We start from the raw sequence: 72,089 nt of genomic DNA, 5'->3' as shown, positions 1-72,089 counted from the left end.
GGCAGCAACACCGACTAAAATCTGCTTGCTTGTTCTCTTTACTTCAAAGATCAGGCGGTATTTATTGTACAGCATTTGCTTCCTGAACAAACCACTGGATCATTCTAGGAGTCAAAGATTCCATAACAGACCAGCAGCATGCAGAGCTTTGGGGAAGTTTTCCACACACAGTCAGGTACCCAGATATGGTGTACCTTTACCCTTGCTGTATGAGAGACTCAGCCTTGAAGGAACCCATGGTGAACATCAGAAAGGGTGGAGACTTCCTTCTCTTAAGAAATTTCCTCTGATCAGAGTGGTCTAATGCCTAAGTCACAAGTCCTCAGTTTTCTGTGTCAAAGTGGGGAAATCCTGTAACCATCCCAGGAGGGGTCTCATATGCCAGAATAATAAGTCAAGCCCAACAAGTCTAGGTGAAGTGTCAGTGCTTAAGTGGAGCTCATGGTAAAACCTGCCTTGTGTATAAGGCTGAACACTCAAGAAGGGAACAGGCACAGGGACCAAGCCCTATTTCTGACCCTAAGCTAGGGGCAGAGAGATGGAAAAAAGGAGCAAAGCAATGGGGACCAGTCAAATTAGAGCAATTAAGACAAAGAATAATATCTCACCAGGACACAACCCTATGCACTGGGTTCAGCAAAGAGCCAGCCACCAGTTCCTGGTTAGGGTTTTGAGATTTAGGCTGAAAGTGTTCAGATAAGTGGGGACAGTACAAAAAGGATAGGACTTCTTACAAGGGTGTCGTCATTGTTCCAGGAGAAGGAGCAGCTTCAGGAAGAAACAAACATCTTGTCCTTTTTCCTGGTTTGTATGTCCTCTGAATACTTAGTATGACCAGAAGACATTGAAAAATGATCATCTCCTCACCTTCATTATTTATCTTGTTTTAATAGGTGGTTCTCAGAGACTCCAGAGTATGATCCAACCATGACTTTCTGTGGAGAATCATCCCTGGGTCCAGCTCTAATCCTGATTATTATCCTCAATCACAAAGTGTGGGCATAGTATGAGCACAGGGATAAAGAGCAAATGAAATGGCCATGGCCCTCAGAGCACACTGCCCAGTTTCCTAGCATGGACCACAGAGAAAATTGTGATCTAAACCAGGTCTAATCCATCATCCCATCCATGGGAGGTCAATGTGTTCAAACAAGACAAGATGTAAACACAGGTTTGACCCTTGATTGTGCCCTTACCAGCTTATCCTTCATCCCTCTTATTACCCATTTTCATTCTTTGTTCATGGGCTTCTCCTCCAGTCTCAGAAGACCTCCTTGATGACCTCCTAGATGGTCCTTTGATGAGTAAAATGTCAAAGGGAATGCATTAAGGACTGAGAGTGGAGGCCTGCCATATATGTGGAAGAGCTGGCACTGAGTCATCAGGAGAAAATTTCCACATGGCCCACATCTTAGCCAGAGTGGAGGACAGATTAAATCCCATGGTGTAAATAACATCAAAAACAATAAAACACTTAGGAATAAATTTATTCAAAAGTTGAAACATTTGTACACTTAAAACTGTAAGACAGTGATGAAAATAATTTAGAAATAGATAAATGGAAATCTATCCATATTCACTGATTGGAAGAATTAACATTGTTAAAATGCCCATATCACACTAAGTCATCTATAGATTCCATGAAAACTATCAAAATGTTAATGATAATTTTCACAGAAACAGCAAAAATAATAGCAAGATTTGTATGGAACTATAAAAGGCTGAATAATCAAAGTAATATGAGAAAGAAGAACCTAACTGGAGGCATCACACATTCTGATTTCAAATTATAATAGAAGCTACAAAAATCAAAACTCTGTGGTCCTGGCATTAAAAACAGATGTGTAGAATAATGAAGAGAATCAAGAGTTTCAAAATAAACCCATGTATATCAATTAATATTTGTAAAGATGTCAAGAACATCCAATGGGGAAAGATAGTCTCTTTAAGAAATGGTTTGGGAAACTGGATATCTACTTGCAAAATAATTAAATTGACCCCTATGTTGTACCATTAACAAGAATTAACTAAAATGTATTATAGATTTTAATATAAGATCTGAAACTGTAATACTCCTAGAGGAAAAAGTGGAAATTTCCTTAATATCAATCTTGGCAATATTTTGTTTGTGTGTGTTTTTGTGTATGACACCAAAAAAGAAGCAACACAGCAAAGAGCAAAAACAAACTAAAAAGTTTCCAAACAGAAAAAAAAAAAAGAAGGCAAAATGAAAAGGTATCCACAGAGTGTGAGAAAATATTTGCAAACCACACTTTTGTTAAGGGGTTAGTATCTAAAATATATATAAGGAACTCATACAACCAAACAGTAAAAAATGATTATAAACTAATTAAAAAGTAGACAAGAAGCTAAATAGAAAAAAAATGTACAAATGGCCAACATGTACATGAAAAAATGTTCAACATCACTAGTCATCAGTGAAACACTAATTGGGAAAGCTACCTTTTGGAATGTCTATTATAAAAGTGATTACAAACAAAGTGTTGTCAAGGATGTGCAGAAAAAAGTGTATCTTTGCACATTTTTGGTGGGAATATAAATTGGTATAACCGCTTTGGAAAAAATACCTCTTCCTCAAAATTTTAAAAGTAGAATTTCCATATGATCTACTAATACCACTTCTTGGTGTATACATACATGAAAGAAATGAAGTCACTATCTCAGAGAGATATTTGCACTATATGTTTTTTGCAGCATATTCACAATAGCCAAGACATGTAAACAAACTATGTGTCTAACATGGAATAAATGGATAAAGGAGATGTGCTATGTATACAATGGAATATTATCCAGACATGAAGGAATGGGATTACAAGGTCATCTGGTAACGTCGATGTCTAACTGTTAATTTCTTTTTAAAAGTGGCCTCACCATTTTATATATCCACTAGATGTATATGAAGGCTATACACAAACACTTGTTACTTATGTGCTTTTTACTGTAGCTTTCCTAGTGGATATGAAGTGGTATCTCATTATCTTTTTTTTACTTAAATTGTATTTTTATATTCCCCATACAACTACAACCCCCTTATTCTTACCCCAAGCCCTCCCCTCCCCGCCCCACCCCCCACAGAGTGTCTCTTGTTCATAGCTATTTGTTGATTTGGGTATTTTCTTTCTTATGTTCTTTTTCCTGGTCCCTTATTTAAGTTTTCTAGATTCCTGCTATGAGTGAGACCATCCGGTATTTTTCTTTTTCTTTCTGGCTTACTTCATTGAGCAAGATACCTTCCAGCGCCATCCATGTTGCTGCAAATTGCATGTGTTTATCTTTTTTGAATGCTGAGTAATGTTCCATAGTGTATATGTACCACATCTGCTTGATCCCGTCATCTATTTTTGGGCATTTAGGTTGTATCCAAAGCTTAGCTATTGTAAATAGTGCTGCTATAAACATAGGGGTGCAGGTGCCTTTGGAATTGATGTTTCTGTGTCCTTTGGGTAAATACCTAGGAGTGGAATTCCTGGATCATATGGAAGCTCTATGTTTAGTAGTTCAAGAAATCTTCACACAGCTCTCCATAGTGGTTGGACCAGTTTGCACTCCCACCAACAGTGCAGGAGAGTTCCTTTTTCTCCACATCCTCGCCAACATTTGTTGTTGCAAGTTTTTTTTTAATATGTGCCATTCTCACTGGTGTAAGATGGTGTCTCATGGTACTTTTGGTTTGCATTTCCCAGATTACATTAATGTTGAACATTCTTTCATATGCCTATTGACCATTTGCATTTCCTCTTCAGAGAAGTTTCTTTTTAGCTCTTCTGCCCATTTTTTGACTGGATTATTTTCTTTGTTGTTGTTGAGTCTCATCAGCTCTTTGCAGATTTTTGTGATCAGTCCTTTATCATTAGTGTTGTGTGCAAAAATGTTCTCCCAGTTGGTGGGGTTTCTCTTTGTTTTTGTTATTGTCTCTTTCGCTGTGCAGAAGCCTTTAATTTGATGTAATCCCAGCTGTTTATCATTGTCTTCACTATCACTGCTTTGGGTGATGTGTCTGTAAAGATGTCTTTGATGTGCATATCATGTAGTGTTTCGCCTATATTTCCTTCTATGTATTTTATGGTTTCAGGTCTTATGTCTAGTTCTTTAATCCATTTTGAGTTGATTTTTGTATATGGTGTGAGGTAGTGGTCAAGCTTCATTCTTTTGCATGTAGCGACCCAGTTTTCCCAGCACCATTTATTGAACAAACTTTCTTTGTTCCAATGCATAGTCTTTGCTCCTTTGTCAAGTATTAGTTGACCATAAATCTGTGGGTTTATTTCTGGATTTTCTATTCAATTCCATTGGTCTGTGTGTCTGTTCTTTTTCCAATAACATGCAGTTTTGATGATTATGGTTTTGTAATAAAGTTTGAAGTCTGGGAGTGTGATGCCTCCATTTCCTTCCTTTTATTTCAGGAGAGCTTTGGCTATTTGGAGTTTTTGGTGATTCCATATGAATTTCATCAATACTTGTTCTATTTCTTTGAAGCATGACATTGAAATTTTTATTGGAATAGCATTGAATCTGTATATTGCTTTTGATAGGATGGCCATTTTAATAATGTTTATTCTTCCAATCCATGAGCAGGGGATGTCTTTCCATTTCTTTCTGTCTTCTTCTATTTCTTTTTACAGTGTTTTATAGTTTTCATTGTATAGGTCCATTACTGTTTCTGTTAGATTTATTCCCAAGTATTTGATTTTTTTTTTGTTTCGATAATAAAAGGGATTTTTTTTTTATTTCTTCTTCTTCAGATTTATTGTTTGTGTATAGGAAGGCTACTGACTTTTGCATGTTGATTTTGTATCCTGCCACTTTGCTGAACTGATTGATGAGTTGAATTAGTTTTTCTGTGGAGTTTTTGGGGTTCTCTATGTATATTATCATATCATCTGCAAATAGTGATAGTTTGACTTCTTCTTTTCCTATTTGTCTTTCTCTTGTCTTAGTGCTCTGGCTAGGACTTCCAGTATTATATTGAAAAGCAGTGGTGAGAGTGGACATCCTTGTCTTGTTCCAGATTTTAATGGAAATGCTTTCAGCTTTTCACCATTGAGAATGATACTGGCTGTTGGCTTGTCATAGATGGCCTTTATGATGTTGAGGTATGTTCCTTGTATCCCAAGAATTTCAAGGGCTTTTACCATGAATGGGTGTTACACTTTGTCGAAAGCTCTCTCGGCATCTATTGATATTATCATATGGTTTTTATATTTCTTTTTGTTGATGTGTTGGATAACGTTGATTGATTTTTGTATGTTGAACCATCCTTGTGTCCCTGGAATGAATCCTACTTGGTCGTGGTGAATTATCTTATGGATACATTGTTGGATTCTGGTAGCTAAAATTTTATTGAGGATTTTTGCATCAGTGTTCATTAGGGAGATTGGCCTGTAGTTTTCCTTTTTTGTGTTGTCCTTGTTCGGTTTTGGTATTAGTGCAATGTTTGCTTCATGGAACGTGTTTGGTATTATCCCTTCCTTCTCAATTTTTTGGAAGAGTTTGTGAAGGATAAGCACTAATTCATCTCTGAATGTTTGGTAGAATTCATTTGTAAATCCATCAGGTCCTGGGCTTTTGTTTTTGGGGAGGTTTTTGATTACCATTTCAATTTCGCTGCTTATAATTGTTCTGTTTAGATGTTATGTTTCTTCTTTATCTAGCTTTGGGTGATTGTAGAATTGTAGGAATTTGTTCATCTCCTCTAGATTGTTGAACTTGTTTCCATATAACTGTTCATAGTAGTTACTGATTATTCTTTTGATTTCTGCTGTGTCCGTTGTGATTTCTCCTCTTCCATTTATGATCCTGTTTATTTGTGAGCCTGGCTAGGGTTTTGTTTTTTTTTTCCTTTGTGAGCCTGGCTAGGGGTTTGTCTATTTTATTAATTTTTGCAAAGAACCAGCTCTTGGTTTCATTGATCTTTTGGATTGTTTTTTTTGATTCAATTTCATTTATTTCATTTTGGTTTTTATTATTTCTTTTCTTCTACTTTGTTTTGGGCTTTTTTTGTTGTTCTTCTTTCTAGATCTTTGAGCTTCGAGATTAGGTTGTTTCTTTGAGTTCTTTCTTGTTTCTTGATGTGAGCCTCTATTGTTATATATTTTCCTCTCATTAGTGCTTTTGCTGCATCCCATACATTTAGGAAATTGGTGTCCTCCTTGTCATTCAATTCAAAGAATTTTTTAATTTCTTCTTTGATCTCCTGCTGCAGGAGGCCTTGATGCCCCAGCCAGATAAGACACTGGAAGTGTGGGGCCGAATGTAAAGGGCCTCACACCGTGGGGCTGAAGATTCCTTGTGCCTCACACCGTGGGGCTAAAGATCTATCATTCCTTCATTTTATGTTCTTATTCATAAAAAGAGAAAAATTTATCAGAAAAGTACATTAGGCAATAAATTGTATGTATCAGTAGACTGCAAGCAATTGGCATGAAAATTACCTGTTTGGATATTAGTTATTAAACAATTTGGCCCACTTGACAATGGGAGATGATTTATTGTACATATCTGACAAGCAAACAAGCACAACTATTATAGTAAGTCCTTCTTTTGCTTTTTTAGAAGTTCCTTTTATTTAGAAGTTTCTTAGGAAAGTTTTTAAATGAAGTTGACTGTATTAAGAAGTTTGTAGGTAGAAAAAGTTCTGATAGCTGAGCAGCAGCTGGTCTCCAGCTGAAGGCCATGTGAATAAAATAGTCTTTTGATGCTGAGGCTTTAGCTGATAGGGATGTACTGGCGGCTATCCACTGTCTTAGATAATTGTCTAGCTAAAAAAAATAAGTTTTAGTGTTAGGTCTGGTTTTTTATCTATTAACCTTGAAAGTTACCATCTAGCTGGGACCCGTATGAGCCAGTAGTCCATGGGAATAAAATACACTAATTGTTTCTGCTTTACACATGACAATGTATTTTTTTTTCTGCTTACTAAAAATGAATAAATAAAGACCTGCTGAGTTTCTCAGCAGAAGATACTTGCACCTCATCCAAGTGTTAGTGTCTCCTCACTACCTCATCCCCTTCCCTTCAGCCCTTAAGTTTCAGCCCCTTACAGGTCACCGAGGCCGTCTCATCCTTTCGGGAACCCCTGACACGACATTTTGCCGGAGGCTGGTCCCCGGCAATCTCCTCATTAGTCCAGTGGTCTTCCAGTAGTGTGGTTTTCAATCTCCATGAGGTAGGAGAGTTCCTTGCCTTCTTTTTATGGTTTATTTCTAGTTTGATGCCTTCATGGTCAGAAAAGATGGTTGGTATGATTTCGAACTTGGTATATCTGTTGATGTTTGTCTTGGGTCCCAGTATGTGATCGATCCTGGAGAATGATTCGTGTGCGCTTGAGAAAAATGTGTACTCCATTTTTTGGGGGTTTAGTGTTCTATAGATGTCTGTTAAGCCCATGCGCTCTAGATCCTTATTCAGAGCTTTAGTGTCTTTACTTATTTTTTGTCTCGTTGATCTATCCATTGTTGATAGTGGTGTGTTGAAGTCTCCCACTACGTATGTGTTTTCTCTGATGTCTGTTTTCAGAGATGGCAATAGTTGTCTGATATATTTTGGTGCTCCTTCGTTTGGTGAGTATACGTTAATGAGTGTTATTTCTTCTTGAAGTATTGTCCCCTTGATCATAATGTGGTAACCATTGGGGTCTCTTTTTATCTTTTTGAGTTTGAAGTCTATTTTATCTGCTATAAGTATAGCTGTTCCTGCTTTCTTTTTTGGTCCATTTGCTTGTAGGATTGTTTTCCATCCTTTAACTTTGAGCCTATTTTTATCTTTTGTAGCTAAATGTGTTTCCTGGAGACAGCAAAAGGTTGGGTTTTGTTTCTTAATCCAGGCTGCAACTCTGTGTCTTTTTATTGAAGAGTTTAGTCCATTTACATTTAAAGTTAATATTGATATGTTATCATCTGTATTTGCCATTGTGTTTGTCTTTCCTTTGATTTTATTTATTTATTCTTTTAATAACTTTTTTTTTTACCTTGTTTTGTTGTTGTTCATCCCTCTGAGGTTCTGGCTTTAGGACTCCTAGTAGTATTTTTTGGAGTGGGGGTTTAATCGTTATGAAATTCCAGAGTTCTGTATGTCTGGGAAGGTCCTTATTCTTTCTTCATAGAGGAAGGAGAGCTTTGCAGGATAGAGGATTCTTGGTTGGCATCTGTTTTCTTGGAGTCTGTTGACGATGTCCCTCCACTCTCTCCTTGCCCGTAGTGTTTCTTTGGAGAAGTCTGATGTCAGCCTGATTGGTTTCCCTTTGAATGTTATCTGTTTCTTCCCTCTTGTCAGCTTCATTATTTTTCCTTGTCCTAGATTCTTGGGAGATTTACTATTATGTGTCTTGCTGTATTTTTCCTTGGAAGTTTGGTGTTCTTCTTGCTTCTTGTATATCAATTTTCAGCTCCTTCTTCACGTTTGGGAAGTTCTCTTCATTTATCTCCTTAAATATTTTCTCTGTTCCTACATCTCTCTCCTCTCCTTCTGGTATTCCTATAACTCTTATCTTTCCTTTTCTCATGGAGTCAGATAGTTCCCGAAGTCTTTCTTTGGTCTTTTTCCTTCGTACTTCTCTTTCCTTTTCTGTTTTGGTTCTTTTTATTTCTGTGTCTTCAAGAGTACTTCTTTGTTCTTCTATTTCATCTATTCTGCTTTCATTGCTTTTCCCAGAGTTCTTTAGTGCCTCCATTAATTCTTTGATCTCCTGCATTTCTTTTACTTCCCTCTTTGGGCACTCAATTTCATTCTTCTAATTGTTGATTATTTTTCCCTTATCACTGTTTTCCTTTATGACTTCTGTCAGTTTTTTAATCACGCAATTTTAAATTCTCTTTCTGGAAGGCTCAGAAGTTCTTCCAAGTTACTGTTGTTGCAATCTGGGGGGTGGTTTTCTTTTTATGGTGTGCTTTTTTTCCTGAGGAGTTGCTAGGTTGCTTATAGTTCTTCAACTCCCTACTGTCTGTTTTCTCATTTGCCATATGCATTGGGACACTATGTTGCTGGGACTGGCCGGCATCTTGGGTGAACTTCTCTGCTCCCTTCTGGCTCCTCCGGGAGCTATCTGTCAGTTTCAAGCAGTCTTTACTGAAAAAAGTTCCCTGTTATAAAATACCAATGCGGGGACACACTCCCCTGCCTGCCCAGTCTGCCCCAGCGCGGGTTCCCACTCCCCCTCTGGGCTCAGTCTGTAGGCCAGAAGGGGCCTGATGTGGGCGAACTTCCCAGCTTACCTCTGGTTCCTCTGGGAGCCTTCTGCTGGTTTCAGGCAGTCTTTACTGAAGAAATGACCCTGTTCTAAAATGGTGATGCGGGATGCACTCCCTGCGCATCAGGTCTGCCCCAGCGGTGGGTCCCCACTCCCCCTCTGGGCTTGGACTGCAGGCCAGAAGGGGCCTGGCATGGGCAAACTTCCCAGCTCACCTCTGGCTCCTCCACGAGCCTTCTGTTGGTTTCAGGCAGTCTTTACTGAAGAAATGTCCCTGTTCTAAAATGGCAATTCAGAGACAGGCACACTCTTCTGCACGCCAGGTCTGCCCTGGCTGTGGGTGCCTGCTCCCCCTCTGTGCTTGGACTGCTGGTCAGAAGGGGCCTGGCGTGGGCGAACTTCCCAGCTGGCCACTGCTTCCTCCAGGAGCCTTCTGCTGTTTTCAAGCAGTCTTTACTGAAGAAAGGTCCCTATTCTAAGGGGTGTTGGTGATTTTTTCTGGTCGCTAGGTGGCGCCAGAGATCTCTCCTAGTGTCCTTGGGCAGCTGTTTTTTTTTTTTTTTTTTTTTTTACCCCATGGGACAGGGGAACAGAGTGGGAGTGGTGGGGAAAGCCTCAACAGCTTTGGGGTGCTGTGTCTGCCTTGTGCCCTATCGTCATGAGGATCCCACGCCCTGAATTTCATGTTCCAGGTCTCAGTTCCAAAGCCCTCAGGTCCAACATGGGCTGTAGCCCAGTTCAGTGTCCGCAGAAGTGGAGCCTTTTGCATCCCGCTCCCATGTCCCGGCGCCTGGTTTCTGATTACTCAGGGAGGGACATTCACCTCACTGAGCGCCCCCGCGCATATCCCCGCAAGCCTAGGTTGCAGGCACGGGGACCTGGGCAAGCGCGATCCGTGTATCCTTTTCAAGCACACCGCTTTTCCGCACAAGCTTACCGGCTGGCCTGGGGCTGTGTGTAGGTCTCCGGGAGTCTTTGTTTTTCTCTAATGATACCTGGAGCCATTGGCGAATCCTGCAGGGTTCTCCACAGCTCCAGTTCATGGGGCGTGGTGGCTGAAATATTTCCTTTCCATTCTCTGTACCACTTGATGCGTAGTTTGTTCTTGTTGGTAGTTTTAGGTTTTTTTGTTTTTTCTTCCTTCCTGTTGGTCGGAGAGTGCCGACTTTGTGGGTGGGGGAGGGTAACAGGGTTCTGAGCTTTCCTCCCTTCTAGTCCTCTTTTATGGCAACTTTCTTCTTTGGGTAGTTTTCTGGAGTCGTCTGTCTATCTTCCGTGTCCCAGTTCTCACTGGGACCTGCCGCTTTTCCTCCCTATTAACTTTTTTTTTAATGGGAGCTCTTACTCGCAGCATTTCCTCACCGCCATGTTGATTCGCCTCCTCATTATGGTTTTGATTTGAATTCCCTTTATGCTAGTGATGCTAAGCATCTTTTCATGGCCTTTTGAACATTTTTATATTTTCTTCAGATAGTGTAATATCTTTTCTTAACTATTTTTTCTTGTAATAAGCACTAACACTTAATTTTTAAGCCATATTTGAAAAAAAGCAACACCTTAAAATAATACGTCAATGATGAAATGAAATCATGTTCCAAATAATACTCCTTGCCTAATAGTGGTCTTTGCACCAATAAATATCAGTGTTCTGTGAAGGTCTATAGACCTATACAGTGAAATGCATACAACAAGAGAATTCTGTGTTTACATCACATAGTCTGCTAAGTTTTGCACTGTGTGACAAAACATAGCTTTCTGTGTTCTTTGTAGAAGGTTAAGATAAAAATACATCAGCCTAGGCCTCCCTGGTGGCGCAGCCGTTGCGCGCTGGGTTGTGAAGCTACCCCCAGCCTCTGCAGCACCGGTTAGAGCCCTGGCCACTGAGTGAGGGTCCCACATGGCGTGCAGACCTCTCCTGCAGCCCACTGCTCCCCTCAGCAGTGTGTTTCGTCAGTCTGCCTGCTCTACTCTCTGCTCTGACTCTGGTGAATTCTCCTACCCTTGCGCGCTTCTGACTGTACCCAGTGCTTGTATAAAGAAAGAAATAAATCTTTAAAAAAAAATACATCAGCCCACCAACAGAAGGGCAAGATAGGCTTGCTTTATCTGCCAGTTGCCCTGCAGAACTTTCACAAGAAATTAGGGGAAAATGAAATTGCAAAACCTGCAATAGCAGCAGTAATCACCACTCCTTTTAGATAGAATTGTAACAGTTTTCCTGTTTGGGGAATAAATTTATAAACTGAATGGATTACAATTACATAAGTATTTTTAAAATATGGCTATTTTCATTTGGGATATTGTGGGTGAAAAAATGAATAAAGAAATACTGAAGCAATATCAAGCAGTTCTTTCTTCGAGTGATTTTTTTTTTTTAAGATTTATTTATTTATTTATTTGTTTGTTTGTTTGTTTATACAAGCACTGGGTACAATCAGAAGTGTGGGAGGGTGAGAGAATTCACCAGAGCCAGAGCGGGAAACAGAACAGGCAGACTGATGAAATACACTGCTGAGGGGAGCAGCGGTCCCAGCAGGAGAGGTCTGCCTGCCATGTGGGACCCTCGCTGGCTGGCCAGGGATCGAACTGGTGCTGCAAAGGCTGTGGGCAGCTTCACAGCCCAGCGCTCAACTGCTGTTCTACCAGTGGAGGCCCAGGTGATATATTTTTATAAGGGAATAAGTGTCCAGAAGATGTTATAATTGAACAGAAAATAAGCATATGAAACAGTAAAATTGTTTGTTGGATATGGAGTTTGTCTGAGATGCTGAAAAATTACCACACATACTTAATGTCATTAATTGTACACCTTAGTGAGGGCCCCCCACACACACACCACTACCAGGATGTTCAGTCCTATTGTCGATTGAGATCTCATGCCTTCAGCTCTTTGTCTAACTTTTTCCCTTTTCTTGGAGTCTGATTTCTCCTTTATGGAATTCTCATACGTCAGGTCTTTTTACCTGGATGAACCAAGTTTTTATTTGTTTGCTTGTTTATTTACAATCCTACCGAGGGCCAGGGATCTGTTTGATGAAAGGATTATTTATCCATCCCACTATTAAGACTCCACTACTCTTGAGATCAAGCATCCCAGGTAGCTTGAAAAAGGTTCAGGGTGAGCTACAGAAGGTTTGACCTCTGCTCCAGGGCCTGCCACCCATGGGGCCTTCCCAAAGGAGTTTGTCTGCACTTCGGTGGGGGAACAGTCCCCTCTAGCAAAGGACACCCTGGGGACAGAGGCCTCTTCCAGTCCTGCCTGTTGTCCAGGTCACTCCATCTGGTTACCTTGACTTTGCAGAGGCCAACCAGTTAAGAGCAGCCCACACTGGTGTTGACTAAAAAGAAACTGAGAAACTGTAGGGGCAGGATGGCCACTGAGCAGGTTTTCTGATCCGGCAGACCCGTAAAGGAGGAGTCCTGGCGCCCTCAATGGCTTTACATGCATTGCAGCAACCAGGTACATGGCAGGCAGGGGTGCTGGGGGTCCAGGAAGCCAGTAGGCCTCCAAGCCCCTGGCAAGTCTTCACTCTGGGTTTCTCTGGCTTCTTTCTCCCCTTCTCTCTCCTGCCTCTCTCTTGATTCCGCTTCTCTTCTTGGTGACTATCTCACTACTCCTCCCATGACCCACCGAAGTAAATAAGACAGTCTGCAACAATGTAACAACTGCAGGTACCCGGTCATGCAGGGGCAATCCTAATGGTGGGAGGGCAGAAAAGCCTGGAAAACCATTTACCCTACAGGATGCAAAACTAAATAATTTTATTAAAGAATCAAGAGTGAGTACTTGGTTCAGGTAGTAGTATCCAGCTAGCGCTGGGAAATCTTGCTGAATTCTGAGATTCTCACAGGTTTATATCCAGCTATTCCCAGGATTTTTATAGGGGCAAAGAAAGCTTGGGCAGGGGTCTGGTTAATGTAGGTATCCAATGTTGTCTATGCATTAAGGAAAATAAAGAGAGTTTTTAAAATTTACCCTATTTAGAGCTGACCTTCTGGGAACTGGGTGTTTTAGCAATGTCATCAACCTTGAAGTCTGTGTTTCTTTGAAGTTACTGACTTATGCTGAGACAGCAGTCTTCAGGTGCTATAACCTCTTCACAGGACTGAGGTAGAACAGGAATTTAGCACAGAGACAGCATCCCTCCATCCAGTAACTGAAGAAATGTCTGTGCACATGCCAAAGCAAGGTGACCCAAACCCTACTAGTTTAGACCCTTTATTTCACTTACCCCCTGGGTGCCCTTGTAAAACTTCCCCTATATACTAAAACATAAATGTTATGGCCCTGTGGTCTAGCTAAATGAAACTGGTCAAAACCCATCCAGTACACATCCAGAGACAGAGAGAAAGAGACAGAAAGAGAGAGAAAGAGAGAGAGATAATTGTGTGTATAATAAGTAGCTTCAGGACCTATGGTACAATTCTCTCTCAAATTTTCCTGGACTCACTCTTGAGTTTGTACTCTGGCCTATAATTGTCATTTCTATTTATTTTTAAAGATTTATTTATTTATTTATGCATACAAGAGCTGGGGTGTAGGCCTGGGGTGTGGGGGAGGGGAGGGGAGAGAATTTACAAGAGACAGAGTGAGGAGCAGAACGGGCAGATCTACTGAAATACACTGCTGAGGGGAGCAGCGGGCAAGACAAGAGAGGTCTGCTATGCCATGTGGGTTAGCTCCCTGGCTGGGGATCGAACTTGTGCTGCAGTGGCTGCTGATAGCTTCATAGTGCTAAGACTTAATCCCTTGTGCCACCAGGGAAGCCCTGAAGTGTCAATTTCTAACTCACCTATTCTGACTCCTACATGAAGCTACCCTCAGTACCCTCAGGCCCCATCATTGTGGTGAAGCAAGCAAAAGAAATACTATATAGTTTCTCTTTCCTTTTTTTGTCTTTCTGTTGTCTTAGGACATAATCTCTCCCTTGTCTGCTGATCACAGCTCCCTGATTTATGAGTAGCAGGGATATTGTCCACGCTGCACAGAATCAAGTAATCAGTGGATTCTACCTGACAGCAAACCTGATGAAAAGTAAGAATGTCAGTGACAAAAAGGAGTTCACTTCTCCTTTCATTTTTCTTTTTTACTGGAACAGAAATCTCTCTATCCCTGCATATTCACTGCCCACTCTGAGCTACTCACGCTTTACTAGGACACAGTTGTATTCTTTCACCTCTAAGTGGAGGACAAGCCTTCTCCTACTTTGTTATGACAGGGAGTTACATGGCCCTTCTTGTTAGAAAAGAAAGGAGGCCAAGAGCATCAGACAAAAGCAGACTTTATTGAATGTCCATGAGGTGACAACTCTCTGCAGGCCAAGAGTCGTGCCCCAAAATGGGAGCATGTGTCTTACAGGGTTAGGCTACTGCCAGAGTTCGTTGGGATCGCGGGTGGCAGGGTATCTCCTGCCAGGAGGGGATGTGCTAGGATTTATTGCCAGGGGCAGGGGTCTTTCCTGCCAGGAGGACCCCAGGAGGGTCTGCTGGAGTATCTACTGCTGTCAGTTTATCTCTAGTTTAGCTTATCTCCCGCACCTTGGGCCGCTGGGCACCGGTGGGCAGTGATGGCTTTTATGATAGGCCTGTGTGTGCTCTCTTCACTTCTGACTTTTTTTCTTCCCTGCTCTCCCATTAACCCAGAGTGGCAAACCCCCCCCCCCACATTCAGTTGTTAGAAAAAGCAAATAATTGGCCTGTGGTATTGTTGTGCAACCAACCCAGACTGGGTAGGTTCACTGTCAATTCCCACAGGAAAAAATAAAAGAGAATTTTGGAGCCGTCAGTATTATTGTACTCAGTATTATTTTAATGCTGAATCAGAGGACAGACAAGCAAGCAGGGAGACAGCAACTGAGCCCCTAGCCTCAGAGGGACCCGCCCTCACCCTCACCACTGGGAGCACCAGAGCAGAGGAGCCCCTTTTATTCCTTGCTTCTGGGCATAGGTGTCCATGTTTAGATATGTGCACACCCCGGGCTCTCTGGTCAAGTCCGTGATCATGGGTGTGTCCAAGCCCATGCCTCTCCACCCCAGGGAATCCGAGCAGCAACCTGGGAGGCATGCAAGACCAGATGGTATCCATAGAGGCTAGCAGGGGAAGGGCAAAAGAAAAGCCTGTTTTAACTCCATTTTCCCTGCAGTTATTTACTCCCACCTGGCCATGAAAATTAGGTCAGGATGGTAGAAAAGGTGATTTTAACCCACCTCTTAGAAGTTGATACCATAATTTCAGTTTTCAGGCCTAGTCTCCCAACCAGGAATGGATCCCAGGATGCAATGGCACTGCTGAGTCCCAGCCACTAGACCACCACAGGTTGGTGTCTCACAAAGCCGTAGCAGGAACTTCGCCGAGTCTCAGGCCAGCAAGTGAAAGAGGCAGATTTGTTTAGAAAAAGAAAAAATTTACTGAGGAGAAAAGGAACAGAAATAAAGTGGGACTCCCAGGCCAATGGAGCCAGGCCAGGGAGGAGCAAGGAAGCCGAAGTAGAGTTGTGTCTAAGGGAATATAGACCTTCTTTCCCTAATTATTCTAAAGATCCACCAGTCTCTTTGTGAATGGTTAGTTCTTAGTGGTCTCACTCACTCAGCCTTAATGTCTCTGTGCCCAGAACTAAGTCTTTGTGTTCCAGCCCTTATCTCAGCATACTTTTCTTTATCATCCTTGTTCCAGAAAGTCTTGTTGTCCCTAGTCCTGGGGTGTTTGATTAGTTCCCTTCGGAATTTGTTGCCCTTATTTCTGGAAACTTCCTTAACGCTCCTGAAGTCCCTGCACCTGCTTAATTATCCCTTAATAATACTGGATTTAAAAAATAATAAATGATCATTAAAATGTTGGGTGAAAAAGATATAAAGCATTTTATCATCCCAGTAACCTTTCTAATACATAAGCATGTATTTCTAGTTAACAGTCTACCCTCTGAAGAGAGCACACACAGGCCCACCGTAAAACTCATCACTGGCGCCCGGCACCACATCCCAGCAAGCCGACATCATCGAGACTTTGTGCCTAGCCAAACATCAAAAATATTATACATCTAAAGTTCTTATATGGAGGGAGCATGGGTTCCTTACACAAAGACACATCCTCCCATCTCTAATGGAAATCTCATACATTCTCTCCTGGAAGCAGCAAACAGACCTTCCCAAGCAGCCATCATGCATTGTAAAGGACACCAAAGGGACACATCGTATATCTCCACTATGTGTAATGCTGCAGACACCACGGAAAAATAGGCTTCTATGCTTCAGGCAAACCACAGAGCCCTACCCCTTCTCCAGTCCTCATCCAGAGGATATGCCAGGACATGGCCACAAACCCAACCAGGACCACGCTCCCTGAACACCTCACTCAGTCCCTCCTCCACTACTTACACTCCTTTTCCACCCACACATCCAAACCCTCCAAACTTTCCTCAAACAGTTTGTCACTCACACCACAGCAGGCCCAGGACCTCCAGTCCCTATCCCAAGACTGCCAGATCTATAATCAGACCAAACCCATACCAATCTGAGACTCCCCACCCTTTCCCACCAACCTGGCCAGGGGCTCTTTGCCTGCTGTGGCAACTAGACTTTACTTGACTTTATTCACATGCCCCCAGTACATAGACACAAATACCTCTTGGTTCTCCTGGACACATTTACAGGATGAGCTGAAGTCTTCCCCACCAAAAACAAGCAGGCCTCAATAGTCACCAATGATCTTATGACTGAAATAATTCCCCTGTTTCAGGATCCCCACTACTTTACAATAGGACAATGGACCAGAATTCACCTCTGCCATCACTCAGACTCCAGCTTCCTTTCCCCAGATTCCCTGGAAATTCCACATCCCCTACAGGCCCCAATGCTTTGGGAAGGTAGAATGATTTACAAACCATACCCTAAAAAATATTCTCACCAAATTATCCTTGAAACTTAACTCCCCAGGAAGACTCTCCTTCCCATCACCCATCCTACATGGGAGTCCTTGTTTCAGCAGGTTGTTGTAGTGCTCCATGATGCCAGCAGCCTTGCAATTTACAGTGCATAGAATTTCCATGCAACACTGATGTCTGTGGCCCACTGCTCCACCAAGGTAGCTGCAAAATGGGTTCTTTGGTCGCTCTCCAACACCCGGACATCCATATGCAGCACTTAGGTATCAGTGCTGCCAAAACTTCCTCTTGGTCCATGTGTCAAGCAGGATAAGCTCCTAATAGACCAGTAGCAGTGTCCACACAGGTGGCCACATACTGGTCTCCATAAGAGTGGTGTAACTGTCCAATGATGTCAATCTGCAAGTGTGTCCTGTGTACCTACCCTCATAACTCCTGGCCCGTAAAAGCAAAATTTTGTGGAGTTTGAGTCCTGGAACTCTACACATCGTTCACAGTCTGAATCTCCTTTAAAGTCATAAGTAAGCCCCAGGTAAGCACGGTGGGCCACGTTGTCTTTCACCCAGCATGGAGCAAGCATTTGTGCAGCCACTGTGCAACATCCCACCCAAGAGCAGCTTTAAGCCACCACACCTGGGCCAGGGTGTCAGCTTCATCATTGCCTTAGTGAGGCCAATGGGGCATGCCCTGTGATATAGTCAATGGTTACCTGTTTCTGATAACCCAGGTCCCATAGATCTTTCCATAGCCCTGGCCCCACAGCAGCTGATGTGTTCCACATGGAAATCCACAGGGTCAAGTCCCTGTACACAGCCCAACTTTCCCACTGGGGAAGGCTCATGGGCCACCTGCTCATCTTTCAGCCCATTGGCTGCCCTGTCTTGTCCCCATTTCAAATCAAATGGTGTCTGTTTCTGGGTGTACAGCCACAGCTTCCATGATGCTGACTGGCCAGGCTGGGACCATACTTGTACCAGGTCTCTGCTTGGATTGGTGCCCTCCTTGTAGGGACTGGCCTCTGGCATGGCTTCTATGCAGGTCTCTGAAGTCAATTCCATGTTGACATATGTCACTGCACTAAGGATATGTTTCAACTCCACCTGTAAGGGGATAATTGACAGTGCAGTGCTGTTGTATATATGCCCCCCTACTTTGCTAAAGTGAGCATCTGAGCAGTACCACTGTGGGGCTTTGTTGCCCAATCCTGTACCCACCCAGCTATAAGGTAGACAGTTTGCACTAGGACAGCAACTGTGGTGGTTATGCTTTCAGTAGCTAGTAAAACTGCATACACCACAGCTTACTGCTTTTCAGCCAAAGAATACCTAGTCTCAGCCCCTTTCCAGACTTGGGACCAAAACCCAGTGGGCTTTCATAGCAGCTGTGATTTCTGCCAGAGTTCCCAACTGAACCCTTCCTGAGTAACTTGAACTTCTAACTTACAGAGATGGGCTTGGTCAAAAATCTGCCAGGCCTGAGCATCCTTTATGACCTATTTGGCTGCAGCATATGCTGTGTCTGCCTTAGTAGATCAACTCATCTGGCCCCTTTATTTATCAACACACACAGGGGCTGTAAGGGCTGGAACATATGTGGTATAAATGTCCTCTTGTAACTCAGCAGGCCCAGAAAGGTTTGCAACTGCATCGCTGTGGTTGGAGTGGGGCAAGCTTGCACTTAATCTATTATAGCATCAGGGATAACTTTTGTCTTACCTGACAGAACAACCCCCAAGAACTTGACTGACAATCCAGGACCCTGCAGTTTGCTTTCGTTGATTGCCCAGCCACATGTCAGGTGCATCAGTAGGAGAGGAACAGACCTTTCCAAATCTTCAAGAAAGTCACTGAGGACAAATGCACTGAGGACAGCCTCTCCCATTGGGCCAAATCAGCTGCCACCAGCCCGTGGCACAGAGTAGGGCTATGCAGGTATCCCTGCCAAAGAACAGTGAATGTCCACTGCCGGCCTTCCCATGTGAAGGCAAACTGGTCTTGACTCTGGTGTTATAGCAACAGGAAAGAAAATGTGAGCTAGATCAGCTGCCAAGTGATAAGTGCCCAGTTCATGGTTCAGATGATTCATCAAGCCTGCCACTGAGGGCACTGCTGCATGCAAGGGGGAACCACTTTATTCAACTCACAGTAATCTACCATCACATACCAAAAGCCATAAGGCTTCTTCATGGGTCACATAGGTGATTTATAGGTGCAGTGGCAGTGGGCAGCATGCACAATGCCCAATTTCTCCAGCTCTGCCATTGTGCCCACAATCTCTTTCTGGCCACTTGGCAACTGATACTGTTTAGAATTGGCCACTCATCTAGGGAGTGGCAGCTCTATGGGCAGATGTCTGCACAACACTGCCTTTACCACAAGTACCCTAAAGAGAAATTCTCTGGCTATGGTCTGCAGCCACAAGTCATATAGTAGATGCATCCCCAGGATATGTGGTAGAGACCCCCAAGGCATTAAGTGCTGAGACAAGGAGAATGTCGGGGTCATGACTGCAAGACTGGTCAGCCCGGTCTGGAAGACTGGCCCGTGTCCAGACCACGGTGTCCTTTCTTGTGCCAGCAAAGCTAAGCCTGAGAAACAGGCAAGATTAGAAAGGGAGTAGAATATACCTGATAACGTGGAAGCTTGGAGGTTAAAATGTGCCCAGACAATGCTAAATACTAAGAGAATGATTCATTTTCAAGTAACTAACTAGGGAAGGAGAGGGGGTGGCTTGTCTCAATAAAAATGAGTTGCACCGGGCACTCTGAGCTCTTGAGCTGGGACTAAGAAGCCTTGCATCCCCAGATCCCACATCTCTTAAACTCTATTTTGTGTCTGACAATTCTCTATTTCTTGGTTCTTTCAGATTCCTCTCCTCAACCCTGTTCACCTGAGCAAATGTACCATGGGATTGGCAACACATACACTGTATATTCCTTTGGGGTTAAAATAAATCGGCCAGTCCCCAAGGGATCATTTCACTGCTGTCAGTTTGACTCTCTGGCCTCAATAGTTGTCCATGTAACAAGTAGACTTCTCAAACTTTTCTGGGTTCCCATATAACAGGGTACACTCTGCCCCCATATCCACTGTAATGGCAGGAGGGGCACAGAGCAGATTTTCTATGATCCAAGCAGACCAGACGGGTAAAGGAAAATCCTGGAACCCTCAGTGGCAGTGGCTTTCTCAGGCTTTTATTGAGCTTTTAAATGTAGTATGGCAACCAGGTACACAGCAAGCAGGAGTGCCAGGGGAGCCAAGAGGCCAACAGGCCTCCAAGCCCCCAGCAAGTCTTAGGTCTGTACTCTCTCCTGTTTTCTCTCTTGGAGAATATATCAATGCTCCAGCCATGGCCCAGAGAAGTAACCAATACAACTAAATATAACAATAACAAAATGCAGGTACCTGCCATCAGGTATGCAATGCTAAGTACAATAACCTGGAAGAGATGGACACAAACATTGAGACTGCATAGGGAAGAAATAGAAAACCTCAACAGACCCAATCACAAATAACTGCAATTTTCTATTTCTTCCCTATGCAGTCTCGGATGTTTGTGTCCATCTCTTCCAGGTTATTGTACTTAATGACATATAGTTCTTAGTAATCTCTTATTCTGGAATTTCTGCAATGTCTGCTGTAACTTCTTTTTCATTTCCAATCCTTTTTATTGCGCTTTCTCTCTTAATTTCTTATTGAGTCTTAGACAAAATTTTTCATATTTTGATTATTTTTTTCAAAGAACCAGCTTTTGATTACAGTGATCTTTTGGACAAACTATTTGATTACCTGGAGAGACTGGTTTGCTTTCCAGTGGGAACCCTGAGAAAAATTTTTCTCTGAGACTGTACCCCAGCATCCATACATTTGATCTTCCACACCATGGAAATGGTGGCAAAAAGTGAAAGGGGGGAATTGTTAAGGGGAAAGAATGTTCCGAGCTAATTCCATACAGGCTTTGTGGATGCCACCCCTACTCCATCAAAACACTGGGAACTAAAAATCCCAGGATCCCCAAGGGGAAGTTTCGAGGACCTAAGTGCAGAGTTAAGCAGCCATTTTCTCTGTTTGTAAATAAAAACCAGCCATATTAGTGGGGTCAGGCACACTTGGCTTGTGCTCTTGGCCAGGCAGGTTTGGTCTCGGTGGGTCATTTGGGATTCTAGGTCGGCAGAATGGGTAGGACACTTTTAAGAATTTATCTCCCTCTTTTCTCCCTGAGTTGTACATTTCCTTATCCCCCTTCCTTTGTAAATAAACTTTTTGTTAATCTTTAAAAAAAATTAAATAATAAAATAAAATAATAAATAAATAAATTTGACACTGTAATCAAACATCTCCTTCAGAGAAAAAGTCCAGTACCACATGGCTTCACAACTGAGTTCTACCAAACCTTCAGTGATAACTAATACCCATCCTGCTCAAATTCTTCCAAAAGGTAAAGAGAAAAAGAATATTTCCAAGCACCTTATAAGGCTAAAATTATGCTACTACCAGACCAAACAAAAACAACACCAAAAAAAAAAAGAAAAAAACCTGCAAACTTATTATCCTGAAGAACACAGAGGCAAAAATCCTCAATAAAATCTTATCAAACCAAATCCAACAATGCACTAAAAGGTTTATAACCATGACCAAGTGGAATTTATACCAGGGACACAAGAATGGTTCAACACCTGAAAATCAAAGTATTTCACCACTTCAACAAAAGAAGGGAAAAATAAAACAATACTATTGTACAACATCATATTGGATGGCCTAGCAATAAGGCAATAGAAGAACATAAAATTAGGAAAGAAAAAGTAAAACTGTCATTATTTGCAGGCCACATAATAACACATATAAGAACCCTAAAGATTCCACAGAAAAACTAATTAAAACATCAAAGAGACAGGTTATAAAATCAATACACTGTGGGAGCTTGGCTATGCCTCAACTATTCTGTGTCTTTGCCTCAGTTATTCTATGCCTTGACTATTCTGTGCTTTTTACTCAGAATATGAACATGTAGGGTATGAGATAAGGAACTTCTCAGAGCAAAAGTCTAATGTGAGGATCCATACATGCTGAAAACAGCATCTACTGAAAATAGCAAGAGGTGTTATGCTCAGTAGCAAAAACACTGAGGCTTCCCTTGACTCTCTCCCTGATTTCCCAGGCTTGGCTGGGGCCAGTTGATCACATGTCCCACACACACTTGTGCATTCCCCATTTGCCTGCTTGCTTCTATGATCTTTTTTTTTTTAATATTCTGTTTGATTCTAAATAAAAATGAAACTTCCCTTGGAGCTGGGCTGCCCCTTCATGGTATAGTCCCTCCAGGCTTCTCATTGTTCTGCCCATGAAATCTGAGTAATCCTTTCTCATCCCACTGCTACATGTTGTAACAAGACAATACACAAAAATCAATTGCATTCCTAAATGTGAATAATGAGATAGATGAGGAGTATAAGAAAATAATTCCATTTATAATCAAGTCCCTCAAAATTATAAAATCTAGGCATTAATCAAGCAAAAGAGGTGAATGACCCACACAAAGAAAATTATAAAACGTTGGTTAAGAAATAGAAGAAGACACAAAGAAGTGTAAGGATATTCACTGCTCATGGATTGGAAGAATCAATAATGTCAAAATGACCACTCAAAGCAGAACAATAATTTAGCACAGAGACTGTGGCCTCCCATCCAGTGACTCTGAAACCATTTCTGTGCACATTCCAAAACAAGGTGACCCGAACCCTACTAGTTTAGACACTTTATTTCACTCACCCCCTGAGCACCCTTGTGAAACTTCCCCTATATACCTAAAGAACAGGAATGGTGTGGCCCTGTGGTCTTGCTAAACAAAACTGGTCAAAACCCATTCAGGATCCTAGCTGTGAGCCCCTAAATTTATACTTATCCGCAGCTTCAAGACCCAAGGTGAGATTCTCTCTTGGGTACCTGCACTCACCCTTGAGTATGTACTCTCACCTGCAATACAGCTCCACTTGTAACTCACCTACTCCAACTCCTGCAAAAGTCTAAGGACCCACAGGGCTTCTTCACACCTAGGGCCCATCAAGGACTAGACCTCACTAATGGGCTATGCCCCTTAGTTGAATTGGGGGATTGGGGGTCAGATAACCCTCTTAATTGTTGTTTTTTAGTTAACAAGGGGCAATTTGCTATAGATATATTTCTGCAGCTTCATTTTTCTCACCTTACAGTGTCACAGATACATCTCCATGAAGGGGGTTGGGGCATCACGGCACAGTGAACTGGCACCATTTTCCCACCCCCACTTGTAGCTGCCTTTGATTACAATTCCTGGCATGCCTTGTTGAATTGGGACCAGCTGGGAAAGAGATGGATATGTATTGGTTGTGGAATAAATAAGTGAAACACTTGGAAGAAGATCATGTGAAGGAGAAATACTTGAGGACATGGGTCAGAGTCACATAGAGAAGTTCTTTGATATTCTGACAGAGATGATGGAAGCCATTATCTCAACCTCATGGTGGATTATGTACATTTTGAATTTGAGGTCTGTTCTGTCCCAGCTCTCTGGAACCTGTCTGACCCCCTTTCTTTTTTAAAAGTGGGGCACAGACCAGAGTCACAGGGTGGGTGAGAAGATTCACCAGAGAGGGCAGGGAGCAGAACAGGCAATTGTACCAAAACACACTGCTGAGGGGAGCAGCGGGAAAGACAGGAGAGGTCTGCCATGCCATGTGGGTTGATCCCTGCTGACCGTGGATTGAACTCGCACCACAAAGACCACAGACTACTTCATGGCGCTGTGCTCAACCCCCTGTGCCACTAGGGAGGCCCTGTCCCCTTTCTTGTGGTTCTCTGCCAGAAGGTGCCTTTGACTTTTGGCAAGCTTTTGGGTCTCAACTGCTCTGCTAAGGCTAAGCCTGTTTGAGCATTTGCCCACAAGAAGATGGGTCATTTTTGAATTTTATTAGGATTATCCTTTCTTCTCTTTTCTCACTCTCATTCTCTATGCACAACAATTCTATTAAAAATTGTTCACACCCTGGGCCTCCCCGGTGGTGCAGCAGTTGAACGCTGGGTTGCGAAGCTGCCCGCGGCCTCTGCGGCGCTGGTTTGATCCCCAGCTGCACCGGAGGAGGGTCCCACATGGCGCACAGACCTCTCCTGCCGCCCGCTGCTCCCCTCAGCAGTGTACTTCAGTCCTTCTGCCTGCGCTGCTCCCCGCTCTGGCTCTGGTGAGTTCTCTCACCCTCCCGCGCTTCTGACTGTACCCAGTGCATGTATAAACAAGCAAATAAATAAATAAATAAATAAAAACACATGCCTCTTTAAAAAAAAATTGTTCACACCTTATTATATTTAGTCTTTTTCCTGGTCCCTTATTTAGGTTTTCTAAATTCCTGCTATGAGTGAGACCATCCAGTATTTTTCTTTTTCTTTCTGGCTTTTTTCACTGAGCATGATCCCTTCCAGCTCCATCTATGTTGCTGCAAACTGCATGTATTTATCTTTTTGATTGTTGAGTAATATTCCATTGTTTATATGTACCACATCTTCCTAATCCAGTCATCTATTTTGGGGCATTTGGGTTATTTCCAAAGCTTAGCTATTGTAAATACTGTTGCATACTATGGGGGGTGAGAGGGAGAAGGGAGAAGGATCAAAACAAGAGGGGGTGGGAATTGTATGGGGACTATAACCAAGAAGAAAATACATACATTGTGCAAAAATGAAAAATTATATAAAAAATATATAAAATAAAATGGAAAAAATTGTTCACACCAAGAGTATGATTTCTTTGCCTTTGTGCACATGGATGACTGGAGCCCTTAGAATGTGCAGCCCTCAACGGTCTGGAGTCCCTGGGTACTCCTTTGTTATGCACTTACAACCATACATGCTACAAATATCCTTGCAGCTATTCATGGGGAAGGGGAGGCTCCTCATTTTGCCTTAGGACTCCTCAGAAATCAGTGTGTGGCTTTTTTAACCTCTCTATGCTGTGTGGTTGTTTAGGTTGTTCCAATATGTTGTGATCACAGGCAAAGCTCCATTCAGTACTTTTGCACATGTGTGTTAATATTGTTTAATATTGTTAATATTGTGAGTATTCTTTGGGGTATATTACTAGAAATGAGACAAAGAAATTTATGTACCTATGTAGTTTTGTTAGGTTTATCAAATTCTCTTCTGCAAAGTTGTGCTCACCAACAATTTGAGTGTTTCTTTAATTTAAATTTCTCTACTTGTAGAGTTTGAATACTTTTTCTTATGTTTAAAGGCTATTAAAATTTTATATAGATTTTATATATTTTGTCTACTCAAGTCTTTTTCCTACCTTTCTTTTTTTTAAAAGTTTATTATTTTAAAGATTATTTATGCATACAAGAGCTGGAGTGTAGGCCAGAAGTGTGGGAGGGTAAGAGGAGGCACCAGAGACAGAGTGGGAAACAGAACAGGCAGACTGACTGAAAGACACTGCTGAGGGGAGCAGCAGGCAGACAGCAGAGGTCTGCTGCATCATGTGGATCACCTCCCTGGCCTCGGATCCAACCCATGCATGCTGCAGTGGCTGCAGATAGGTTCATAGTGCTGCAACTTAACCCCTTGCACCACCAGGGAGGTCCTTTTTCCTCCTTTTCTATTGAATTTTGGTTCTTTGTCCTTCAGTTTTTTTTATTTGATCATTGAAAATCAAACATTATAATTACATTAGAAGTATGCTTTTCACACCTAAGTTTATAAAAGTTTAATATACTTTACCTCCATCAATCTTTAAGATGATTGTGATGTAAAGTTAATTAAAAGCTTATATAGGGCCTCCCTGGTGGCACAAGGGGTTAAGCAACACACTATGAACCAATCTGCAGCTTCTGCAGCACAAGTTCAATCCCCGGCCAGCCAGGGAGCAACCCACATGGCGAGGCAGACTTCTCCTGTCTCGTCCACTGCTACCCTCAGCAGTGTATTTCAGTCTGTCTGCCTGTTCTGATCCCCATTCTGTCTCCCCAATCCTCTTACCCCCACAACTCTAGCCTGTACCCCAGCTCTTGTATGCATAAATAAATCAATCATTTTTTTAAATAAATAAATAAAAGTTTATATATCATTGAGGATTTGTGAGATTAAATGAAGTAATACACAATTCATTGTTATTAAATAAATTAAAGTCTCAGGAGTAGTTAGATGAAGAGTATATTAAATAATCAAAGTGAGGATTCAAAGTCAGAAAGGAGTACAAACAAAGCTTACTCTGTGGGGGCTGTTCTGCTAAACACGGGCCTGAGTCTAAATTATTCTGATCCAAAGATAAGCTGATTCTAGAGCAAGGCAATGCAGGATCCAATCTCCTCCCATAGAAGAATGCCTCATAGAGATGCAAAGGTTGGTCACCCATCACTCAATCTCTTTTTTATATGAAAAGCTGACTTATGCTTGCAGGCAAAGAAGATGTCTGAATACAAGAAAGAGCCTGTGCAGTGGCACATTAATTTGCCAGCCAGACTAGAGGTAGTGTCCCCAGAATATTTTACATTGTATCTACAAGGATGAAACATGGCCATTTCATCCAGGTTCCACAGCATTCAGTTGATACCTTGAGTTTTCCCAAGTTCTAGTTACAGGATGTGTCACTGAAAGAGGGAGAAGAGTTGCCATAGTCACAGGGACAGGAGCAATTTTCCCCACCCTCATTTCCAGATTGTCAACATCTTAGTTGCATTGGATGCTCTGTGTATGTGTGTGTGCGAGTGTGTGTGAGTGTGTGTGTGTGTGTGTAATAGGGAAGAAGGGAGAGATACATGAAGAAGTTGTTTCTGGTCCTTGGTCCTAGAGCTTGAATGCTTTGGCAATCAGGTTCTTCAAAGACAATGGTAACCATTATCTTTTTTTAAAAAAGATTTATTTGTTTATGCATACAAGAATTGGGGTACAGGCCAGAGGTATAGTGGTGAGAGGATCCACCATAGACAGAGTGACTGAAATACACTGCTGAGGGGAGGAGCAGGAGAGTCAGGAGAGGTCTGCTGCACCAAGTGGGTCACCTCCCTGGCCCGGGATCGCACTTGTGCTGCAGAGGCTGCAGATAGCTTCACAGTGCTGCAAGTTAACCCCTTGCGCTACCAGGGAGGGCCGGGAGCCATTATCTTGACCTCATGATAGATTATCCAGATTGAATGGTAAATTGTGAATTTCAGGTATTTCCTTTCCCAGCCTCCCTAACCCTTCTTAAACTATTGCTTGTTTTTTCCTGCCGGGAGATTCCTTGAACTTATTCTCCTGGCAGCTCAGTTCCAGGACCTGCCTAAATAACTTAGGTTTGCCTACCAAGGTATGGAGTTTGATCGTTAATCTGTTATTTCAGATTCTCTCATCTCCTCCTCCTTCTCCTTCCGCTCCCCCTACTCCTTTCCCTCCTCCTCCTCATCCTTCTTGTGATTGGCTCTCCTTTAGTGGCATGCTCCCTGGGCAGCTGTGTTCAGCTTCCCCACTCTTATCTTGGAGGTTTTCTTTCACTGCCCGTGTCCAAGGTCTTGTTAAAATTTACTGTCCATGTGTGTTAGCCCTCCTGGATTTCTCTGCCCTTATCTAAGAAGTCTCTTTAATTCTCCCAAAGTTCCCTGCCTTCGCTGTCTCTGAAGGTGCCTGCTTAACACTTAATTGCCCTAGGACTCAACACCTTCTCTCTGCCTTGAAGCCTTCAGAATATGATGCTTGAGCCCAAGCCTTCATCAAGGTTACTGGATTCTAGAGAGAAACAGATGGGAGGAACCTGAAGGAGCCAAGGCAGGGAAGCAGACTCACCCGAGGCCCAGTCCCCGTGCAGAACAGCAGCTCATCACCTGGGCTCGTCTTGATATTCACCATCAGGGAAAAATGGCTTGGATCCCAGATTCTGCTTTGCTAGCTCTGTGGTTGGCCTCTGCAAGCCTGAGTCTGTTCACCTGAACAACAGGGCTGTAGTCTTATCTCTCTCCTTGGTAATAAAGTGTGGCACAAGGCCAGCTACTCAAAGGGAAAGTGGAGTGGACTTCTATATCATCACCACTGTATCCACCACTGTCACTGCTGATATTGGATTGACCCCAAATAACACAAACTGGGGCCCTGGAATTGGGCAGAAGGGTATTGCTTTCTCATAAGGTTCTTTGACCCCTTCATTCTGTTACTATATGCAGCAGGTTCAACTCATGGATGTACCCAAATTGGCCAGATACAAATGTTTTGGGTTTGTTTTGTTTCTTTTGATTTTTTTTTTTATTTTTGTAGGAGGAAGTTTATTATCTGCAGATAATACAGACAAAGAATGTGAATTTCCACACAGACTATTTGCCCACTAAAGACTAGGAAGTGTCTTTAAGAGAGACAAAGGAGTTTTTGGAGATTGGATGTTGGGGGCAATGGACATTGGTGGTCATCTGAGCATTCTAAGATGAAATTGATGCTTCCACATATATGGCATGTTTAAAAATGGTGGCCCCATTCATCCCTCAGGTGAAGATTTTAGAATGATAATGAAATTGGTATGAACTTCAAGACACTAATAGAAGAACTCAGCTCCATATTCTTTTTTTTAAAGATTTATTTATTTTTGTATAGAAGAACTGGGGTGTAGGCCAGACGGGTAGCGGGTGTGAGGATTCAACAGAGACAGAATAGGGAGCAAAACAGACAGATCTACTGAAATGCACTGCTGAAGGGAGCAGTGGGTGAGACAGGAGAGGTCTGCTGCACCATATGTGGGTTAGTTCCCTGGTCAGATGGAACTCAGGCCTTAGTGCTGAGACTTAACCCCTACGCCACCAGGGAGGCTCACAGTTCTATATTCTTTACACACTGCTGAAGTGCTCAAATTGATTAGGGGTGGTTGGCTACAGGTGGAAATGTATGGTTTAGTTAAACATTTTTGTCTGTGACTAAATCAAATAGGGATGGCTTAAAGACATTATTTCTAGTAAATCAAGTAAGGACCAACCCTTAAGGAGTTAACAGAACTTAACCAACAGTGAAGTTCTCAGTAAATCCTAATTGCCCTGCTATGACACCAGGCAATTTTAACCCTTTGTTAGTGGTTCTTAAACCCTAGGATAATCTGTTTTAACTATTTGTTCCTGTGTATTCTGAGGTCCTGGATTCACAATTCTATTTCCTACTCTCATAGATTCTTCCTGGTTTTCTCTGGTTTAATTTCCTCTCCAGCCTTCACACTAAGCAGCAGCCACAATAAGGAGTCAGCTAATTCACTGGAAATAGGTGGTTCTTCAAGGACCAAAAAACAATAACTGGAATTGAGGCTTCCATGACTGTCCTTAGGGACATTTGAATAGTAGTAGCCCTACTCCCCTATTTATCTGTGTGTGACTTCCACATATCAAGCCAGGGTCAGGGAACCCTCCTCTTGATTCAAGAAGCTGGAAAGTTCTACATCAACATCTACTATAATATGATTGATTATGAGTCCCTGGCACCAGAATTCCAGTTGGTCACTCTTTTTCTTGAGATGCTGTACTTGAAGCCTGCCATGAGAGGGACATCAATGGCTGTGAATGAACACCACACTCATTGGGGTGAAAGAATTCATCAGAGACAGTATGGAAAGTAGAAAAGGCAGATTTATTGATTTGCCTGCTAGAGAAACAAGGATGAGACAAGAGTGTCTGGGCAGTGAAGGAAGTTTGAAGCCCTTTTATACTCTGAACCTGTGGAATTCCCAAGATTTAGGACACAACTCTGTACTGGCAGCTATACACTAGTGTCAGACCATTAGTCCCTGCAATTTTAGAAATTGCATCAGCCTTTCATGGCCACAGGAGACATTATGGCCCTGTTTCAATAATAATCATTTTGTTCCCCTACATGCCCAAGACTTCTGAACCACTTCCCAGGGTAACTCTTCAATTTCCCTCATCTGTTCAAAATTTCCCATCCCTGTCTGCAAAGCAAGGAAGAGACTGAGGTTTTAACCCTAAAAACCCCAACAAAGCCTTACTTTGTGACTCAACTGGTGAAAGTACTTTGCGGAACACTAGAACTCTTGTTATCTTCACCCAAGTAGCATATCTCTTGAGCCTAAGAGCAACTGTGCCCAAATCCACTACTCATCCCTGCCGGGCCTCCCCTGTCTCACCCTTCTCACTCCTGTGCCCACATCTACAGTCATACTCAGAGGCTTTAGATCCCAGAGGAACATCTGGAGACCAGTGTCCCCTTCACAGTACCTTGGGGGCATGTTCACTCATACAGTAAAAATGTACAGAAAAAATGTTAGAGGGAGACTGAGGTTGAGTAAGAGCCCAAGGAATCCAGGGGATGAAGAAACTGTAGACTAGAAAAAAGAGCTCATACAAAGATGCACAGCTTTCCAAAATGGGAGAGTGGTGTTGGAAGGCAGCTTGAGAAACGCCCGGCCCAAAAGAAACAAGACATATTTGACCAGTGTTGAAGCAAAGTTTTAATAGTGAAGAACAAATCATTTGAAACATGGGGTGACCAGGAAAGCTGTGACTAATAGTCACTGAGCAGGTAAAGGAGGGAGGGAGACCAGAGTTGATCTTAGAGCAGCAGCCCTAGCAGGAGGAAGCTGATGATGGCTGCAGGGACAAAGGAGACTTTGTAAGAGCAACCAACATGGTTTCCTTTGGTAAGGAGTAAATGCTGGCATCACTCTTTTTGGATGTGGCTCTCCCCAAGCACTGGGGGTGGGGGAGGGCTACCAGAAATGGAGATGTAGGAGGCACAGCTCTGAGCCACTCTTCTTAAGACATGCAGACCTCACTGAGGTGATGACTGCCTCCATCTCAGGATCTCACTTCATTTTCACACCAGCCCAAACCCTCTGAGGCTGCTGCCACCACACATGGCTCATCTAAATCTCCACACAGCTCCACCTGCAGGCAGCTGGGGCACCACCAGAGGCATCTGCTCTTGGAGTCTCCTGGGAGACCCCAAGCTTAGTGTAAGGAAGCAATGACACTTTGGGGGAAGTGCAGAGGTCACAAAGGATTGGAAACCAGGCTGCTGAGGATTGGTGAGGTGGCTGATGAGTGAGAGAGGCCAGATTCTAAGAGGTCACATGTTGTGAAGACTGGAGCTTTACAGTGAGGTCACTGAGGTAAGCATGGGGCAGGAGTGAGACTGCTTCCCTTCTGGAGGCTCCTCCTGCCTGCAGGTAGAAAGAGCAGAAAGACATAACAGGGAAGGGGTTAACACTGAGAAGTACAAGAGACCTGACCAGGACAGAGTCTGTTACTTGGTTATCAAGAGCAATTAATTTCCTAGAAATGTGCTTCCATTTACATTTCTGGCTCCTCTCTCTCCTCCCAAAGCAAGAAAGAGAGCAATGCAGCACTCCCACTTAATGTCTGCCTTCCTTCCCCTGACTGTCCATGCTTAATTCTGAACTCTTGTCCTCTGCATCCTGGGCCTGGGCTCAGACTTCCCATAGGGGCAAGTCCTTTGGAAACATTACTGGGTGTGGAGATTGGAGTGGATTCAGTAGGGATGTGCCCGTTTTTACACTTAAACTTCCGGAAGGTAAATTCTCCAATCATCTGGGTTTCAGCAGACAGGAACTGACAGGTGGAATTATTGATGTTGAAGTCAGCCTTTCAACACAAGCTTAGTCTCTGAATGAAAAGGAGACAGTAAGGGCTTTATATCCCTTTGCCCTTCCTCCCCACGCCTCTTTGAGACCTGCAAAAGCTGATCCAGGTCTGCTTCCAAAACAGGAGTTTGGAGCAAGAAACGCAGAATGATAAAACAGGGGCCATGGAGGTCAGGACCAAGGTGCCTTCTACCACCTAACCCTGAGGAAACTGAGGCTCAAGGAGGTAGATGCAAGACTGAGCTCATTGGTGAGCTGGATCTAGGATTCAGATTCCCATTGTTTTTTGGAATAGCTGGTAGCTGGTAAATGCCAGGTATAGACTCAGACCCCCTGCAGTTCTCTACTCCTGATCCAGGAAGGAATTGGTAGTCTGGACTCCTCCTGGGCTCTGCTCTCCACTCTTCTCTAGACTTGAATGCTCCCTGCCAGAGTTTTCCCTTAAAAAAGGAAAACAAGACCTCCTTGGTGGTGCAGGGGTTAAGATGCAGCCTATGAAGCTGTCCACAGCCACTGTAGCACGAGTTCAATCCCCAACCAGGGAGGTGACCCACATGGTGAAGCAGACCTCTCCTGACTCACCCGCTGCTCCCCTCAGCAGTGCATTTCAGTCAATCTGCCTGTTCTTTTCCCCACTCTGTCTCTGGTGAATCCTTTCACCCCCCTACCTCTGGCCGGTACCCCAGTTCTTGTATACATAAATAAATAAATCTTAAAAAAAAAAAACAGCAAGAGGGAAGGCAGAGAGAACACAAATAATCTTTACTCTAAATTCTAGTTGTGTTATGTTTGACCCTGTTTTAAGATACAGATGTTAGGAAGATTCCAAGGGAATTGGCAGAGATGTGGTTGTGGTTGTAGATACTTTTAGTGAACACTTGCTATATGCAGAATTGCTCCATTAGCTACAACTAAACAGCCCAGAGGAACAGGCAGCTCACACTGGAGGAGGGGCTGGAGAGAGCCCCAACCTTTATTAAGGGGAAAAACCCTTAATTTCCCTAATGACTAATGATGCTGGGCATCTTTTTATGTCATTGGCTGCCATCTGTTTTTGATGAAATGTCTTTTCAAAATTTTTTTCCGTTTTAAAATAAATTATTTGCTTTTTATTATTGAGTTTTTAGAGTTCTGTATGTATTCTGGATCCATTATGGTTTGCAAATATTTTCCCTTTTGCTACAGAGAACATTACTGCAACAGCTGGTGAAATGTAATAGTGTCTGAGGATTTGACATTTATAGATTAATTTTAATTTGATTGTGATTATGCTATTCTGTAGGAGATTATTCTTATTCATAGGAAATACATACTATAAAGTATTTTGGAGTAGTAGGAACCACAAGTTGATAATTTCTCTCAAATGATTCAGAAAATATAAAAGTTATTTTGACAATAAACTTTATTTTGAAACTATTGGGACAATCTTAAGGTGGGCTGAATATTAAAAGAAATTAAAGAATTACAAATAATTTTCATGGGTGTGATAATGGTATGTAAATATCTACAAAGAAGAAAAATGTCCTTATCCGGGACATTGCACGCACTGCAGGGATTCTGGGGAGACAAGATATCAGGCCAAGAGTGTGCTCTGGGCAAAGCATCACACACCCACTTCTGGATAAAAGAATATAAGGATGTCATCCCTTCCGGGGTCCCCCAAATAAGAGACCGTGAGAGGGAGACACCCTCATTTGTTTTCCCCACTGTACATCAATGCCCAGAAGGAAGACCCAACCTTGGGACAGTGCATAGAGGATACCTGCAGGTCTCAGATTTCCTCAGCTTAATATGAGAGGCCACATGAAAGGACCCCAATGCACCATGAGCAAGAAGAACTGGTGAAGAGGAGAAAATAGATGTCTTTCCCACAATGGGCATGCGGCTTGACTCACCTACAGTGGCGACAGTGAGTGCTGCGAGGGTACCAGCAAGGAGGATGTCCTTCATGGCTCAGGAGTTGAAGTCTCCAGAGGACAAGGACCACGCAGAGCCTCAAACCTGAAGAGACAAAGAAGGCAGTCCAAGGCTCAGAGGGTCGCTTGGGCACATGGTCTCAAGAGTCGTAGTCACGCCTCAATAATCCCAATGAAGGCCTCCCTGGTGGCCTAGGGGTTAAGTCTCAGCGCTATCACCACTTTTGGTGCAGCAGACCTCTCCTGTCTCACCTGCTGCTTCCCTCAGCAGTGCATTTCAGTAGATCCACCTGTTCTGCTCCTACTCTGTCTCTGGTGAATCCTCTCACCCCCTGTACTTCTGGCCTGCACCCCACTTTTTGCATGCATAAATAAATAAAAATAAATATTTAAATATATAGATATAGATATAATCCTGGTGACTGAACTGCCAGGAACAGGGTCAGCAAGCTCATATGGGAGCACAGGACTGTGACGGAGATACTCCCCACTCTTAGCCTTTACTGATCTGGGATTTCCCAGTCATGATGCTTCCAGTGGTGTCTACACACAGATAGGAAACACAGCCAGGAGCATTTTCTGAGGAGTCACTTCAGGCATAGAATGGATAGGCAGTATCACCAGGAGTAAGGGTTCAGAAAAAAAGCAGATTCTCCTCTTCCAGGGCGTAAGATCCATCCTCTAAGTGGTATCTCACCATACTCACATCATTTCTGCATGCACTTAGTGGCTTCTTCATGCATTTAGTGGCTCTGTGTATTAATTCATGTCATTCTTTTACCATAACAAGCAGGTCCACCTTGGAGCACAGAAAATCCTGAATGTCTTTCCTGTAGTTCAGCTTTGCTCAGGTTTGTCCCCCACTCTCCCATATTGTGGTCCAGCACCTCACTTCCTGGGTCTATTCCTGGTTCTATATCTGCTCATAATCTCAGCTTATAAAGTCAAGGGCTGGGGGACGAGGCAAGGGGTCCTTAATAGAAAAGGAAGACAAGTGGCACCTGTACACTCCTTGACAAAGTCCCAAAGGTCTTTGAGATCTAACTCATTGTATTTTTAGAGCAGATGGACCCAACAGTTATCTAATAGCCCCTCATTTTATGTGAGCAACTGAGTCCCAGAGAGGTTAAGCAACACACTCAACATCAAAGGCACACTCCTGAGAAGTGCTGGAGTTGGGGCTGACCCAGGACCTTAAACACCAGTCCACACTGCCTCCAACACACTGGACTATGAGCCTGGGACCTGAACACACTTTACCTGCAGGGCTGATCCAGAAACCCTGAACAATCTCTCTGCACTTGCATAATCATCTAGTCACAAAGTTTTGAGTGTATTCAGAAAGATACTGAATCAGAGCTCGCAGAATTTCAAATTGCCCGTCTGAGTATCTAAGCAACCAGAAGAGTTATCTGGCTGTCCACAGAGTCCTTCCTGATCACTAGTGCATTAATCCTATAAATGGTAAACTTGACCACGTGTGGCTGTCCCAGTCTAGATTAATTGACGCTAGATGAAAAGAAGCAGTCTCCCCCATAGCCACACATGGTCATGGTGCCATCATGCTCAGAGCAGGTGTAGAGCATCTCTTTCATTTCAGAAAGTCCCTGGACAGTGCTGCTGTAAAGGTGCTGACCCCTCTACAGGGGAGAAACCTGCAGGTAGAGGGATAGTGAAAGCTGCCCAAGCCCATCAGTTTATAAGCCAAAACCATAGTTGCATTCCCCATACTCCCAGCTCTGGGTCAGGCTGCACCATAACAGTTGCAACCAACTATAGCTCACCTCCCTCCTAACACACACACAGGACACACACAAATAGTGTGGACATGAAGCCCATAACACACACATGCTATATGCACCTCATATACCACAGGAACAAGCCACACTCACACATGTTCCACACATACCATATATACCACACACATCACACATACACAGCACATACATCACATACTAAACACACACCACACATGTATATTATATATGCACACCCCATATTGCACATCCCTGCAGTATGCACCCCATATGCCACAGGCCCAGACTAAGCTCAGAAATGGCACACATACAACATACTACACACATCATACACTCCACAGACATCACACTCACACCACACACACTAGTCATGCACACTGCATATACACACACACACCGCCATATGTGATCCCCTGGTTGACATACTAGGGGGTCAGTGAAAAGAAAGAGAAGCTAGTTTAATCAGGGAAACAGATGGACTCATCTGTTGTCTAATGTTCCCAAGGAGGAAAATTTAGTATGTCTGCTTTGGAGCTTGTGGCAGACATGGTGGGTGGTACACCCTGCATCCCCCAGCCTGATTGACTCCCAACAGGAAGAGCGGTAGAGGGCTGGGACCCCTGAAAAATGGGTCTCAAGCCTGTGAGTGAGAAGGAAGGGAAGGGAGAGCTGGAGAGAGGCGAGGGGAAGACAACAGCCACAACTAAGCGCACAGATTGCCAGAGCCTCAGGGTGCAGCCCTGATGAGTGGCCTCATTTTCAGAGGCAAACAACAGAGGCCTCGAGAGGTCAGGACCCAGACCCAAGTCTGGAGGTGGTCAGACCCAGGACCTGCTCACACCTCTATAGAAGAGAGGGTGCAGCAAAGCTGGGGGATGGGGCAAGGGGTCCTAAATAGAAAAGGAGACAAGTGGCCCCTGTATACTCCTTGGCAGAGCCTCAAAGGTCTTTGAGATCTAATTCATTCTATTTTTAGATTTTCTGATCAGTATCAGAGGGTCCTGCCACACTCACTCTTAAGTCCGAGCTCAGAGAGGCTGCCAGAAGGACATGTCTCCCCAAACACTGAGCAAACCTCAAGGGTAACACACACACTCACATACACACACAGAGCAAATCCCACAGGGCACCACGCACACAGAGCCAAGCTCGTTCATGCCCCCTCCACTCCATCTTTCCTATCCTGAGTGCTGCCAGAGAAGCAAGAGTTACAGGAACACCCCGGAACACAGAAAATCCTGAATGCCCTTCCTGTAGTTCAGCTTTGCTCAGGTTTGTCCTCCACTCTCCCATAGCCCGGCATAGCCCCTCACCTCCTGGGTCTATTCTAGAGAGTGGTCTGTGGAAGGTAGGTCCTGGGCATGGTTGGAGCAGGTGTCTGAGGGCCTTATATAGCAAGTGACTCCAGTCTTAAAACACAACTGCTGCAGGGAGGAGCTTCTGGGCCAGACTTGTCACTACCCATCATTGGGCCACAGGAGCTTTAACCCTTTGGCAGCTGTGCAGTTGGTCAATGCTCTGAAATCTCCAGGAATAGAGAGGAAGTATGGTCATGGCCTTTGGCTAAACATGTAGTGGAGCAAGGTGTATTCTTGGTATCCTGAGTCAGCCTCATCCATGGAGGCCATGATATTAGTAGAGTTACAAGGATCACCTATATCCACCTGGTTAAGCGGTCATCTGAGTAATTATCCCAGTTACAGATGAAGAAACTAAGACACAGAAGAGAAACACAACATATCTGCCGGTGGATGCAAAGCAGAGGTAAACACAGATGCATAGTCCAGAAAATGGGGCCCGTGAGGATCAGGAGAGGGACTCAGGTCCACTCGGGTAAGTGAACTTCCCTCACTAACACTCAGGGTCCACAGCCAAGATGAGGGTAAACCCATCAGTCTCACAGGGTGGAGGGGCCACAGAGCCCCACCTGCAGCATCCACTATGCCTCCTAGGAGGGACCCGCGGCCATGGCTCTTGCTGCCTCCACACCCCGAGCAATTTGTGCAACTGTGTCTCCCGGGAGCCACTGTGGTGAGAGTGCAGTCCAGTCCACCCCCCTCTCAGCCTCTCCCATCATGCAGGAGGCTACTGGCTCTCATTGCTCTCCCTGCCACTGCAGACACATGCTCACACACATGCAAACATACCACACACTCATGTACACACTCAACTGCCGCGGACCAGCACAGCAGTAGACGATGAGGCTGTCCCAGGGTTGAGAGAAGCGCGAAGGGTGGTCAGGGCGTCGGCGAAAGAAATGACAAACAGACACACTTCAAGAGAGTGTGAATCTGAGTGCGTTTTTAATTAAGTTAGTGGCCAGTATATATATGTTTTTTCTAAAGGCATAGGATCGGTGAACATCAAAGAAATCAGCTTGCTCATAGGTTTAGCTTATCATTGACAGGGCAGTGATTTATATCCAAAATACATCTGGACCTAGCCGCATTCCTAAGTAGACAGGCTATTAACTCTTTCTTTTGTTTTATATAATTATATTCTTGTTGTACTAACTACTACTACTACTACCTAATAATGTTTACTCATAATTAATTGCCATGGGTGAATTTATATTATAATGCAGTTAATATCGAAGGTACTAAAGTCAAGCACATAATAGAAAGATTATTAGACCAACAATTTTATTGTAACACAGTGTTTAGTAATGTTTCATTTGCATTAGCCTAATTCTTAAATTACTTATGTTTTTTAATTAGCAATCAATGACTAGAAAAAGGAAAGATTTTAGAAAGACAGTTGTAGCAGAATAAAGTTTGTGGGCCTTGAGAAAACGAGATAAGGTTCGAGCATTTCTTTTAATCATCTTTGTGGCGGCTTCTGGGGGTTGTTATCTCTTGGCAGGCATTCGGCTTCTCTGCATCTTAGGGAGTTTGCTGTTCTCCCCCTGCGCGCATGGTTCCTTGCCCACGCCCGACCTCAGGGACCATGGCAACAGCCATTAGCCCTGAAGGTCACTGCAGGGGGAGGTGCAGCACTCAACTCTCCTGCATAGTCACACACTCACAAACACTTCCACTCATGTATTCACTTTCACCTTCTCATGCATGCTCACATCACCCATGCTAACACACAATGCACAACATTGCACAAACACACTGACACACTTCTTGTCAGATACACCATACACCATATACACTCACACTCATACCAAACAGACACACTCTCTAGCAAACACACTGCCACACACACCCCAGACATCTGGGGGAACCTAGAATGCAAGCTTGGGGTTTAGCACCACACCAACACCCTTAGCTGGTGGATAAACCCAGAGTCCCTTGTTCTGGAATTCTGGTTCCCTGATCTTTTGCTGCCCCCTTTGTCCTGGTCAGTGGCTCTTCTGTCCCTCCCTTCCCCAAATTCATGCATTCATTTAACAAACATATATGAGTATGTGACTGCTCCAACAATCTGGGTAGCAATGTGCATGAAGAAACAGAAACTACCCTTCTGGCAGTCAGACCACACAAATGAAGTGACTGTGTAGATTCAAATGTGGTGACCTCTCTGGCAAAAATAGAAAGAACAAGCATACTGGGAGCACAAGGTACAATTCTAAATAGGAGGACTTTGCAGGTCTTATGGAGAAGGCAAAATTGGTGTCTTTTATTTGCAGGGGCTCTGGCCATATCTCTTTTTCCTCCTTTCCTTCCCGTCCCCCCTCTCACTGCCCATGAGGTCATTTCCTGAACAAAGGCAATTCCCTCCCTACAGAATCCTAATCTGTCTTCACCCCACCCACCTGGAAGGACCCATGGGGTTGGCAGAGCAGCACCAGCCAGTGGAAGAGGGGTCCCTGCACACAGCATCCCTGGGTCAGGCAAGGTTGGAGGAACAGAAGGCCTCTTACACACTGGGTCTTTGAGATAACTGTCCCAGAGGCTACTCATTTTCAGGCTAAGGAGTAAAACAGAACAATCAATGATGATTTCCTTAGAAACCATAAGATATCCAAGTAAACGAGACAAAGTCAGCCCTGTCTAAATTTAGATTTTACCCCTCACATCACATAAATTATTTATTAACCTACCTCGAGGTGCCTGAGCGGCCGCCCACTAAAATGGGAACATCAGAGCCAAAAGAAAGGCCTGCTGATTATTTATTTCCTCTTGGGATCCTCACCCCATTCTACTGTGTGTTCCTGATGCCATTTAACAGTACTGTCATGAGACGTTGGGTCACATGATGCAACAGCAGTCCGTTAGCTGAGCTGTGTGAACCCCTTATAGCCTTCCTGGGTCTGCCCCGCCTGAGATCCAGACAGTGTATAAATAGGCATTAAGGCTAGTTCCCTTGACAGATGAATACACTGAGGCCCAGAAAGGCCTCTTCTCCAGGCTCAGACACCTGGACCAGCATCTTTCCATCCCAACACAACTCATTCAGGCCCAGATTCTACCCACAATGCAGCTTGCTTCCTCCCTGATCTAGGGTCACATCTCTGTCATCAGGGTGGAGTTATCATGGCCTGAGTGCTGGTATCAGTTACCAGGTATTATAAAAGAACTCCTCCCCAAAACAGACTCTCCATCTGACTAGTCAAGAAGTCCAAGGACCCCTGAGTAGCTGACTCTGAACACACAACCCAAGGTTGACTCGTAAACTGAAGACATTGGGTTTACATGAGACAGCTTGGCTTCCTAATCTCCTTAGAAGAGAAAAAGGCTCATAACTGCTCAGTCTGTCTGAACAAGGATTCACCTGGATCTAGGAGAATCATCCTCAGATGTGAATCTGGACCCATTGTGGGAAAGGGCCCAACATTGCCGGGACACAGTCATCATGCATGAGAAAATGCCATGAGAGATAAACCTCCCCAATATCCACACCTTGTGCAAGATTGTGACACTTTTGTCGGGTTCCCATCCCATGTCAAATGGGAAAGACAGTGCCAACTACATCAAGAATAACATTAAATGTGGGCAAATAAAAAAAATTAACAAAAAGGAAGTGATTTATAATGGATTAATACAAACACATCTAACTTTATCCCTCTACAGAATATTAGATAAAAATATACAAGTTGAAATCAAAAAGATAGAAAAAAACTTATGAAAACATCAAATATGGGAAAAATAGTGCCATGGCAGGGCCTGTCTATTGTTTGCTAGATGTCTGAATGTTGGAAAACATAGCATTATAAGGGTATGGAAGAACCCTAACTGCTTTTGCTTTCTAGAAATTGAATGAGGCAACTTGCAGGGGTCCCCACTGTTGAAGAGTCTGAACTGAATGGGGTCTCCATGGCCCCCCATTTCATCTCTCTCCCACTTCAGAACTAGTCCTGGGCAGAGGGAAGTCTCCACTACAGATGGCCAAAGCCCGAAGCAGTGAGAATGGTGAGGCTTCAGAAGGCAGCAAGGGCTAAGACTCTCTGTCCCTAGGGATGAAACAGAAGTAAGTTTTTCTAGGGATTGGGAAGACTGGTAGCAGTGTAGACTTCACAGAAGGACACAGAGGAAGGGCTCTTAGGGAGAAATGAGGAGTGGTATAGCAAGAATTGTAATCATCCAGGACCATCCTTCTGTCAGTCTGCTACTACTGTGACCCAGGAGTGAACTGAGTCAGTTTTCCTGGATGTATCAGCTTGTGCAAACCTCTGGCCATCACTGAATAAACCTCCACCCACTAGAAAGACCAGTCTACTTTAGAGGAGTGAAAAAATTTGCTTAAAATCCCCAGGGCATATACTACCTTAGTTTATCCAACTTGTCCTAATTAGAGAAAACAGAATGAGAAAATTAAGGATTGATAGGACTAAAGGGGAAAAAAAGGTAAAAGAGTTACTGAAAACAGGGTCTCCCCTGGTGGCACAGGCAGTTGTGCACCACACTGTGAAGCTGTCCACAGCCTCTGCAGCGCCGGTTCGATCCCGGCCAGCCGGCGAGGGTCCCACATGGCGCTGCAGACCTCTCCAGTTGCGCCTGCTACTCCCCTCAGCAGTGTATTTCATAAGTCTGACTGTTCTGCTACCCACTCTGTCTCTGGTGAATCCTCTCACCCTCTCACGCATCTGGCCTGTACCCCAGTTCTTGTATAATTAATTAATTAATTAGAATTACTGAAAACAGAAAACACATAAGGCTAGTTCCTACATCTTAATTCCAAGTTGATGTCTCATGGGTACTGGGATAGGCTTCCCATACATGTGAGTCATCCAAATAACATGATTCTTTAGGGAATAGAATGCTGTTCCATAAATACTAAATGAATTAAAAAAAGGTGACACTGTGAAGGGCCTGTATTATTGGTGACAATAAGGCATATGGGATATAGACAGGATTTCTTTTTCTGGTATTTGTAGACTATGTCGCTTTGACCAAAATCCTTCCCCCTTTTCTACTACAGGAAAGACACTGTTAAGTCCATAATTCAGCCTAGTTGTATATGTTATTCCAACAGAATCAACTGCTCTGAAGCTTTCATCCTCAAGTTCAAGTCTCTTTTCTAAGTTCGAATATTGTCTCTGAGATTGAGCAATCTGATCTTAGTATAGACCATGTACAGACACAAGTATTTTAAAACTACTTTATGGGTGAAATGTGGTTAAAATATCTTAGGGCAAGAATAAAGACAGAACTTTTGGTCAAAGAAAAGTCATAATTTTAAAAATTGGACACTACTTTAAAGGCGTGGGCAACATTGGGAGCTCTATAGACCCGCTACCCAACAAATAAGCATAATAAGCAATAATTGTTCTCTTTATGATTTATTTATTTTTGCATAGAAGAACTGGAATATAGGCCAGAGGTGCAGAGCATAAGATGATTCACCAGAGACTGAGTGGGGAGCAGAACAGGTGGATTTTACTGAAATACACAGCTAAGGGGAACAGCAGGCAAGAGAGGAGGAATCTGTTGCACCATATGTGGGTTAGCTCCCTGGCGGGGGAAGGAACTCAGGCCCTGAGAGTGATAGCACTGAGGCTTAACCCCTAAGCCACCAGGGAGGTCCCTGGTGCTTTGTTTTAATCTCTGAATTTGTACTAAGGGCAAACAACAAATGACAAAAAAGTAATTATTCAAGAAAATCTACTAAAAATTATAAGAATAGCTAATGTCTGCAGCACTTGAACTACAATCGACTTGCTCCTCAAGCCTCGAGTGCTGCCTGTCAGAGGGGGCACCTCGTGAGGGTTTCATAAACAAGGCTGCACTCCCACCAGTGCCCTAGAGCCCCGGGGGAAGCATCTCAGTCTGTCTGTGGTCCAGAGGCTCCTTAAAAGCTGAGAGCCTAAAGGTGGGCAGAGGTGTGAGCTGTAGCCAGCTCTGGGGAGAGGAATCCATTTTATTTTGCTCCTGAGATAGTACCACAGGGTTTCCTGTACACCATTGCTGAGATGTAGATGTCCCAGTTTTGCATTTTTATAGGATAATGTTTCCAAAATTTGGCCAACCATGACAGCTACTTGGCATTAGGTGAAAACCAATTTCTAGGCACCTCCCTTTGAGATTCTGATTTGGCAGGTGTGGGTTGGACCCAGAAATTTGTATTTAAAAAGTCTGACCAGGGCAGCCCTGATGACCAAGGGGTTAAGTCTCAGCTCTTTCTCAGCTAAGGCCTGAGTCAGATCCCCTGCCAGGGAGCTACCCACATGGCGCAGCAGACCTCTCCTGTCTCCCTGCTGCAACCCTCAGCAGTGTGTTTCAGTAGATCCCCTGGTTCTGCTCCCCACTGTCTGTGGTGAATCCTCTCACCCCAGCACCTCTGCCCAGTTCTTCTACACAACAATTTAAAAAATCATTAATAAAAAAGTCTGACCATTATCTTAATGACCATTGTATCTTAATTGTGATATTTCTTTCAACTTTGAAAGATGGAAGGCATCTTGGGCTGCAGGCCACAGGTAAGAAGACAGAGAAGATGGGGCGCTCCTGGCACTCACACACTGTTCTTGTTCCGGCAGCTTCAGCCAGAGACCCGCGAGCCCGAGGGCCCTGAACTAAGGCTTCTGCTCCTGGGGAAACGCAGCACAGGAAAAAGCACCACGGGAAACAGCATTCTGGGCAAAGTCGTGTTCAAGTCCAAGTTCAGTGGGCGCCAGGTGGTGACCAAGGCGTGCCAGCGACAGCTCAAGGCCGTGGGAGGGAGGGAGCTGGCGGTCATAGACACTCCTGCCCTGTTCTCCCAGCTGTTGGACCCCCAAGACCGGTGTGGCCACCTGGAGCACTGTGTGGAGCTCTACGGGGGTGGTGCCCTCGCGCTGCTGCTGGTGATCCCCATCGGCCACTTCACAGTGGAGGACAAGGAGATGGTGCAGGTCATCTGGGAGGCGTTTGGAGCGGAGATCAGGGAGCGTGCTGTGGTGGTCCTCACGCGCAAAGAGGAGCTGGGGGAGGGCTCCCTGACAGAGTACATGAGCTTGAAGCCCCTGATGGTCTCAGAGAGCTTGTTGGAGGCTGTGGCCGTGGGTACTGCACCTTCAACAAGGGCGGTGAGGAGGAGCTGCCGCCAGCTGCAGGACCTCCCTGCTTGATGGGCAACAGTGAGGAACCTTATTCCCTGAAGGGCAGAGCCGCCTGCAGTGGACCCCAGGTGAGGACTGTTCAGGCCTCCCAGGTCCTGCGCTGCTCGCAGTGGCTGGAGGAGGGCAGGAGCGAGGGCACTGGGGCATTGTGTACTGTGGGGGGTGCATCCTGGAGGGGACACTCACCACAATTGGGGGGTGCACAGATGGCAGGCTATTGCGTTACCCTTTGGGCTTTAATTCATGGATGCAACTGAGTCCTTCTCTAATACCCTCCTGGCAGCACACACACAGACTCCATCCTCTCTTCTGGGTCTGTGCAATGGCCTCTTCTTGTTTCTCTCCCTCTTTCTGACTGCCTTAGAAAGTCAGGTCCCCTTCTAATGCCCTCTGGATGTTGACCTCTCCGGGCTTTTTGGAGCTCAGACACAAGGTCCCACACTCTCTCCTGCAGTGACCCCACATTGCTAAGGGTAGAGCTCCCTCTGTGGCTGACAGTTTCCTAACTAGTGGCTGGAGTTGCCTTTCTTGGGAGTGCTGGCCCCCACCCGCCCAGGCTTCTCCCCCAGGCTCTGGGACAGGCCCTAAGCTCCGCATACGTGTGTTTGGTCTCCTCCTAAGTTAGCAAAGCTTTTTTTCCTTTCAACCCAGTAAGTGGCTGTGCTGCTCTCATGTCCTCCAAACCTAAGGCCAGGTTGTCGCTCCTGTGGGCTCACCTCTGACATCCAGGATTCCAGTCCCAGGCCATCACTGCACCCCTCCAACCAACTGACTGCTCCCTGTCTCACCCTCCTCCACCGCTCCACACCACCACTTTCCCCGCCTGCGCTAGTCCACACACAACCTTCCAACAGCCTCTTCTCTTCCTCCTGTGACCCCCCCACCCCATCCACGGCATTACCCGCCTCGGAATGATGTTTATGTGATTCTAAACTTGAAGGGAAAATGAACTTTTAACCAAGGCGGATGCAAAATGGCAGGTTTGAAAGGTGCTTCCACTTCAGATGCCCAAGAAACTTACACACCTTCTGCCTTAGAAACAATGCAGCACGGGCTTAGGGCGAGCAAGTGAATAGGCCCGAGGTGGCTCTGAACCTCAGTGCCCGGCAATGTACAGCAAGCACAAAGTCAGCGCGGGGGCAGTTTTGGTCTGAGGGAGACGTCTTAGAGCAGACGAGAGTAGGCAGTTGAGGGGCAAGTGGGAGGAAATCAGCATTCATTGAGCACCTACTGAGTTCCAGAATCTCCCCAGCAGTGTATGCACTACAGTCTGTGGTGGTGCTGCTCCTCCCAGGAAGGACGCCAGGCTCAAGAGAAGTGAGGCCACTGCTCTCGCCTCCTGGGCCTGCGCCCTCCTTCCCTAGGGCTGGATGATGTGTTCCTGGAAGGTTCCCAGAATAGAGGTGGCTACAGAGAGAAGGGGCTCAGAGCCTTCTCCCCAATGCAGCTGAGCCCCACACCCTCTGGTTTAAGATGCCACCCTGACGTCTGCTGGTCTTCAGCTCAGGTTCAGAATCTTTGGCATGTCCTGGTCCCTCCACGTCTTCACGGCTCTGTCCGTGCTGCCTCCCACCTCCCTTTGGTCCTTGAGCATCAAACCTGAAACTTGTCCTGCCTGGACTCTTCCCTTCTCCCTCCCACCTGCCTCAGGTCAGCTCTGGCTTCTCCTTCTGCCTGGGCTGAACTCACTTCCTCAGGGAATTCCCCTTGACCCTGCCCTGGAATGCCCAGCTCCCCTCCTCAGGGTGCTCCCTGAGTCTTACCCAGGGGCCCTGAGGAATGAGCTCTAGCTGCCCCTTTCCCACAGCCCCGTGAGGACAGAACTCCTGTCTGGTTTGTTGACCACAGTAGCTCAGTTTCCTCTTCTGTAAAACAGACGGTAATGTCGTGTATCTCAGCACGGCTGTGTGGATTTAATGACTTGCTTACGAATTTGTCTGCAAATACTTGAAGCTCGAGAAGGGTACACTAATTATTAGCTGTAATTGTTGTTATTATTGAAGCCTATGCCATTCAAATAAATTTGGGGACATTAAGGAACTAAAGATGGAGCAGATCCCCACAGTTGGGCATCTGTCACCCAGAAGTAAAGCACTTGTGTGTATAAAGCTTGTGCGCAAGGCCATCTACAATGGCGTTGTGTGGAAGAGACAGCTGAAGGTCCAAGGTGCAGGACTCCAGTAGGCATGGTGTGGCTACACTGCGGGCCAAAAGGCCTCTGCTGGAATGTGGGTGGATCATGATGAATGGGCTGTGAGGGGCATGGCTGTATGGAGCAGACCGGTATCAATTAACAACGGTAATGTTTATGTTCATTTGGAGATGGAAAATTATTAATTTTTTAGCTTACATGTATGTGCACTGTAACAATGCTGTGCATGTAAAATCAAGAAGGAATCTGAGCTGCACTGTTTATAAGGTGAATGAAATGTGCTAATCAGCACTGAGTGGGGAGGGCCAGGGAGAAATGTGCTTATAGATTTCAGGCGAGGTGGTAGAGGAGGGATGCCATGTCCCTGACTGGCATGGAGATCAGCAGGTAGGTTGGAATATGCCAAGGGGACCTGCGAGGTGTCTGCCCAGATACACTCACTACAGGTGTATCCAGACTGTAGGTACACCTCTGTTTTCACCTTCTCTCTTGATTCTGTGACAATGTAGAGTAGGGGGAAGCAGGAAGCTCCACAGGCAGGTCTGCAGGCAGGTGAGGGGAGCCAAGTGAGTCCTGGGCTCTCCATCCTCCACCTGGGAGAGGGGGTTCCACATTTTGCTGACTCATATTTGAAGAAGCTTCATCTCCACACAGTGGGGATCGGGGGACAGTGCAGGGAGGGAAGGAGACATTGGAGACATTGAGAGCTCAGCTCGGTGTCTATTCCCTCCCCCCACAACTACACACCACAGTCACCAGGGCCCAGCATCTCCTTCCAGGGAGTCCAAAAGCTCTCACACCTCTGAATTTCCTCCAGGAGCAGCAGGCACTCTGGAAGACTGGGTATGACACAACCAATAGTTAGAGTGGGATTACAGTTAGAGCAGCTTCAGGAAAAATGCCTTGGATCGACAGCATGTGTGGGGTCCCTCTGTGGGAGAACAATGCCCTTCTCACTTCTGGGGAGTCCCCCGAAGCAGCAGTGGGGGTGTCAGCACTGACTCTGGACAGGTTTACAAGGGTCATTGAGGACATGGCCGAGGCCTGGACACCCCATCCTGTCCCCCTGCTCTGCGCAGTGCACCTGTGCCTCACTCTTCACTTTACCGGAAGCGAGACTGCATCTATGAACCTCATTCTCCCCCTTCACTTCTAGGATCCTGTGGCTGAACCTACACCTCAGAAAGGAAACAGTCTGCATGGTAGGAAGATCCTTTCTATGTTAAGCTCTCACCTGTATTCTTGCACCCGCATCAAAGTGAGGTGGGAAAATGAGCTTGATAAGTCAGAACAAAGCTGCAGCCTGAGACCTGGCTGAGGACCTGCCACAGCCTGTCCCCCAGGAAACACCTCCCACATCGTAGGGGCAGCACAGGCAAAGGTGTCACAGAGCTGGGTCTGCCTCTCGTGGTTTCTTTCCTAACTGAGCCTCACCCTGGACCTGGACCCGGCACCACCCAGGTTTGGCCTCCTGTGGGGAAAGCTGTGGTCACCCCTCCAGGGAGAGCCCTGCAGTAGGAGTCTCCAGGTGAGGGGCACCATTAAGGACACAGCCTCCCATGGCACAGCTTGGAGCAGCCTCCCTCCTGTTTAGGGGTTTTAGGGAGTGCAAGTCAGTCCACAGGAGGAGCACACATAACTAGCTCAGGCATCCTTTCCTGAGGCTGGTCGGGGCTAACTCTGTGCCAGCAGTAGGCAGCTAATAAGACAGACAAGATCTCTGTCACTTGGAATATTCCATAATAATGATTAAAATTAAAGTTATAATAATTGCAATTGACATTATGTCCTGGGTGGGTGGGGGACAGACCATAGTGTGGTTTGCATGGTCACCTGGAGGCAGTGCACGGGGAGTGAGATGCTGACACCATGAGTCTGTAGCGTCAGGACCCCGACAAGTCTACACTCAGGACCTGTAGATACAGACATGGTGTTTCCATCCCTGGGGATCCTGCTGGCCCTCCCCAGGGAGCCCTCCCTCCAAACTCCCCTCTCTGTAGATGCTGCACTGGCTGGTGACCCCCAAGTGAGATGGTCTCATAGGAGTCAGTGATGGACCAGGGAGGGGCTGGGCAGAGCCAGAGATGGGAGCGGTGGCACGTCTGTGCACGAGCCCTGGAAAGACCAAGCCTGAGCCGTGCATGGGATTAGCTCTTGCTGCTCAAGGATGAGCCGCAGCTGGGGGCGGGGGGCTGCCCTCTGCGCGTCCCGCTGGAAGACATGGCGTCCCTGGGAAAGGTAGGCCCAGCTCGCCCAAGCTCACCCACCTTTCCCACTTTGCTCCCCACAGAAATCCTGAGCTTTGTGCTGGTGGGGAGTGGAGGGACTGGGAAGAGCATGACAGGGAACAGCATCCTCGGGTGGCCCAACTTCCCCTTCCAGCTCCACGCTCAGCTGGTGACCACGACCTGCTGGCAGGGCACTCAGATATGGGAAGGGCAGAAGGTCGTGGTGGTGGACACCCCACCCCTGGACCAGATGCTGGGAGGCCCGGGGGATCCCTGCCAGTTGGAGGGGAAGGTCGAGATCTCATTCACCTTCTGTGGGGACGAGAAGAAGATTCTGGTGCTGGTGCTCCAGCTGGGATGGTTCACACAGAAGGATGAAAAGGCTCTGCAGGATCTGGAGGCCATTTTCAGAGAGGAAGTGACACATCACATGATTGTGCTGTTCACCCGGAAGGAAGAAACTTGGAGGACAGGGAGATGGAGGATTACAAGGGGAACATGGACAATGAAGCTCTCAGGAAGATAGTGGCCAAGTGTGTGTGTGGGGTGTGTGCTTTTAATAACAAGGACACTGGCCAAGCAGGGGACGCCCAGGTGAGGGACCTTTTGAACACAGCCAACGAGCTGGTGAGGGAGCGCGGGGCCCGTGGGTACCCATGTGCTTGGGAGGGCGTGAGCAGGAACATTAAAAAGGTTCTGGAGATGGCCAATCCCTCATCCTGGAAGACTTTGCAGAATGTCTTACCAAGGCACCCAGAGCTGGGAGGTTGCTTTAAATCATCAACAGCCTCAGGCTGCCGGCATGAGGGGCCTGGTCGGGTGGGGATGGGGAGAGGGCCCAGGCTGGAGGAGCAAATGTCTCTCACCTGAGGTGTTTCAGACACAGCATGCCAGGATGGGCAGATGGCAGGGGATTAGAAAGGGAAGCAGAGGCCCTCCCCTGGTGGCGCAGCGGTTGAGCACTGGGCTGCGAAGCTGCCCACAGCCTCTGCAGCGCTGGTTAGATCTCTGGCTACCAGTGAGGGTCCCACAAGGCGGGCAGACCTCTCCTGCCACCCGCTGCTCCCCTCAGCAGTGTACTTCGGTCCTTCTGCCTGCTCTGCTCCCTGCTCTGGCTCTGGTGAATTCTCTCACCCTCCCGCGCTCCTGACTGTACCTGGTGCTTGTATAAATAAATAAATAAATCTTGAAAAAAAAAAAAAAGAAAGAAAGAAAGAAAGAAAGGGAAGAAGAAATAAAATCAAGGAGTCTAGTTCAGGACTAGAACAGAAATCAGAAGCTTGGTAAAATTGTCGCAATTAGACGGTCTCATGCATTTCCAAAATTAGGTTACTACCAAAGAATCATTGAAAGCTCCTTTGTGCATTGAAAGCTCCGTTGTGCTTTTCTCTTTCCTTTAAAGTCCCAGAAACTGGAAATTAGGGTGAAACTCAATGAACAAGGAGTCCCCCTTCTGGGCATGAGAGGCGACCTGTCCTGCAGGCCTGGGGAGCCCCACCCCCGCACCCTGGTCTCACCCCCTCTGCCCAGCTCCAGGGGCCCCTCTACACTCGGGGTCTTTCTTGGTTCAAGGTGGGCACCACCCACACCTGAGCACAGGATGCTGAGAGCTGCCTGGGTGGGAGCTGGAACCTTTTCCAGGAGACATGAGGTTGGAGGGCGGCAGTGTTAACACTTTGCACGTGACAAGGACAGGTTCCACATGATGTTTACTTTTGAAAGCGTCAGGTAAACCTTCCAGATTAGCCCATGTGGAAGAGCACAGCTGGTCACCATTGATTCTCTTGTTCTCTACGTAACACTTAATGGGATAGATTCTGGAAAATGTCATGTTTTACCTATAATGTTAAAGGTAACATAGGTAAAAACATTCACTTGAATAAAATCATAAAGACAAATTCTCCGTGAGCTCCTTCACAGCCGGCGGGTTCGCTTCTCCATCTGTGTGTGGGGAAAGCCCCTCAGGCTGCACTGGGCACTCCACTGAAGACCCCAGAAGAGGAAGGTTCTGCCTGTGTCTGTGGCGCTGTCTCGCTCCCAGCTGCCGCTGGTGCTCACCCCCCTCCTCCATCCTCAGTTCCTCCCCTTGGGCTCTTTCTGTCCAGCTCAGGCTCTCCCTATTGGGGACCTGAACCCTCATTCCAGAGGGATCTGAGATCTGAGACAGGGGTGGGTGCCCCCTGCTCACAGCTGCAGTTGGGCAGGGGAGTTCCCAGAGGTGGCCAATGGGGCTGAGTTCTCCTCTGGGCCCCTGTTGTGTAACAACTGCTCTTCCTCCTGCTGATGAGGGTTAATTACTGCCCTCCCTCCCCAATGAACCTTCTTTCTCTCCTGCTGACTCTGGCCCGGGGCATCTGGGTGCCAGGGGTGGGTCACAAGTCATGACTCAGAGTGTCTGACCACAGCCACCAGCACACCACCCGCCGTCCACTCCTCCTCCTGTCCAGTGTGACAGCACTGATGCGAGGGGATGGTCCCTCAGCTGAGGCGATGTTGCCCACAGGGACAGGGCGACACTGGAGACAAGTTGGCCTGTCCCCACAGGGGCGGGTGTGGCGGACAGGCCTCAGTCAGAGGCCCAGGCAGGGGCAGCCAGTCTGCACTGCCCAGGGCAGCTTCCGCACAGAGAAGCCCACACCCAGCATACCCGCAGGGCTAAGCCGGGAGACCTGCGAGCAGTGCACCTGTGCCAGGTGGGCAGCCCAGGGTCACATCGTCCTTGAATGAGAGGGTGAGGAGCATGTCCAGGAGAGGGCCTCTCCATGCTCAGCACGCTGATGGCTCCTGCATGAAGCTGGTGCTCCCTGTTCTCCCCGGACCTCTCCCCAGGACCCCACTTGATCCTCTGCCCTCTCACTTCCTCTTCCCTCCCTCCCTGCACTGAGAACCTCCTCAGGGACAGCGACTTCTGTGGTCACATTAGCCTGAATGTGAAGATGAAAGTGAAAGTGTCACGAGCTGCAGACACCGGGTCTCAGCCAAGCCACACCCACCAGAGGCTCCAGTGAAGCCTGCTGCTGTCAGCTGGAACTGGCAGCCGGGTGTGGTCATCATGTGGGCAGGGTGCAGTCACCCCATGGGCAGGGTGCGATCCAGCAGTGGTGGTGGCCATGCATGAGCTCATCTCACCTCCAGCACCGCCCCTGGTGCCCTGGTTCACTGCTCCCCAGCCTGACTACAAACAGAGGTGCCTGGGCCCAGCGTGTACTCGGGCCTGTGCCTGGGCAGGGCGTGGCGATCGCGTTGGTTTCTGCACTGCTGGTTGAGAGGCCCCTCCTGTGCCTGGGGCCTGTGTGAACAGTGAGTAACCTTACAGGTCACAGTCCTGCAGCGAAGTGTGTTCAGTTATTGGCATAATTTCCCCTCAGAACAGCAATACACACACCACTCACACACAAACACACACACACACACACACAGAGGTGTGGCCTGTGGAGCTCTTCTCCTTTACAAGAGCTGCCCGGGAGGACACAGGGACGCAGACCACCCTGAGAAGGTCACATGGGGCCACATGGGGTCTCTGCTCCTCACCTGAGTGGCTCTGCCTCCTGCTTAGTGCCTCCTGCTCCTCAGTCTCCCCCAGTCGCTCCCTTTGCCAACCAGCTTCCTGGGGGAGACCACCACTCAGGAGAGGGGCCCCAGCTCAGGGAAGTGGGGCTGCTGCTTCTTGGCAGAGGGGAGGCCAGTACCTCCGGGTGCCCCAGGCAAGTTCGGGGATGGGTTGAGGGAGCCGAGCTCCCTCCCCACAGCCTGGGCTGTGTTTTCAGTTCACGTGCCGAAGCAGAAATGGTTATATTCACACTTGGGAAAGCACCTCCCGGCAGAGCTGAACTCAGAGAGAAGTGGAATCGAAAGGTCCTGGGCTGAACTCAGAGAGAAGTGGAATCGAAAGGTCCTGGGCTGAACTCAGAGAGAAGTGGAATCGAAAGGTCCTGGGCTGAACTCAGAGAGAAGTGGAATCGAAAGGTCCTGGGCCTGGTCTGGCAGAAGCAGGGCTGAGGCTCTGAGTGCAGGGGTGTCAGGATGGGGTCAGGAGGCAGCGGCCCCTCAAAGGTCAGGGTCAGGGCTCTGATGACCAAAGCGCTGCTTCCTGCTATGGTGGCTGGCCAGGGTGGGGTGTGAAGGGAGTGAGCAGGCCTGGGGGGCTGCTCCATGCAGAGCCTGAAGAGGGAGGAGGGACAGGGCGTCCCAACCCCCACCCCAGCCCATGGGTCACACAGGAACAGTCAACCCCGGGCGTCTCCAACTTCCCTCAGAAAACACACAGGGTCCTGGACAGCTCACCCGCCTCCCTCTCCAGCCTTGTGTCCACACAGCCTGACCTCTGCCTCCAGGAGCTCCTGCCCCGCCTCCCGGGAGCACTGAGCTCCCTGCGGCCACAGTCCCACTCCTCACCTTCACTCAGCCACTTCCCAGGCTCTTTCCTGGGGGCCACTAGTTTAACTCGCCCTCCCCTCCTTGTGTGTCTCCTCTGCCACCCTCAGCTCAGCAAGGTCAGGCTCAATGTCAGCCCAGCTGAGAAAGAAAGTAGTAGGGGTAAGACAAAAAATCTTATTTTCTAAAAAGCATTTTGTAATTCAATGATCATATAATTAATTTATTAAAATTTATTTTCTTTCCCCATAAAATATAAAAGCCCTCTAGAAAACAGGGTGAGAAAGCAGCTCTGGTTTGGATTAGCAAGGCACAAAGTTAAATCCTTGGCACAGAGTTTATAAAAAATGTATGTCCTCTGCATGAGGAAGGCCCAGAGCCTGGTGCAGAGAAGTGAGGGGGCCAGATGCAGCCTGGGGTTGTAGCAGCATTTCCTGGGTGGCCAGTCTGTGCCCAAGGCCAGTCTGAGCAGGTGTTGCCAGCATGAAGAGAAGAGAGTAAGTTGATAAAGGTATATTTGATCATGCTGCAATTTTAGGGTCCATCCATTACAATCACCTATTTTGTGGCCATATTTTTCTATTTAATTTCTAGGAAATGCCAAGAAAGTTTAAGATATAATATGAACTTTGGAATTAGTGAGGATGGTGAGGATGGTCCCATAAAATGTAAGGTTGGGGGTTTGGATAAAACTAGTCCTTTGGATTCCAACCACAACAGGGTGGAATAGAGAGAATGGAATCAACCTCTCTCCTAAAAACAACTATAAAAAAGGACTGATATGAGCTCCTGCCAAAACCCACTCTTTGAATTGGCTGTGCAACACCAGGATTTCTCCAGGAAGTTCAAGAGCCAGAGAAAGACCCCATTTTCTGTGAGCACCTGGCCGCATCGGGAAGGGCATCCCACCTGGCCATCAGCCAACACCTCCCAGCTTATAGGGCCCAGCATCCTACCCTGCATCTCAGACCCTCAGATACCTGAAGCCACAACTTTGAAGGAGCTATCAGGTCAACACAGACCCCAGAAAGAACATCCCACTCAGCCTTCTGGAGCCTCCTAGCAGACCAGACCAAGACACCAGTCACCAGCTCCTCAGAAACCAACAGAGGGCCGAGACAGAAATAATTTTTTTTTTCTCTTCCTATTTATTTTTCCTTCTTCCCTTTCTTTCCCTTTCTTTTGTTTTCTTCTTCTCTGTTTTTGTACTTTGTTTTCTTCTCTTTCCCTTTTTCCCCCTTTTTTTCTTTTTTCTTTCTTTCTTCTTTACTGAGCTACAACTTAGAGGGGCCTAACAGTTCAATATGGAGGTGCATTAGTTTCAGTCTGCAGGCACCTTCCAGTGGCTGGGCCCCAGTTCAAGCCTTGCAGTGCCATACCCCATATAAGGGACTCTTGGTTACTCTAGGTGAGCACCCCTGAACCCAGCACTAACTGCAAGCTCCTGGGGTAGATATAACACTGAATCACAATCTTGAAGCATCTACCAGTTCGCTTCATGCCCCCAAATGCACCAAGAAGCACATCCCACTCAGTGTACTGGTACCACTTAGAGTATCAGGACACAGACAGAGCTTTCTGTTCACACTCCCTGAATCAAGGACCTTCAGGTACCATCAGGTGTGCACCCTTAGCTCCAGAACCATCTCACAGCACCTTGGGAGTGGACAGAGGCCGGAGCTGCAAACTTGCAGGACCTAGATGTACACTAAGGGCCCCAGCCTTACTAGGAAGTACATCGTACTCAACTTGCTAGTACATTCTAGGAGACTGGGAACTTCCCAGGCCTCGTGGTGCCATGCCTTACATCAGAGACCCTCAACCAGGAATCCTCCATGAATCTTGAGAAACTCTGCCATCCTAGCCAGCAGAGGAAGACCCTGAGCCACTGCTCTAGACTCATTGCCCCACCTACATTCCCAGTCACAAGAAGAAGGCCTGAGAGAGCATTGGGGGAGGCTCTAGCACCATCCTATCCCACAAGACCCAGTAATTGTACCCAACATCAAGTGAACACCTGGAACAGAGAGGGAAAATAACTCATACACAATAAAAACACAAACCATAGAAGAGCAAACCAAAAGCAAACAGTGGGGAGAAAGAAAAAATACAAATGGCCAAGGAAGCCCTCAGCACAGAAGGAAAATCAAACTTCAGAACCCAACTACATCAACACAAAAGGACGTTCCTGCATGTCAGATGAGGAATTCAAAATAGTTATAATTAAGAAAGTGAAAGAAATCAAACAACACTCAAAACAACAAATAAGAAAAGTATGAAAAGACACAGAAAAGGAAAAGAATGTTATGAGAAATACAATCAATGATAGAAGAACAGGATTGAAACTTCAAATAAGAAAATGGAGGAACTGCAGAATATTAAAAGAAATCAATGGAGGAGCTAAAAAATTCTTGTAAAGGTCATGAAAATAGAATAAACCATATAGAAGAATGAATTAGTACTCTCAAAGACAAAGATATGAAAGGAATAAAGAAGTAAAAGTAAAAAGAGATTCAAAGGAAAAAAGAGTGAAGAAATACTTCTAGAATTCTCTGAGAATTTCCATGAGAAAGGGAAATATGAGTCATAGGAACCCCAGAAGAAGAAGAAGAAAAGTGAACTGAGAAACTGTTCAAGAAAATAATTGAAGATATCTTCCTAAATTGAAACAAAAAATTAAAATAGATATAATGAAGCTAGAAGGATGTCAAACTATCATAATAAAAGGAAAAATATAGCAAGATACATAATAGTAAATCTTCCAAGAGTCCAAGACCAAGAAAAAAATGATAAAGATAATGAGGAGGAAGAAACAGATAACATATAAAGAAAGAACAATCAGACTAACATCAGATTTCTCTGAAGAAACACTATGGCCAAGAAGAGAATGGAGTGACATGTTTTAAAAGCTCCAAGACAGAACATGCCTGCCAAAAATATTTTATCCTGCAAAGATCTCCTTCCTATATGAAGGAAAAATAAGGACTTTCTGAAAAAACAAAATATCCAGAAATTCTCTACTTCTAACTCCTCACTCCAAGGAATAATACAAGAAATCTTAAAATCTAAGCCAACAGAGGTATAAACATGAACAATGGAACAAGGTATTGAATGCAACCAAAAATGATGAATAAAATGGTAATAACAGACTTCCATGTATCAATAATCACCTTAAATGTTAATGGATTAAAATTGCCAATAAAAAGACACAGAATAGCATACTGGATTAGAAAACAGAACACAATCTTCTGCTTCCTCCAGAAAACACACCTAAGCTCTAAAGATAAATATTGGTTGACTGTAAAGGGTTGAAAACCATTCTAGAAGCAAAGGACCCCCAAAAGAAGGCAGGGGCAGCCATACTTACATCAGATAAAATAAACTTCAAGCTAAAAAATGTGTCAGGAGATGCCAATGGACACTATATAGTATCCATAACACTCAATTACTGTGATTTCTGAAAACAGACATTTGAAAACAATTGAAAACAAACACCACAAAATACCTATGTGGTGGTAGGAGACTTCAACACCCTACTCCCACCAATGGAAACATCAAAGAGAGAAAAAATGCAATAGCCCTAAATGAAGACCTATAACACATGAGCCTAACAGAAATATAGTGGACACTGCACCTCCCAAAAAAACAAATGCACATTTTTCTCAACTGCACACAAATCATCCTCCAAGATCAACCATACACTGCATCAAAAGACAAATATAAACAAGTACATGAAGACTGAAATCATACCAAGTATCATCTCTGACCATAAAGATGTCAAAATCAAAATCAACTATTAAAAGAAAGCAAGGAGTTCTCCTATTACATGGAGACTGAACTACATACTACTGAAAGACTATAGGGTTAATAAGGAAATCAAAGAAGAAATTTAAAAGTACCTTGAGATGACTGGCAATGCAGACACAACTTTCCAGAACATATGGGGCACAACAAAAGCTGTATTAAGGGGAAAGAATATACCAACACAGGCCCATAAGAAAGAACCCCCCAAAATAATCTAATCTGCCATCTAAAGGAATGAGGAAAAGAACAACAACAAAAACCAACAGCCAATATAAAAAAGGAAATAACAAAAATTAAAGCAGAGAAAATGAAATAGATTTTTTTTAAGATTTATTTATTTATTCATTTATTTTATACAAGCACTGGATACAGTCAGAGCATGGGAGGGTGAGAGAATTCACCAGAGCCAGAGCAGGGAACAGAATAGACAGACCAACAAAATACACTGCTGAGGGGAGCAGTGGGTGTGGCAGGAGAGGTCTGTGTACCATGTGGGACCCTCACTGGCAGCCAGGGATCAAACCAGCAGTTCAGAGGCTGCGGGCAGCTTTACAGCCCAGGGCTCAACTGCTGCACCACTAGGGGAGGCCCGAAAAAGAAATTTAAAAAGACAATTCAAAAGATCAGTGAAACCAAAATCTAGTTCCTTGAAAAGATAAATAAAACAGACAAATATCTAACTAGGTTCACAGAGGGAAAAAATGGAAGAAAAAATCAAATAAATAGGATCATAAATGAAAGGAGAAATGAAATTACACAGACACAGCAGAAATCTAAAGGATAAGGATTACTATGAACATTTATATGCAAACAAGTTCAACAATTTAGACTAGATCGACAAATTCTTAGAACTATACAATCATTCAAAGCTGAAAAAAGAAGAAATAGAAGAATTAAACAAATTACAAACAGTGAAATTAAAAGAGTAATCAAAACCTTACCCAAAATCAAAGGCCCAGGACAAGATGGTCTCATAAGTTCCACCAAATGTTCAAATGTGAATTAATGCCTAGCCTATAAAAACCCTTTCATAAAAATCAAGAAAGAGAGAGATGGGAGATCAACATGACTGCAAAGAAACACCACTAGTAAGTTGTCCCATAAAAAAAATAAATAGGGCCTCCCTGGTGGAGCAGCGGCTGAGTGCTGGGTTGCGAAGCTGCCCGCGACCTCTGCGGCGCCAGTTCAATCCCCGGCTGCTCCCAGGCCACTGGAGGAGGGTCCCACATGGCGCGCAGACCTCTCCTGCCGCCCGCTGCTCCCCTCAGCAGTGTACTTCGGTCCTTCTGCCCTGCTCTGCTCCCCGCTCTGGCTCTGGTGAATTCTCTCACCCTCCTGCGCTTCTGACTGTACCCAGTGCATGTATAAACAAAACAAATGAACAAGTAAATAAATAAATAAATAAATAAAACATGCCTCTAAAAAAAATTTATTAAAAATAAATAAATAAATAAATAAATAAATAACAGGGAGGGAAAACAGCAGGTGACTGCGAGAACCAGGACACAGAAAATAAAACTGGTGATGCTGGCAAACTGCCATAGAGGAAAGTTGCAATAAAAAAGCACAAGAAGAATGGAAAGCATCAGAACCCTGCTAACCTCCCCCACCCACAAAGCCTACAACAGAAAGGAGGGGGGAAAAATAACAAACTAGAGATAAAGTAGGACAGTGAGTGAAAAGAAACTACAGCAGGCACCACACCCCATGACCAGGAACTGTGGAGAACTGTGTGGGAATCCCCACAGAGGTGAGCGAATGGCACCATGTACACCCTGGAGAGACCTGCAAATAACCAAAAGCCAGCCAGTATGCTTGTGTGGAAAAGCAAGCACATGCTTGAAAAGCATGCACAGATCACAGCTGCACAGGTCCTGGAGCCCTTGACCTAGGATTGTGGGTGGAAGCACTAGGTAATCAAAAACCAGGTGCCCAGGCACAGGATCAGGGTGCAAAAGGCACCATTTCTGTAGACACTGAACTAGGCTACCATCTGTGTCCCAGATCTGAGGGCTTTGGAACTTAGAACTGGGGCAGATAATTCGGGGCATGGGATCCCCATGGTGGCAGGGCACTGGACAGATACAGCACTACCCCTACACACATACCTTTGAGACACTCTAGCCACCACTTCAAACCCTCCCCAGCCCCTCCACCCCTATGCCCCTGTTCCTTGGAGACCCACCATGGAAAAAGCAGTTCCGGAAGGATACTAGGAAAGATCTCTGGTGCTACCTAGTGATCAGAACAAAATCACCAACTTCCTAATAAGTGGAAGCCAGTGTTTTCAAAACCACCTCAGGCTCTGAGAGGGGTTGGGACACACAAACAGAGGTGAGAAGGGGAAAGAGGCTTAGGGCAAGACCCCATTCTGGAACTGAGAGCCAGAGACAGGATCCTGGGCGTGGAACATGCCATAACAGTGAGCACTGCACAGGGTGACAGGCAGTGTTTTGGATCTGCGAGCCCTGGAATTGAGAACTAGAGCACAGAATTCAGGATGTGGGATCCACACAGCTGTGGCCACAACAGGTGAGCACAGGGTAGACAGCATCCAGCATGAGCAATAGCCCCTGTGTTGAGGTGCTCCCCTCATCCCCTCCATTTCTCAGAGAGCTACTGGGGAAAAGCACAGGTCAGCAGTACCTGTCTCTGGCACCACCTGGTCTCTAGTGACCAGAACAAAATCACCAACTAGCTGACTCCCTGCTGGAACTGAGTAAATACAAGGGAGGGAACTGTAAGAGACAGTGCCCAGCAATACAGCCACTATCAACACCCTGGTGGAGTTTTGGCATAATAGTGCTGCACTTGGCCTGGCAAACAGTTTCAACACCCCTGAAGGAGCACTCCAAAGACATGCCCACCAACACTAGTGGCACAATGTCCCAATGCATAGAACTAATTAGAAAGCAATCAGCAGGGAGAAGGAAAATATAAATAACCAAGCAAGACCGCAGGGGAAGGACACACCACAAAAATAAAAATAGTCACCAGATCTCAAAATGACATGGAAGAATTTCTCTGCTTGTCAGAAAGAGAATGAATTATCATCATGATTAAAAAGTATAAAGAAAATGAATCTCAATGGTGAAAAGCTGAAAGCAATTCCATTAAGATCTGAAACAAGACAAGGATGTCCACTCTCACCACTGCTTTTCAATATAATATTGGAAGTCCTAGCCAGAGCAATAAGACAAGAGAAAGACATACAAGGAATCCAAATAGGAAAAGAAGAAGTCAAACTATCACTATTTGCAGATGATATGATAATATACATAGAGAACCCCAAAAACTCCACAGAAAAACTAATTCAACTCATCAATCAGTTCAGTAAAGTGGCAGGATACAAAATCAACACGCAAAAGTCAGTAGCCTTCCTGGGCCTTCCCGGTGGAGCAGCGGTTGAGCGCTGGGTTGCGAAGCTGCCCGCAGCCTCTGCGACGCTGGTTTGATCTCCGGCTGCTCCCCAGCCACCAGAGGAGGGTCCCGCATGGCGCGCAGACCTCTGCTGCCGCCCGCTGCTCCCCTCAGCAGTGTACTTCGGTCCTTCTGCATGCTCTGCTCCCCGCTCTGGCTCTGGTGAATTCTCTCACCCTCCCGCGCTTCTGATTGTACCCAGTGCATATATAAACAAAACAAACAAACAAACAAACAAATAAAACATGCCTCTATAAAAAAAAATAATAAAAAGTCAGTAGCCTTCCTATACACAAACAATAAATCTGAAGAAGAAGAAATAAAAAAAACCATCCCTTTCATTATCAAAACAAAAAAAATCAAATATTTGGGAATAAATCTAACAAAAGAGGTAAAGGACCTATACAAAGAAAACTATAAAACACTGTTAAAAGAAATAGAAGAAGACACAAAGAAATGGAAAGACATCCCCTGCTCATGGATTGGAAGAATAAACATTATTAAAATGGCCATCCTACCAAAAGCAATATACAGATTCAATGCTATTCCAATCAAAATTTCAATGTCATTCTTCAAAGAAATAGAACAATTACTGATGAAATTCATATGGAATCACAAAAAAACCCGAATAGCCAAAGCTCTCCTGAAAAAAAAAAAGAAGGGAATGGAGGCATCCCACTCCCAGACTTCAAACTCTACTACAAAGCCATAATCATCAAAACTGCATGGTATTGGAACAAGAACAGACATACAGACCAATGGGATTGAATAGAAAATCCAGAAATAAACCCACAGATTTATGGCCAACTAATCTTTGACAAAGGAGCAAAGACTATGCATTGGAGCAAAGAAAGTCTGTTCAATAAATGGTGCTGGGAAAACTGGGTCGCTACATGCAAAAGAATGAAGCTTGACCACTACCTCACATCATACACAAAAATCAAATCAAAATGGATTAAAGAACTAGACATAAGACCTGAAACCATAAAATACACAGAAGGGAATATAGGCGAAACACTACGTGATATACACATCAAAGACATCTTTATACACACATCACCCAAAGCAGTGATAGTGAAGGCAAAGATAAACAGCTGGGATTACATCAAATTAAAGAGCTTCTGCACAGCAAATGAGACAATAACAAAAACAAAGAGAAATCCCACCAACTGGGAGAACATTTTTGCACACAACACTAATGATAAAGGACTGATCACAAAAATCTACAAAGAGCTGATGAGACTCAGCAACAACAAAGAAAATTATCCAGTCAAAAAATGGGCAGAAGAGCTAAAAAGAAACTTCTCTGAAGAGGAAATGTAAATGGCCAACAGGCATATGAAAAAACATTCAACATCCCTTGTAATCAGGGAAATGCAAATCAAAAGTACCATGAGATACCATCTTACACCAGTGAGAATGGCACATATTAAAAGAACTAGCAACAACAAATGTTGACGAGGGTGTGGAGAAAAAGGAACTCTTCTGCTCTGTTGGTGGGAGTGCAAACTGGTCCAACCACTCTGGAGAGCTGTGTGGAGATTTCTGGACCTACTAAACATAGAGCTTCCATATGATCCAGCAATTCCACTCCTAGGTATTTACCCAAAGGACTCAGAAACATCAATTCCAAAGAACACCTGCACCCCTATGTTTATAGCAGCTCTATTTACAATAGCTAAGCTTTGGAAACAACCTAAATGCCCAAAAATAGATGATTGGATCAAGAAGATGTGGTACATATATACCATGGAATATTACTCAGCATTCAAAAAAGATAAACACATGCAATTTGCAGCAACATGGATGCAGCTGCAAGGGATCATGCTCAGCGAAATAAGCCAGAAAGAAAAAGAAAAATACCAGATGGTCTCACTTATAGTAGGAATCTAGAAAACTTAAATAAGGGACCAGGAAAAAGAATAACTATAAGAAAGAAAATATCAAAATCAACAAATAACTATGAACAAGAGACACTCTATGGGGGGTAGGGCCGGGGAAAGGCGGGCTTGGGGTAAAAATAGGGGGATTGTAATTGTATGGGGAATATAAAAATTAAATTTAAATTAAAAATAAAGAAATGAATTTTTATATCAAAAAAATCAAGATATGTGCAATAGAAAAAAATAAAAATAAAGAGATAGATGCTCAGCGAAATAAGCCAGAAAGAAAAGAAAAATAGCGGATGGTCTCACTCATAGCAGGAATTTAGAAAACCTAAAATCAACAAGTTACTATAAACCAGAGACACGCTACTGGGCCTGGGTGTTTAGGAAGGATTATGGTCAAAGCAAGGGTGGTGGAAATTGTATGGTGACTGTAATCTAGAAGAAAATGTATACATTGTGCAAAAATAATGTAAAAATTATATAAAATAAAAAATAAAAAAATAAAGAGATAGAGATGATAGAGCGAAAGATACAGAGAAATGGAGAATTTTCTTTTTTTAATGTGTAGTTATATCTATGAAAGTCGTTGTTCAAGAGAGGCATTACCTTTTCCCAAAAGGCATAAGACAGAAATTTTTGCAGTCCTGGACAGTTGGGGGTGTAGAGTCAGATTAGTCATGAAGTTTTTTGACATGAAACTAAGCTGTGTTTCCTCCAAGTGATAAATCTATCCTCTCAAGAGCATTTCTTCATGGTGAGTTGTCATTCGAGATAAAAAAAAAAAAATGGTTCTCTCATGGACTTTTCCATTCAGAAACTCAAATAGACATGATTAAAAGAAATAACCTTGGGCATCCCCTGGTGGCGCAGCGGTTGAGCGCTGGGCTGCGAAGCTGCCTGCAGCCTCTGCAGCACCGGTTCGACCACCGGGCGAGGGTCCCACCACCGGGCGAAGGTCCCACATGGCGCACAGACCTCTCCTGCCGCCCGCTGCTCCCCTCAGCAGTATATTTCGTCGTTCTGTCTGTTCTGTTCCCCGCTCTGGCTCTGGTGAATTCTCTCACCCTCCCGCGCTTCTGACTGTACCCAGTGCTTATATAAAATAAATAAATAAATCCTTAAAAAAAAAAAAAAAAAGGAAATGAACTTTAAATAAATAAATAAATGAAAGAAATAACCTTGATAATTGTTCTAGAACACACGAATGATTCAACTTGTTGAAATTTCTTCTTTAGATGGGATTGCCTGTGAATTAATTTACTGAAATAACAATCACAGTTGATATATTCCATTCACTTGATTTTTATGAAACCACATTAATTTGGAATAATATTGAATTCAGTGAAAACATGAAGTGCATTAAAATTACCGGCTTTCTATCCACTGAGATGTTTGGGAAAAACTCAGAAATTTGTTCAGAGTTCATTTTTTTAATATAATTTTCTTTAAAAAATAATCTTACTCTCCATAATTGCTTCAAGTGTTTTCCTATCATAGAGAGATTATCAAAATCCAATAGTGTTATTTTGCAGTCAAAAAGTACAGAATTATGGACACTAATGATGTTTTACAGGAGGTTACTAACAGTCCTGTACTTATCCTGGGTCTGTAACTGACATCTGGGGACAGAATCCCATGAGACACTCCCTTAATCCTTCCCCAGTTCTCTAGTACACAAAAATCTATGGAAGGACTTGATCTAGTTCAGAAAAGGATCATGAGGAATGTTGATTTCAGACCTAAACCACACATGGAGGAAAAATGTAATTAATCCATTTTCAGAGAACTTGAAATGTCATAAACATGATTTTTTTTTTTTATGTAAGATTTCTCAAGAAAAGAATTGACTAATGTAGGTGTCATGGGGCATAGCTGCATGGCAATAGCTACTGGAAATACACTATGCAGCAATAACTAGTGGAGACAGGGGAGGAAGAATGATTTTGCCAATTAGTAAAACATTTTCCTTCCATACAGGAAGTTCTCTGATTGTCATCCAGGCCTTATACCAGAGGCTTGAGGAAGAAAACTTTAAAAAGCAAAAGCAGGTAAGTTTGGACCACATAGGAAGGAACCTTACTTTGTAGAATGAATCTTGATCATTGGAAGGCATTTAGTAGTCATGGAAGAACTAGGAATTTAGAAATAAATTCCTAAGGGGTGAGATAAACATATAAATGACTAGAGAAGTAGAATACTGTATTGATGGAGGTTGACTCTATAGGACACTTCCTGGAATCTCCTGTTTTTCAGGGGAAAGTGAGAGCACACTGCAGCATTTTTATCTGCCTCAGTTTCTCAAAGTTGCACAGAATATCATGATAAATTAATCCAGGCAAATCTCTCTGGCCATTAGTAATTTGCCCATAATTGCTAGCTACTATTTCAGGATTACCATACTTTAGGTTATGAAGACAACTGTTTGAAATCCTGCATGACAAATGACAAGGTACTTCCCTGGACATCGCTTTTCAGAAGAGTTTTGAGTATTCATAAGAAAAGTGTGAGTGGTGGGTAAGAATAGTTTTTCATACCCTTCTATCAGGGTCATCCTTTTACCTTTCATACAAAAATTCTTCAAAATGTTTCTTTGACAGGGACACTCAGTTTCAGACTTTATTTAGTGAAGAAAGTTTGGTAATTGAGTAATTGACAGGAAATTTTATATTCCTAAGAATAAATTAAAATAATGCCACTATTTTTAGCTAGGGTAAAAATACAGACATAATCAAGTTTCTCTTTCCCTTAATTTTTTTTTCAGTAAACCTTGGTTAGCCATATTAACTATTTAGAGCAAAAATACGTTTTGACAAAAATTATTTTGTAAGAATTTTTATATTATATGTGCATTATTTAGTTAAGACTACATCTGTATCCAGTTAATGTAATTTGTTATTGAATCATTGTCAATGCAATTAATTTTGTCCTGTGGTTTTACCAGGACATACTAATTGTAAATTTAAAGAAGTCGAGAACAGCCTTTATAAATGAAGTAAGTCAACTTAGAGGTTTCTGCAGACAAAATAACTGACTTGTAGAGAGTCCATTGACTTAAAAATTCACAAAGACATTGATAGAAACAAGAACTTACTAAATGAACTTCTGCTGCACATGCTGAAATCAAAGAGAATATAACATGATGTGATTAATTTAAAACGTATTTTCAAGATACAATATATCATGTCTATGGGCCCAATTTTCTATTTATGAAATGGCAAACTTATACTCAAAAAAAAAAACTTGCAAGTAAATACAGAGGTTTCAAAGCTCATAATTAGTATAATGTCAAATACAATACTTTACCATTCCTAGCAGAAGTTATTTTTCATTGTTTATGTCTATTTAACATTCTGTCAACACGTCATTGAATTTACCATGCTCAGTATAATTCTTGGATGTTAAACTAGAAGACAAGATGTAATATTTTACATGTGATCATCATTACTTTCAAGGATATACTCCCATTATTTCACTCTCCAGAGAATTAATATCTGTTAAGGAAAATGTCTATGTACAAAAAAATGCAGGAAGACAGAGAAGCATCATGAAGAAGGGCAGTTGAATTGGCAATTGTCCAGCATCCAGAGATCTTCAGGGTTTCTGGTAACTAAAAAAGATAAAATTCTCCAGGGCCAAATTACTGATGCAAGCTTAGCGTGATTCTAACTTGAAAGTACTCTGCTCTCTAGCCACTGACAGACATGTTTCTTTTTATTTCAAATAAAGGGAGATATAGGAACAAATATTTTATATAACAAATAAAAATGCAGAAAATCTTCTTCATATTGTTTAATAAGAAAAGAGGCATTGCATGTGCATCATTAAGGTTCACAAAAGAAATAAACTCATTGATGTAGGATTGAATATTTATGAGATATTTGTCATCATATGAGTGAGAATTCATGCCTTTATTTGTCATTAGTGGAAATGGACCATCACTAAAAACTTGGAAGCATAGGGCCTCCCTGGTGGCGCAGCGGTTGAGAGCTGGGTTGTGAAGCTGCCCGCAGCCTCTGCAGCACCGGTTCGACCACGGGGTGAGGGTCCCACCACCGGGCGAGGGTCCCACCACTGGGCGAGGGTCCCACATGGCGCGCAGACCTCTCCTGCCACCCACTGCTCCCTCAGCAATGTACTTCGTCAGTCTGCCTGTTCTGCTCCCCACTCTGGCTCTGGTGAATTCTCTTACCCTCCTGTGCTTCTGACTGTACCCAGTGCTTGTATAAATAAATAAATAAAGAAATAAATAAATAAATAAATAGATAGATAGATAGATAGATAGATAGATAGATAAATATTAAAAACAAAAAACTTGGAATCATAAAATTCACTTGAAATAATTTAGTCAACATCTTTAAAGTGTTTTGAAGTAGTTTTGTCCCATGGACAATAACTGAAAGATTAATCAACAAGGAGATCTGACTATTTTTCAGGTTGTTTATTGAACAAGGAAATTATTTAAGTGCACATATAAACTGTGAAACTAAGAGGAAAGGTACAAAGAGAAGCTGAGTAAAATAAGAAATATGGAGGTTAGTAAGAAAATAGGATGAATAGCCTACTTTGTTTGGCTAACAATTAAAATTTTTGAGTATTGATGTGAAATGTCTCAAGAAAAGTTCAGGAGACATTCCGAGGTAGTGGTGGATAAAATTCAATATTTAACAATACATGACACAAGAATTTCAATAATCTAAAGAAAATAAAAATTCACATATGGAGGGGCATGATAAGCAATTATGAGCAAAGGAATGAAATATGAATTTGCTCAAATAAAACTAACTGAAGTGTGTAAAATTTTAATCTCTATGTAGAGTTGTTTTGATTTGATGAAGATTTTCAATTTTTCTTTTATAAATATATACAGTTTTAAGGTCCTAACCATAAATATACAAAGAAAAGAGTACTGACCAAGAGATTAAATTATTTTAGCAAAGTATGGCTGTTATACCATAGTCTGTTAAGAACATTTTGTTTCTGTAAATTTTTAATTGTAATAGAGGATTTGAATAAAAAATGGACCTGAAGAATAAAACTTCAACTGATTTCATCCTACTGGGGCTCATTCCCTCGTTCAGACGTATTCACCTCCTCATCTTCATCATCCTCCTCATTTACACAATTGCCTTTGCTGGAAATTCCATACTGATCCTTCTCATCTGGCTGGACCCCCGCCTCCACACACCCATGTACTTCTTGCTCAGTCAGCTCTCACTCATAGACCTGGCTTACACCTCCCGTACTGTTCCCAAGATGGTCATAACCTATTTCACGGGGAGGAAAAATATTTCCTTTTTTGCCTGTGCCACTCAGCAGTTTTTCTTCCTCACCCTTGGCCTTACTGAACACATTCTTCTTTTTTTTTTTTTTTTTTTTTTTTTTCAATTTTATTTTATTTTTTTAAAGATATATTTATTTATTATTATTATTATTTTTTTTTAAATATTAAATTTATTTTTATATTCCCCCATACAATTGCAAACTCCCCATTCTGACCCCAATCCTTCCCTCCCGCCCCCCACCCCCCAAAAAGTGTCTCTGGTTCATAGTTTTTTGTTGATTTTGATTTTCACTTTCTTATATTCATTTTCCTGGTCCCTTATTTAAGTTTTCTAGATTCCTGCTATGAGTGAGACCATCCGGTATTTTTCTTTTTCTTTTGGCTTATTTCGCTGAGCATGATCCCTTCCAGTTGCCATCCATGTTGCTGCAAATTGCATGTGTTTATCTTTTTTGAATGCTGAGTAATATTCCATGGTATATATGTACCACATCTTCTTGATCCAGTCATCTATTTTTGGGCATTTGGGTTGTTTCCAAAGCTTAGCTATTGTAAACAGTGCTGCTATAAACATAGGAGTGCAGGTGCTCTTTGGAATTGATGTTTCTGTGTCCTTTGGGTAAATACCTAGGAGTGGAATTGCTGGATCATATGGAAGCTCTATGTTTAGTAGGTCCAGAAATCTCCACACAGCTCTCCATAGTGGTTGGACCAGTTTGCACTCCCACCAACAGTGCACAAGAGTTCCTTTTTCTCCACATCCTCGCCAACATTTGTTGTTGCTAGTTTTTTTAATATGTGCCATTCTCACTGGTGTGAGATGGTATCTCATGGTAGTTTTGATTTGCATTTCCCTGATTACAAGTGATGTTGAACATTTTTTCATATGTCTGTTGGCCATTTGCATTTCCTCTTCAGAGAAGTTTCTTTTTAGCTCTTCTGCCCATTTTTTGACTGGATTATTTTATTTGTTGTTGCTGAGTCTCATCAGCTCTTTGCAGATTTTGTGATCAGTCCTTTATCATTAGTGTTGGGTGCAAAAATGTTCTCCCAGTTGGTGGGGTTTCTCTTTGTTTTTGTTATTGTCTCTACATTCTTCTAACCCTCATGGCCTATGACCGTTATGTGGCTGTCTGTAACCCCCTGAGATACACAGTCCTCATGAGCCCCAGGGTTTGCATGCAGATGGCAGCGGTTGCCTGGATTGGGGGAGCCCTTACAGCCCTTGTCCACACCATCTACCCTATGCATTTCCCTATCTGTGGTTCCAGGGAAATTAATCATTACTTTTGTGAGATGCCTGCCATCCTGAGACTATCTTGTGTAGATACATCAGCTTATGAGATGCTGAAGTTTGTGTCAACTATTGTGGTTGTCCTGGTCCCATTTATACTCATTGTAGCCTCTTATACTCTCATCTTCCTCACTGTCCTCAGGATGAACTCTCACAAGGGCAGGAACAAAGCCCTGGCCACCTGCTCCTCCCACCTTACAGTGGTGAGTCTCTACTTTGGCCAGGCTATATTTATATACATGGCACCCACCTCTTATCACACACCTGAGCAAGACCAGATTGCATCAGTGCTTGGCACCATAGTGACCCACATGCTCAACCCACTCATCTATAGTCTAAGGAACAAAGAAGTGTTGGGGTTCTGAGAAAGTACGTGGGGAGGTGTTGCAATTGAAAAAATGCCTTGTTTCTACAATATCACTGTCATAAGTGTTCCATCTTCAATATTAAAAATAGTCATGGTCTTTGGATTCTCATGACGGAAATGTAACATCTTTTTTTTTCTTCATATTTTTTTATTTATTATGAAAAGAATGCACTCCCAAGGAATATATTTCTTGGCATAAAAACAACAAAGAAATGATAAAACAGAATGTAGGGTCCCCCATAGTACTGCTCCCCTCCCATGAAGACTGTTAGTGCTTTAATAATAGTCTAGATACTTCCTATGCACAGATTATGTATATACACATGTATGTATGGACACACACATATGTATAACAAGTAAATAGGACTACAATATACATACTATTTCCCATTGTTTTCACTTAAAATATATTTTTAATTCATCATTTCCTATTAAAAAAACACTTAATTCTTTTAGATTCCTGCTATGAGTGAGACCATCCAGTATTTTTCTTTTTCTTTCTGGATTATTTCACTAAACATGGTCCCTTCCAGCTCCATCCATGTTTCTGCTAATTGCATGAATTTATCTTTTTTGATTGCTAGAAGTTATGTAGTGTTTTGTTGAATGGAGCACTCACCATAATTTATTTAAATGATCTGTTCTTTTTCTTCTTCTTTTTTTTCTAAATAATCTGTTCTCAATGGGCAGTTGGGTTAGTTTCAGTTTTTATTTTCAATTGTGCTTCATTTCAGTTTTACTTCTTGATCCATATAGTTTCTTGTGAACTTCAGCTATATTCTGTGGACACATTCTTAGAAATGGCTGTATGGGATCAAAGAGTATGAACATTTTGGGGATTTTTTGTGGATTTTATTTTTATACATAACATTTATTTTTATTTTTATGAATTATTTTATGTTATATAATTCTTATATCATTTTTCATTTTTGCATAATGTATGCATTTTCATTTTGGTTATATTCCCCATACAATTCCCACCCCCTTTTTCTGACCCTAATCCCTCTTCTCCTCCCCCCAACCCCCACTTTAGTGTGTCTCTGATCTATAGTTGCTTGTGTTTTTTTTTTTATATATTTTACATCATTTTTCAAAGGGACACCTGCACCTCTATGTTTATAACAGCACTATTTACAATAGGCAAGCTATTGAAACAACCCAAATTCCCAAATTTAGATGACTGTATCAAGAAGATGTGGTATATATACACAATGAAATATTACTTGGCAATCAAAAAAGAGAAACTCATGGGCCTCCCCTGTGGTGCAGAAGTTGAGTGCTGGGTTGCGAAGCTGCCCACAGTTTCTGCAGAGCTGATTCGATCCCCAGCCACTTGCGAGGGTCCCAGATGGCACACAGACCTCTCCTGCCGTGCCCACTGCTCCCCTCAGCAGTGTATTTCATCAGTCTGCCTGCTCTGTTCCCTGCTTTGGCTCTGGTGAATTCGCTCACCCTCCCGCGCTTCTGACTATACCCAGTGCTTGTATAAATGAATAAATAAATCTTGGGGGGGAAAAAAAGAGAGAGAAACTCATGCAATTTGCAACAACATGGATGGAGCTGGAAGGGATCATGCTCAGAGAAATAAGCCAGAAAGAAAAGGAAAAATACCAGATGATCTCATTCACAGCAGAAATTTAGAAAACCTAAACAAGGGACAGAAAAAAAAAACTTATTATAATAAAGTAAAAATAAAAATCAACAAGCAACTATAAACCACAGACACACACTGGGGGAAGGGGAGAAGGGAGTAGGATCAAAACAAGCAGGAGTGGGTGGGAAGTGTATGGGGATTATAACCAAGATGAAAATACATACATTATGCAAAAATAAAAAATGATGAAAATGTAACATCTTAAGGAAGGAGAAGGTTGTAGAACTCATGTATATTGACATTCATTTTTTGGGATGGAATTGATCTTCATTCGCAGCTGAGTATAGATTTAAATTATTTATTACTGGTCTTTTGGTAAATTACATCTATTTTGACAATAACATCTGTATAGAAACAAAAGATCTTCAAACTTTTGAGTACCTTCAATGCTTTGGACAACATAGTAAAAAATCGACTGTCATCCTAGAACTAAATCCTTTATTGTTGTTTCTTATTCTAAAATCATTACCTCTGTGTTTTCTTTCATTAATCCATTCATTTTCTTTTTTTTGTTGTTGTTGTTGTTGTTGTTAATGGATCCAATCATTCACTCAAAAAATAATTATTGGGTAAAGTTAACATACCTGGAATTATACTACATGCTGTGAACATGCTTTAATTTGCTTTACTCTATAGAGTTTTTCAAAGATTTTTTTTTGCTTTTTTAATTGAATTTTATTTTATTTTTATATTCCCCATACAATTGCAACCCCCTTATTTTGACCCCAATCCCTCCTTTCACCGCTGCCCCAATAGTGTGTCTCTGGTTCATAGTTGATTGTTGATTTTGATTTTTTCTTTCTTATAGTTATTCATTTTCCTGGTCCCTAATTTAGGTTTTCTAGATTCCTGCTATGAGTGAGACCGTCCGGTATTTTCCTTTTTCTTTCTGGCTTATTTCACTGAGCATGATCCCTTCCAGCTCCATCCATGTTGCTGCAAATTGCATGTGTTTATCTTTTTTGAATGCTGAGTAATATTCCATTGTGTATATGTACCATTGTCTTCTTGATCCAGTCATCTATTTTTGGGCATTTGGGTTGTTTCCAAAGCTTACCTATTGTAAACCGTGCTGCTATAAACATAGGGGGGCAGGTGTTCTTTGGAATTGATGTTTCTGTGTCCTTTGGGTAAATACCTAGGAGTGGAAATGCTGGATCATATGGAAGCTCTATGTTTAGTAGGTCCAGAAATCTCCACACAGCTCTCCATAGTGGTTGGACCAGTTTGCACTCCCACCAACAGTGTAGAAGAGTTCCTTTTTCTCCACAACCTCGCCAACATTTGCTGTTGCTAGTTTTTTTAATATGTGCCATTCTCACTGGTGTAAGATGGTATCTCATGGTAGTTTTGATTTGCATTTCCCTGATTACAAGTGATGTTGAACATTTTTTCATATGCCTGTTGGCCATTTGCATTTCCTCTTCAGAGAAGTTTCTTTTTAGCTCTTCTGCCCATTTTTTGACTGGGTTATTTTCTTTGTTGTTGCTGAGTCTCATCAGCTCTTTGCAGATTTTTGTGATCAGTCCTTTATCATTAGTGTTGTGTGCAAAAATGTTCTCCCAGTTGGTGGGATTTCTCTTTGTTTTTGTTATTGTCTCTTTTGCTGTGCAGAAGCTCTTTAATTTGATATAGTCCCAGCTGTTTATCTTTGCCTTAACTATCACTGCTTTGGGTGATGTGTCTGTAAAGATGTCTTTGATATGCAAATCACGTAGTGTTTCACCTATATTTCCTTCTATGTATTTTATGGTTTCAGGTCTTACTCTAGTTCTTTAATCCATTTTGATTTGATTTTTGTGT

At 43.8% G+C, this 72,089-nt stretch overlaps 1 protein-coding gene and 1 long non-coding RNA gene across 2 annotated transcripts; one reads left to right on the top strand and one right to left on the bottom strand.

Annotated features, from left to right (window-relative positions):
• Positions 1-14,202: 14,202 nt before the first annotated feature.
• LOC119243243 (GTPase IMAP family member 8-like) lies at positions 14,203-50,219 on the top strand. The gene is given in 4 exon segments (XM_037508901.2): positions 14,203-14,240; positions 43,263-43,891; positions 47,132-48,663; positions 48,666-50,219. Coding segments are annotated over 2 exon segments (876 nt in total). The 5' UTR covers positions 14,203-14,240; positions 43,263-43,891; positions 47,132-48,195; the 3' UTR covers positions 49,074-50,219.
• On the bottom strand, positions 30,498-37,628 carry LOC119243245 (uncharacterized). Its single transcript, XR_005124669.2, has 3 exons — positions 37,486-37,628; positions 33,561-33,666; positions 30,498-31,224 (listed from the first exon to the last, which is right to left on the bottom strand). It is a non-coding gene; the product is annotated as an uncharacterized LOC119243245 (long non-coding RNA).
• Positions 50,220-72,089: the final 21,870 nt, after the last annotated feature.

Source organism: Talpa occidentalis, unplaced genomic scaffold, assembly GCF_014898055.3.
Source record: "Talpa occidentalis isolate TD23 unplaced genomic scaffold, MPIMG_talOcc4v2.1 talOcc4.13, whole genome shotgun sequence".
Taxonomy (NCBI): domain Eukaryota; kingdom Metazoa; phylum Chordata; class Mammalia; order Eulipotyphla; family Talpidae; genus Talpa; species Talpa occidentalis.
The sequence above is the reverse complement of the archived record's forward strand: the minus strand, read 5'-3'. Positions and strand labels throughout refer to the sequence as shown.